Raw genomic sequence first — 72,089 nt, forward strand, 5'->3', positions numbered from 1 at the left:
CTGCAGTGACATTAAAAGTTGAACCAGGGGGCCAGCCCAGTGGCACAGCGGTTAAGTTCGCATGTACCACATCGGCGGTCCAGAGTTCACAGGTTCGGATCCCAGGTGCAGTCCTACACACTGCTTGCCACGCCATGCTGTGGTAGGCGTCCCACATATAAAGTAGAGGAAGATGGTCATGGATGTTAGCTCAGGGCCAGTCTTCCTCAGCAAAAAGAGGGGGATTGGCAGTAGTTAGCTCAGGGCTAATCTTCCTCAAAAAAAAAAAAGTTGAACCAGCTTGGCACTTGAATGGAGAACAAATTTAGACAGGATGCTCAAAACATTATAATATGGAGAAAATCTCATTTACCAGAATCCTCTCAGGGAGAACATTGTGTGTGACTGTTGCATAAGTGGCTTTGGTGAGTGCTGAGGCTTAAAACTGTCAGACTCAGTTAACGGATGAGCCCAAAACTACCTTCTTGGGACGATGCATGGCAGAGCTTTTATTTTGCTGAGTAGAGAGTGCAAGTTTGAGGCTCGAGCTGAAAGCCTTGAGCCAACAGAAGATATAAAGAGGGCAGCCACCAGGGGGCCTTTTTCTCTACTGTTTTTTGTTTTTCTGTTTTCCAGCTTTTAAAAAAAGGTGAAGAAATACAGAGCATTAGTTTGACAATTAGGCATCAAAATTATTAGCCTGTCGAGAGATTCCAAATATCTCCTTTTAGACCTGAATGAATGAGTGCATTTTTTCCCAAAATGAAACAGAAAAGCCTTTCTATAATAAACACCAGTCCTCATTAATTCAGGTCCTCGGTCCTCTTTTCTACTCTTGGTGTCACCATCAAAACGATGCCCAGAGATGACAGGACAATTGCAGTATCTTCAAATAAATCTTTATCAGGGAAAAATATTAATGAGTAATCCAATAATAACTGTAAAGGTGGGAACCGTCTCCCATTCTTTCCCAGACCCAGGTCGGGAGAAGGAGAGGTGGGGACTTCACAGAACCAGTTTCACAAACTGATAAACAAACCCATTTCCTGCTCAGTTACTTTAATTTATTTCTGATAACCTTGCCATTAAGTGAAAAGCTCGTATTTTGTGTTTTGCTTGTTTGTGATGAAAGTTTATTGTACTCTTTCTTTTTTGGCAACACTTTATTGATTTTTCAACTTTTTGTTTGCTCATAATTATCTTGAACTCCCATTCACTTAAAACAATGTTCTATCACAGACAATCACCCTTAAGTGATTATTATCAAATAACCAAATCTATTGGCACCTTGAACTTGGACTTTCAAGCCTCTAGAACTGTGAGAAATACATGTTTGTTGTACAAAGCACACAGTCTGTGGTGTTTTATTATAACAGCCCAAACTGACTAAAATTAGTGGCAGAACTTTTCAAGCGCTGTTATGGTAAAAATTCATTAATTGAACACCTACTGTGTCCAATAAATCTGAACTACATAATTTACTTTCCCTTCTCCTTCCCCTCTTCGGGTTTTTCTCAGTGGTGTTACTGTGAAATGGGCTGGCATAGAAGTAGAAGGGAACTCTCTATTAATTTAAGACAGAACTTTGATGGAAAGTTCGATGTCTCATTATATACAGTGATTAAAAAATTGTTTACTTTTTTATTATTTCGTTTCAGTATTAGATCCCAATAGTCTGCAGAGTTTCCTGACTTCCATTAAGAAGGAGATTTCAGAATGTCAGCTCAGTGTTACTAGACAATTCTCCACTGATTTCTTCTATTCCTTTGTGGCCTGAGCCTTCCAAGCAAAGGACATGTTAGTACAGCAAACAGCCTTGGAAGCTAGAGATAATGTATTCCTCTGGAAAGATTTGGAGACATCCCAGAATAGAAAGGATTTATTACTCTTCTCTCCCCCACTAACCCCCCACCTTGGAGAGATTTGCTTACATTCCAAGGTCATGAGCAATCTTGCTCTCCAAAGAAGACGGGCAGATGTGCCAGCAGCCCCATAGAAGCTTTGAGTCTCCTAATTTCGGGGTCCCTCTCTTGTGGAGCACCTCTGTATGTGCAGGCATGGCATCCCCATGCAGGGCATGGGGAACTGACACAAGATGCTGCTCTGGCTGCCATTTTTGCTGAGAATGGTAAATCATCTTTGTCTCTGACTGCCCAAGAGTCTGGTGTCTTCTGCAGTGTACAAAACCGTGGCCAGCTAACTGGTTAGTTTGCAATTAGGGTAAAATCTCAGATGTTTCACAGTTTCAGACTTAACACCCAGTTTTCAAAATTCTAAGAAAGTGATTAGGGAACATTCTGGCACATTCGCTCACAAACATAGCACTGCCAACTACCCTTGTGTTATGCACTGCTGTGAAATATAGTCTTATTTTAAAATAATCTTATACTATGAGAAAAATATAACTAATCAAAAATAACCAGGAGTTTATTCAAGATTTTTTTATATGGGAACTGACCAATTTAGCTTCAGCTTAGCTTTATTTAGATTTAGTTCAGGATTTCTTGGATGATACAGGCTAATGATACGATGATATGTCTTTTCTAATAATAGCTCGATAAAATGTTGCACTCTTATCTATTCCATTTTGTTTGCAAGAACAAAAATTGGTATTTCAAACTGTAAGAATTTGGCAAGTATTTATCTCAAGCTATTTCAACAAGAAAATTATGCTGTGATTCAAATGATATTATTCTGAATCCCCTAACATAATGTTGCCCTTTGTGGATGACAGTGTCTATTGCTCACAACCACTATACCCCTTTGATGTTGAGGGCGTGGGTGGAGACCTCTTGATCCCTAGGAAGAGAAGCCTCTCCCAGACCCAGGGGTTAAAACCAGCTCTGACAATTCCTATTTGTCAATGAGGGGCCCAGGACGGACAAGTGACTCAGTTCTAGCTAAAGAGAAGGAAGGAAAAATTTGCTGGGAAGAGGCATTCCATTCCAAATAAAAAGACTAAGCCTTCTCAGGAGAAGGCCTTTTGCCTTCCCATCATTCTTTGGAATGTGGACATGATGCCTTGGCTTGTCACAGCTATTCAGGGACAAGAATGAGAGTAAAAGCCAACACATTAAGGATGACAGAGCAGAACACTAGGAAGAGTTGCGCTCTGAGAGCACTGTTGAATAGCTGAACCAACTCCAGCAAACTTTATCACCAGCTTCTCACCGCACGAATAAAATAAACTCTTGTTCATTAAAGCCACCAAAAAATCAGATTTTCAGTTCTTAGTAACTGAAAGTATTCATCACTGATACGCAAAGAAGGCTCATGGAGGAGATATGTTGATAAGACAATAATCCAGTAATTAATTTACCTTAGCATTTTAATTTTAAAGCATTTTATAGCAGTATAAAATGGTTTGCAATATTGATGATTCTTTTTTTTAATCAAAGTCTGACACAAAGACATTTATTTGCTGTAACTATTCTTTGGTTGCGGGATTATCATTAATGAGTATAAAATTTGGCTTTTCAAGCATAAGGGTGCATTTTATTAACAAGTTCTTATCCTAATCTTTCTTCAGATTCAGGGATGTCATCATTGCTTCATATATTTCCTTCCGTAATGGTATTTGAAATAGGGATATATAGATCAACCTGGTTTTTCTAAATAATCAATAAGTTCTAAAAGAAACATTTATAGATATTTTTTTAACTAGTAGTTTTACCAAGATCAGAGAGGGCAAACATCTGACTCATAGGACACTTTCTCCCTCTAAGCAAGAGATGGCTTCAAATTCCTTCTGAAAAAAATAAAATTTAAAATATCCCTATTCTAGACAGCTACTACCAACAAATCAAATTTGGCAAATAATATAAAACTTACATAGAGGCTTCATCTAGTGGTTTAGCAGTTAATTTAAACATGATTATTTAGCTTCATTTTCATCAGTTAGCAGATGATTTAAGCATAAAACTCTTGTTTCCCTTATGATATCTCAAGCGAAATAAGTAAAATAGAGCCCACTATAGCTGATATCTTCACTTATTCCATAACCACACAGATCCAAATAGTTCCCCAAAATATAACAACCACATATAAGCAAAAGCTTTTCACAATATCATTGATTTATCATGAACATCATTAATTCATAAGTTGAATAAAAGAATTCTACCACTTATGTCTTTTGCTCTAACAACTGCACATAATTAATTGAAGATGCAAATAATTTCACTAGACTCTATGATTAGCATATATTTGCACGAGTATGTATTCATTTACATACATGTTATGCATGTAATCTCCATATGCAAATGTATATTATACGTATGCATTTTCAAGTTTCTGAATGGCTCAGAAGAAAAGAAGATAAAAGAAAAAAATGTCTTTTTGGCCAAAATTTAGAACCCGGCAATCAAAGTATGAAACTGACCAAGTCACAAGGATGTAGTGGCAAGAATCAGCCTTGTAATGAGATAAAACTAGATTTGAATCCTAAGTCATGACATTTACTTCAGAGAGTTACCATGAGGTTTAAATAATATCTTGTTAGCTCATGAACAAAGTACCAGAACATGATGGGCCCTCAATAAATGTCAGTTTCTTTTTCTTTCTGTTAAAAATAGACTATAGGGGCTGACCTGGAAGCCTAGTGGTTAAGTTCGTGTGCTCCGCTTCGGTGGCCCAGGGTTCACCAGTTCAGATCCTGATCGAGGATCTAGGCACCACTTATCAAGCTATGCTGTGGCAGGCATCCTACATATAAAATAGAGAAAGATGGGCAAGATATTAGCTCAGGGCTAATCTTCCTCAAAAATAAAAAATAAAAAAAGAAATCGACTATAAACTCTGGTAGGGCAGGAATTACACCCTATAACCTCTATACCAACAGACTCTAGATTACAGAATAAATGTTCACAGTTAGTAGAACCAAGGATCAATAGGCCCTTTTGAATGGGTTGTAGTGCTGTGATTGGCTGGCAGTGGCCATAAAAGAAAGACTTTGCAGGTATGGCGCTTGGGTACCTCTGGACTATGACACATGGAAGGAAACTTAATGAAGAATTCCTTCATCATAAAGGCAGCTGGGGCGATTTCAGTGTCAGCTCTGGCAGCGATTTTCAGTACTGCATGTTCTAAGAATTCGGTCATTGTCAGACTTTACGATAAATTTCTGCCTGGAGTTAAATGAGTCGAAGTGCCTCCTCTAAGGATAAAAAATCTATACTCCACGCAAATTCCAGAAATTGTCTGGTACACTTGTTCTTCACAATTTATGAACACAATGGTGAATAAGACAAAAGAGTGGATGCAAATTGGCAGGCAGGTGTCTATGGTCCTTTGTGCTGGCGTGAAATAAAAGCAGAGCTGATGCTTTGAAGGACACAGATGCTATTACAATAAAATGAGGAAGTAGAAACAGTGATTTTTCTGACCACTGAAGCAAGCCCTTGAGGGAAAATGTTTTATTCTTTGATTTGGACATAAATACAATATAAATACCTGTCCCAACCTATAAAATAGTAAGATTTTATTCCTTTTGCAGCCTATCTTTGACAGGGAAGGAAAAGGAATCTTAATCCTTCTTCTTTAGATGTGGGTCACTCTTGTCACCCACCTTCATATTGTGTGTGTGTGTGTGTGCGTGTGTGTGTGTGCCACAATCATTGCAGCAACCTCTGCCACAGCCCTGGGGGGGAGGCTGGAGCTAGAGGCACAGCAGCTTCCCCTACCTTAGTCTCCTTCTAGAATAGCTAGTGAGAACTAATCAGCTTGCTAAAGGCTTTCTCAATGTGAACCTGAGTGGCATTGTTATTTGTCATCTTTAATATTTTGAGTGACTCATATCTGAAATTAGATCAAGAGTCTGACCCATTTAACTTTAGCAGGTTGCCAGTGGCTGAAAACTGACAGAAAGCCATGACTTTGACATATTACAATGCCCGAGATCACTATTATGTAAGAGTCATGAAATAAATAATAAATGATGTTAAACATTGGCTTAGAAGGAAGGAAAATAGATAGTGCATGTTGTAATTGTAATAACCTTACAGAGAAAGAGATTGTGATGTATTAAGAAAACATTCCTGCCAATTCAGGTAAAAATCAGGTAAATATCTTAAATAATTTTGAACATTAGAGTAGCAGGTATTTTCATTTCTGGAAGGATATTGGATTAAATATCGTAAAGGTCCTTTTACTAAAAGCAACTAAAAGCCTGGGGGTAAAAATGTGTTAAAAATCTTTCTAAATGCATTGTGGAACTGGCAAGAAAGAAAGAAATCCACAGACACAAGGGAAAAGACCCAAGAAAGTGGGCAATCTCAGGTAAGCACCCAGGTCCTCGAGTTCTGCAGCATTCCGGTAACCTTGGGGTTCTGGTTTGATGATGATACAGGAGACAGAGGCATAGCAGGGACCCCAAAGGGCTCATCTCAGTGAGAAATAAATCTTCAACACAAAGCCAGACAATGACGCTTACCTATCTCATCTTGGCCTGGTGAGCACAGAGAAACAGTGCTTCTCTGAGGATTCATAACGAGCTAGCCAGGTGTGGACCCAGAATTTCTGGAGTCCAAAGCTTCAGCGAGTTATGGAAGGAGGCCTCTTGAACAAGATGACTACAAGATTACGAATATAAGCTTAAGTATTTAAAACACTTATTTAGAATAAGAGGAAATCACAACAAAATATATGCTTTAAAAAGCTGATAAAATATTACAAAGATCAGAAAATAAGAATATGTTCTATTAAACAATTGCCTAACACATCACTTTAATAGTATTTTCCTACAGTTTTTGACTGCAAATTCCTTGGCCACCTCTTTATATGACAAAAGTTTTGCCATATCAATTCTGTTGAGAGGATAAAAAGATACCTTAGTCTTTTCCAGCACATTTGATCAAAAACAATTTTTTTTAAATCGGTACTTTAGAATGTTTCCTTCTGCTTCACAATTTGTTAGTGGTAACATGGAAATTTTTAAGATTATTATGAAGTATGGCAAAACCTCTATTGTTTCTTCATTTGTGAGCTGGAAGTTTTCAGGGCATTTTACATTTTCTTATGCAGTGACCAATCTTGAACACTGTTCGAACCGATGATATTCATCAACTAGTTTGTCATCCATATCCTCACTATACCGACACATTATGAGTTTGATGATTTCATCTGCAATGTTATTATCTCCCGTCAAAGGAGCATGAAACTTAAATTTTTTTCCAATATGTTTATATGTGTCACCTTTCATCAGTTGGGTTATAAAATACTCCAAGATTCTATTCACTAGTTCGATTTGAAATTTATCTCTTCCTTTTAATGAAATACTGATTTTGATAGTATAGATTAAAAATTTTTATTACAATTTACTTCTTGATGTCAGGATAATTTCTTTTGATTTCATTGATCATCTTTATTGCTTTTGTTTCAAATTCCATTTTTTAATCTGAATTATTGCTCAGTTCTTTAGGAAATAAATTTAAAGAGGACAAAATATATCAAAGTAGAAGCCTACAATTAATGACCTATTTTATTAACGCATTCCAAAATGTCCTTCCAAATTGCAGTAAAAATGTTACATTCCCAACTCAATCCTAACTCATACCCCCAAAAAGCGCAAGGCTGCTCCAATACAAAATGAAGTGTGACAGAGGAGATGCAATGTGAAGAGACAGTAGTTCAGAGCAACTTCAGTTTAAATATCATATTTTAACAATATTGATAAAACATATGCCCCCTGAGCACATTGCTAGGTCTCATCCAGGCCCTGGAAGAGGCCCTTGCAAGTAAGGAGTCCCACAAAGCCCTGTAGCTTAACTTCAATCTTTTCCTGGGAAATCTGCTTTTCAAGTCAACCCTCATATCAGTTGAAAGCTGGAATTCCTGCTACATGTGTTATACAAAAAGCCTCAAGTGCAAATTTAATTTAAAATAATTTCCAATTGGTCATGCCCCTAGGCAATTCGATAAAAGCACATTAAAATCCCTTCTGGAGTGCTTAATTTTTTATTCTTATCTCAAAATATTTCTGCCTTACTGTGAGTGAGTGCCTGAAGAAATCTACAGACATCAGAATGAAACCTGCAGAACATGGAATATTGGAATTATGGAATACAGAATATAAAATATAAATTATTGGAATTAGGGAATAGAATACATTTAAAAGCATCAAGGATAGGCAAGAAATCATGAGTGAAGGACTAAAGGCATTTTCTAAAGCATATTTGAAAATGAATGAAATGGAACTTTATAAAAATAGAAACAATCAAATTTAAAACCAATAGAAAGCACAAATAAGATGGTAGAAATAGATGCAAACATATGAGTATTCACACTCAATGTAAACTGATTAAACAGTCAAATGATAAAGATCACTAGACTGGATTAAAACACCAAATCAAACTATTTGTTGTTGTTTTAATATATAAAGCCGCAGAAAAATTCAAAGTGCAAGGATGAGAAAGATATACACAAATAATGACAAATAGCAATAAAACATTCAGGATAAATGATATAAGTTCAATTCTTTGCAAAGATTGAAAAACGTTCTAAAGTTGTATTCATTTAACATGTTTTCCTGAAAATGTTTATAATTGACAAAATTAGAAGAAATTGGAAAATGCACCATCTTATTGAGATTGTTTAGTGTGACTTTCTCTGTAATTTTGATGGATCAAAAAGAAAAACACTCATGGAGGATATAGATTTGAAACATCCAATTGAAAAATCATATAATGTAAGGAGGAACGCTTTTGTGTGCACTCAACAATCAGAGAATACACATTCTTTTGAAGCATGCATGAAACATTTACAAAGATTGACCATGAACTAAGCCATATAGAAGGCTTCAGCACATTTTAGAATACTGACATCAAACATACCATGTTCACATTGCAATTAAATTAGAAATCAAAAGCAAAAATGTAACTGGAAAAAAATCCATTAGTCTGAAAATTAAGCATACACATTTCTAAACATCAAGGGACCCAGAACAAAGAGAAAAGTGTGAACGAAAATTAGAATATATTTAGAACTTAATAATGTTGAAAATATTGCAGATATTGGTGTAACAAAATTTGTATAACACAGTCAAAGTGGTAGAGGGAAATTTATAGTTTTACATAATTATTAACGAAGAGTAAAGAGACTGAGCATTAATGAGCTAATAATTGACTTAATAAGTTAGGATGAAAGAGCAGAATAAACCCAAAGCAAGGAGAAAATAATAAAAAATGAAGACCAGATATCTCAGATCCCAGTAATGGTGTACTAGTTTATTTAGACCAATTCCTCTTCTGCAGAAAATTCAGATACTGGGCAAATTATTTCAAAAATTATTTCAAAAGCATCAAATTCCTAAAGGAAATAATAAGAAATTACGAGGCCAAGATTCTAGAGAAACTGAAAATGTATAGTCAGGAGGTTGGTATTTGGAGTCACTTTTGCCCTGAGGATTGCTCATCTAGAAGAGCTTCTTAGAGCCAGTTGAATGAAAGTTGAAGTCCAGGGCTTACCAAAAATGGGGACTCTGGGAAATCAGTCCATAGCTTCACTGAGAACAGAAAGACTGCATCCTAGAAGTGAAGATGAGCCAGAAGAAAACCAGCTCTCACAAGGACCTCAGTCTGACTTTGAGTTATTTGGTTGGCCCAGGAAATATCAAGCCCTGAAACTGGATTAAGGGTATCTCAAATTGCTAGTGCTTGCAGGTATCTCAAAAAAGTTATAAAAATCCTCTCAGAAGAAGAAAATATCTTCTTCAGCCTAAAATCTGCAGATTTCTGCAGATAATAAAGTACAATATTCAGCTCAAAATTATAGGTATACAGGCAAACTAAAAGATAAATGAGAATCAGAAACAGAAGACTACATAAGCAGACACATAAAGATTTCAGACATGGCCAGTCTGGTGGCGTAGCAGTTGAGTTCACATGCTCCACTTCAGCGGACTGGGGTTCACAGGTTTGGATCCTGGACGTGGATCTAGTACTGCTTGTCAAGCCATGCTGTTGTGGCATCCCACATGAAAGAAAGGAAGCTTGGCACAGATGTTAGCTCAGTGACAATCTTCCTCAAGCAAAAAGAAGAAGACTGGCAATAGATGTTAGCTCAGGGCCAATCTTCCTCTCAAAAAAGAAAAAAAGATTTCAGACATTGGAACTATCAGATCCAGATTTTAAACCAACTATGCTTAGTAAGGCTAAGAAGATGAAAGATAAAATTGAAAATTCAGAAAATGGAGAATATTCAAAAAGTCATGGAAGTTTAAAAAAACTAAATAGAAATTCTAGAATTGGAAAATATTTATGAATTCAATGGATGGGTTTAATAGAAGATTGGACAGAGTTGTGGATAAAATTAGTGAAATGGAAGGTAGGCCAAAAGAAATTATTCTGAAACAAGAGAAACAAAAGGATGAGAAATACGGAGGAGAGGGTGAGGAGTAACATAGAAGTTATCATGAAATTAGAACACTGAAAGGAAAAGAAAGAGAGAATGAGGCAGAAGCAATACTTGACAGTAGCTGAGAACTTTTCAAAACTGATGAAAGACACCAATATACTGATTAAGAATACCAACAGATCACAAGCAAGATACATTGAAAGAAAAAAATCCACACTTAGACATACCATATCAAAACTCCAGAAAGTTCAAAGATAAAGAAAAAAATAAGGCTGAGACAGAAGAAAATTTATCTTCTAAAAAATAGTAATTAGATTGACAACAACAATGGAAACAAGAAAACAGCAAAGTAACAATCAATGTGCCCTCTCCACCATATCTGTCAGTCAAGACTATTAAACATGGCAAAAGTATCCTTCAATATTGGAGATAAAATTTTTAAAAATTCAGTCAAACAACACTAAAGAAAAGAGAAAAGAAGAAAAAGTGAAAGCAGAACGTGGAAAAATTCCAAAAATTAAAACTAAAAATAGAAGGCAGAAGGAAATATGATTGCAAGTTGAAGATAGGAAATACAGGGAAGAATGACAAACAAACCAAATGGTAAATATATCAGTAAAAGCAAATAAAATGTGGCCATATAAATAGTAATAAAAATAGTGCTTGTGTAAAATAAAAGATAGATACACAAAAAATAAACGCATAAAAGTCAGAAGAAAGGAAAATGAAATTAAAGTATTCCAAGGTCCTTTCACTGTCCGTGGCAAAGTATAAGAGCAAATTAACATTAAGTGTTGATTAGCAAAGGATGTAGGTTGCATTTTCTTGAGTAACTACTAAGAGAAAGAGTAAGAGAGTGCTTAATTTCTAAACTAATAAAAGAAAAAAATACCAATTTAAAAAAAGGGGAAAAGGGTAAAAGAACATAGAACAGGTGACAATAGAAAGCATATAGTAGATGCAAACCCAACTATTCTACTAATTACATTAAATATAAATGGAATACAGACAAAGCTTGTCACACTGGATTTATTTGTACACATATACATAGACATTATTTACAAGAAACACCTAAAATGTAAGGATTCACAATGGTTAAAAGTAAAACAATGGCAAAAGATATATCATATAAACACTTAACAAAAGAAAGATTGTATAGTTTTCTTAATATCAAAGTAAACTTTAAAGCAAAAAAGAACATTATTCAGGATCAACGGATCACTGTGGTTTCTTCCTAATGATTATTCACCAGGAAGGGATAACAATTTTATATTTTTATATACCTAAATTCAATTTCAAAATATGTAAAGTGAAATCTGAGAGGAATACAAGAAGAAGGTAAATAACTCCACAATCATAGTGGAAGATTTTAAAACAGTTTTCTGATAATTTTTCAAACATGCACCAAAAACACGAATAATGTAGTCATGAAATCAAATCAACCTAATATGTACAGAGTATTTCACCCAACAACTGCAGAAACATTTTCTTTTCAACGACACGCTGAACATTTACACAATTAATCATTTACTGGGCCACAAAGCGTGTCTCAAGAAATTTCAAAGGGCTGAAAACATACAGAGAATGCTTTCTGATCACAATTCATTTAAGCAGAAAATTAAAAGCTTCAGTCAGTTAAAAAAGAGAAGGAAAAAATCCCCATATGGTTCTAAATTAAAGCTTAAAGTTTATAAATCACACATGGTTAAAGAAGTAATCAAAATGGAAATTAGAATGTATTTTTAACTGAGTTACAACAAAATGTTACATTTCAAACCTTATAGAATTCTGCAAGGCAGGTTTTTCAGCCTCAGCACAACCGATCTGTAGGGGCGGATAACTCTTTCTTGCGGCGAACCGCCTTGTGCGTTGTAGGATGTTCAGCAGTATTCCTGGCTTCTGCGCACTAAAGGCTGGTAGCACTTCCCCCGAGTTGTGACAGTCAAAAATGTCTACACATATTGCCAAATGCCCCCTGTGGTAGAGGCGAAATTGCCCCAAGTTGAAAACAAATGTTCTAAAGTGATGTCTAGAGGAAAAGGAAAAAGAAAAAAAAGGCTGAACACCATGAGCTCAGCATTTATCCATTGATCTATGTCAAGAAGTTTGAGGAAGAGAAGTATATTACAACATAAGAATGGAGGGAAAAGAAAAGAACCAGCAGAAAGGAACAAAATAGAAACAAATACAGAATAAAGGGAATCAACAAAACCAAAATTTTCTTTTTGAAAAGATTAAGAAAATTTCTCTACCTGGGGCAAGACTAATCAAGAATAGGAAAGAAAACACAACGAGTAACAGTAATGAAAAATAATTACAGATCCTTCAAACATCATAAAGATAAGATGATATTAATAACAACTTTTAGGCTAATAAATTGAAAAATTAGATGAAATGGAAAAATTCCTAGAAAATTACATTTTATCAAAAATTCCAAAGATGAAATAAAAAACCTGATTAATCCTATAACCATTAAAATTAATCTATAATTAAATGACCCCTAGACACACACATATACAAAACAACAACCACAAAACAAAGAAAAAGCCACTCCAAGCCCCTGATATCTATATGAGAGAGTTAGCAAACGTTTAAGGAAGAAATAACCTCCATCCCACATAACAGAAAGAGAGAGGATAATGTTCATCAATTTGCGGTATGACGTAGCTAAACCTCGATATCACAAACCAACGCAGACAGAAGGAGAAAGGAAAATCACAGGCCAGTCTCCTCCATGTGCATAAAAGCAAAAACTCCAGACAATATTAACTAACAGAATACAGCAGTATATTTAAAAACTAAAATAGCATGGCTAAGTTGGTTTATTACAGGGATACAAGATGATTGTAACATCAGAATATCAAATATGTAACTTGCTATATTGACAGATGAAACAATATATGATTATTTCAATAGATGCAAAAAGATGTGATAAAATTTAACTTCCATTCATAGCCATTGTGTTTAGCAGTCTAAGAATATAATAAAAATTTCGTAATAGTATAAAAGGTAACTATTCCTCCCCCCAGAAACCCTATAGCAAACATCATGAAGTTAAAACATCGAATGAAAGGTTTTTCTCTGAAATAATTAACATGTCAAGACTGACCCCTTCTCTTCAACATTGCATTGGAGGCCTAACCAAGGCAGGAGGCAGTAAAAATCAAACAAAAGATTAAAGAATTAGAAAAGGAGAAATAAAACTGACATTGTTTGCTGATAATTTGTGTACACAGAATATCCAAAAGGATCTAAAGACAAGTTATTAACAGTAATAAGTGAGTTTAATTAACAAAGCTGCTGAGACCATGTCAATATATAAAAATCAACTATATTCATATGCCAGCAACAAACAGAAAATGAAATTTAAAAAGATATTTGTAATAGCATTAAACTTTATAATACATTTTAATTTTAACCTATCTACATGTATTAATTTTGATAAAAATTTAAAAGAACAAATCAACTACGTTTCTCATTCTAAAAAGATGCTAAATAATTTGTTACTCACTGCTGGCATGTAAGTTTTCAAACTTTTTTTTAGCAAAAGAAGAAACTAATAAATATGGAGTTTTTACCTCCGGAAACTTTGCTAAGCAATTTGTTTCATTTACTTTTTGAAACAACAAACTAGTAGAAGCATTATCCTCATGTGTAGATTAGGAAATGTGACAACGTGGGAGCTGTGGCTGGAACTGGCCTTTCTGACTTCCAAGTCCACGCTCTTCACGCTGTTTATCTTTTCTTACTAATCTCTTTAAGAATGGACAGTTCTCATTTATGTAAATGCTTATATTCACCCCAAATATCCTTTGGACATTTTAGTACAAATTTTGCAAAATATCGCTATCATTTCACCATAACACTTTCCAAACTAAAGTAGTACCATACTTAAAGAACGTGACAAGTTTATACACCAAGGCTAATGTAACAGCCAGGAGACAAAAAACTTTTCTGGTGTTTGTAGACAGCTAATCAATATTTCACCTAAGTAATTACGGTAAGCCTTTATAGTTTTGTCTTTACTATGAAGTTACTGAATTAAGTATTTGCCAAAATTTACTCATAATATTCTGTACATTGATGTCTTGGAAAGAGGTGAAGATGGATAAAAGACTCTAAGTACTAATGCTCACAGGTCATCACCACCCTGCCCTTTCTACAGGCCTTCGGATTTATTAAACTCTTTCACAAATAACCCACTGCATACCATCTACGTACAGGCTCCTCATTCAATCATTCATTCAACAAACATTTTTTGAGGACCTATTATGTGCCAGTCACTGAGCTGTGCTTTGGGGATAATTGTGAACAAAAGAGATGAAGTTCCTGCCCTCATTCCAGAAGGGCCTTGTGTACACGCTGGAAATGTTACCAAACCCAAGAGTGACGATTTTCAAAGCCCCAGAGAAGACTTCCTTGAGTGCTGTCTGGATGTGTAAACCTCCTTTCTCTCAGTCCAAACCTAACTGGCCAACTGACAATCCCATGAGTCTGTTATGTTTCTCAGTTTGGAATGGGAATGTATCATTAGAGAGAATGAACAATGGCTCTACCAACCGACCCTTTGATTAACAAGAGTTAACTGTAAAGTGACTAAAGAGGGTATCCCTTAAGGAAAAGTCTTACAGCAACCACTGTTTTAGAGGTCAGACTTCTATCTGGATCCTACCTGAACAAGCTACATAAGGAAATCAGTGGTAGATCCATACGATGGAACTCATGTTTACATTTCAGGCATTTTGCGTTGAATAACAAGATAGTGCTAATAAAAAGCATGTTTGAATTGTAAACAAACACTGAGTTCTAGCTAATGATATGCATGCTGAAGTATGTAGAGAGAAGTGCACTGCAACTTACTATGAAATACATCAAAAATATGATGTATTGATGGATGAATAAAGGCAGGGATAGCTGGATGGATATGTGATAAGACAAGTAAATTATTAAAACATTAGTTGCTATATCTAGGTGAATGTCTGGGTGTTCACTGTATAATTCTTTCAACATCTCTGTACATTTGAAAATTTTTATAAGAAATGTTGGGAAAATATGATGGACAAAAATGTTCATTGAAAAATAAAGCATATTTTTATTTTATTTATTTTTTTTGGTGAGGAAGATTGGCCCCGAGCTAACATCTATGTAGAAGGGACTTAAGCCCTCAGGTTACAACAGGATTATTATGAGTTTTATTACATAGGAAATACATAAAACCATCTCTGGATGATGGCCCAATTGTGTAGTGGTTAATTCCGTGCACTCCACTTCAGAAGCCCGGGGTTGGTAGGTTCGGATCCTGGGTGCAGACCTATGCACTGCTCATCAGGCCATGCTGTGGTAGTGTCCCAGTACAACAGAGAGGAAGACTGGCAGAGATGTTAGCTCAGAGACAATCTTCCTCAAGCAAAAAGAGGGAGATTGGCAACAGATATTAGCACTATTGACATATCGCACCAGATAATTTTTTTGTTGTGGGGGCTGTCCAGTGAATTGTAGGATGTTTAGCAGCATCCCTGGCCTCTACCCAATTCTTGTAACACTACTCCCTCCAGTCATGACATTCAGAAATGTCTCCAGACATTCCCAAGTGCCCCCTGGGGGCCAAAACTGCTCCCAGTTGAGAACCACTGGACCACACGGAGGCTGCGCCCTCCATCCTGGGCAGTGGTTTCAGGCCCATGGGCAGCAGTCTTCCCCTGAGCGCACGCACTACCCCGATGAGATGAGGATTTAGGGTCCTGTAACTTTAAGGACCCAAAGACCACACCACCCTCCCTATCTCCAATCTCTCTGGTGTCTAGAAACTTATCTTCTTAGAATCATAGGCAGAAAAATATATCATTATAGTACACTTTTAGACAAAGAAACCACCATCCCTCCTTTTTCCGAACATTCTATGCTTCTGGAGAGAGAGTAAAGGTGGGATTGGAAGGGCTTGGAGAACAAGATCAGAAATTATCCTCAATCCATCAAAGGTGAATTTTACTCTCTTCTGATGGAGAAAACTTCCTGGCACCTCTCTATCGAGTTGAATAAAATAAGCACAGATTTAATCTTCACTACATACCTAACCTCCCTAAGTCATGGGAATGCCCTGAGGATCACCTGATAAACTGGCCCCCACTCCTCAAATGCAATTCTGCCAGCACAGTACCAAGTAAGGGGTGGTACACAGTAGACACTCAATAAATATTTGTTGAATGGATGGACAAATCATACTAAATAAAATGTGAGAGCTATGTGATATCAAACTATTGCTACTGTCTATAGAAATATTGTTGACCTTGCTCTGTGATTAAAGATATATACATTTTTCTTTTAATTTGCAACACCACCAAATGTATTTGTGATTTTCACTGGACTTTAGTTTACTTGTACATGATAGTTAACCGATTTTCAAACCAAGTTGATGAAGGATATAGTTTAAAAGATAATAAACAGCGTTTTTTTGAAGTCTGCATGCTAAAACCTAAAAGTGTTCATAAAGAATATTTCAGTTTATGGGCCAGCCCAGTGGTGCAGTGGTTAAGCACACATGTTTCGCTTCTGCAGCCCAGGGTTCACCGGTTCGGATCCCTGATGCAGACATGGCACCGCTTGGCAGGCCATGCTGTGGCAGGTGTCCCACATATAAAGTAGAGGAAGATGGGCACAGATGTTAGCTCAGGGCCAGTCTTCCTCAGCAAAAAGAGGAAGATTGGCAGCAGACATTAGCTCAGGGCTAATCTTCCTCAAAAAAAAAATTTTAAAAAAAAGAATATTTCAGTTTAATTCTATCATAAGAAATATTTCAATTCAAATCTCTCTTGTCCCATATTTCTGCAGAGTGTGAAAGTAAGTGTGATTCATTAAAACCTCATTTGTTCATTATGAAAATAGAGTAGCAAGTTATATTCATTGTAAATGGACTCATTATGGGAGTAATTTGCAAATTATATTAAGTCCTTACTTTCTAAAGGAAACCTCATATTTTATTCACATTGCAAGCTAATTATCACTTTAAAAGTCCTAAACCATATTCCTTATTTCATAATTTTGTTTTGCACAAATCTCTCAAGTTAGTTATATCTTTTACTTAACAAATTATATCACGTATATCTGCCTAGCAGAATTATAATTTACTTGCATAAAGTTTGAAATAAAAGTAAAATTCTCACTTAGTACATTCTATATTTAAACACAATTTTCTTTCCCTCTCTGATTTGTTTCCACCTTGACCCTGGGAAACTGTGAAATCTCTTCTATTTTCTTTTCTATTTTCGTACTATGTCATTTTTTAAACTCTACAATGCAACACAGAATTCAAGCAGCATGATAAGAGCTTTAAATACCATGTTTAACCCTCTTTGGACATATAAAAGCCATCATCCAAAGCAGGTTTTATGTATTTCCTATGTAATAAGATTCATAATACCGTTTATCACTGAGAACAGACCAGCACAATTTAGTTTCCCCGGGGAAAGCAGAGAGTTCCATTTACTACTCATAGAGATGCCCTATACAATAAAGTCTGTCATTCTTTAGCAGCTCTAATTGAGAAGCCAGAAGATGTTATTGTTACAGGATAATTTACCAACAAAAGCAATAGCACCGGATTGCTTAGAAATGGCATCAACGCGGACTAGCAACGACTAGAAGTGGGTGTCAGGCGGAAGCAGAGTGACAGGATAATTTCTACTGCTTCTTCCCTTCCCTGGTTCCACATACCTCCCCTGGAGACCAATGACCAGTAGTCAGAATTCTTAAACAGACAGCTTTGACCTTTTACATTTTTTTTTACAATGTCGTTTCACAAAACCTCCCAGTTTTAACGATCAATGGCATTTAAATCGTATTTGGGAACATGATGAAAGGTTTGATGTTGGCAAAAAAAAAAAAAAAAAAAAATCCTGGATATTCATGTGACTTAGTAAATCCTAAACATAGATAATGAGTATAACCTAGGCATTGTTTATAAAGATAACTAAAACCTTAAAATTTGAGTTAAGGTACTGACACTTTTGTAAATGAATGTTTATTGACAGAGAAAGAAGAATAGATGACGTCAGACATAGATGCCATAAGCAAACTTAGTTGACTCTCTCAGTTTAAAATTTTTAATTGTCTAGAAATGGCTGAGATCAATACTAGTATTATTCTCCTTACGATATATCTACAAATTATTGGTGAACTATTCAGATCACATTTCATTATTCTTCATCTTCACTTTTCTTCACAGGACTCTGAAAATTAATCCTACTAGGTAGAAGCAGAGTAAGTTGTGCAAGAAAACTTGCTAGACATGAAAGACAGCAGGGTTTCCACGAAAGCTTCAAGAAGTCTAAGATTCTTGTTTGTTTCTCTTTTACGAAAACAGAGAAATTGTAGCTAGTCTCAAGCCACAAAATCAAGTACTCAAAAAGATAAATTAATTCTATGTTCTTTAAGTCAATTTACCATTGTGGTAAGGGCATTCAACCTCAGCCATACTAAGGTTCCCCGCCAGCTCACTCTACCCACCTCCAGAGGCTGGGCCAACATTTGGAGGTGTGTTAAGAGTGCACCCAGGCTTTGGAAAGGTCCCTACATCATCACAAAACCGGTTTGCACAAGTTTCCTCCTAGATGCAAACTGTCCTGGTTCACACAGTACCTCATATTCTGCAGCGCCTTTGGAATACAGAAATACAGACACTGAGAATTCAGGGTTAGGATGTGGAACCCCTAGAGGCACCACATGACCATTACTTGCTGAGGTGTGGCTACATACTGGGGTGATGGCCAAGAGCATTTGCTCCAACTTGTTGCCAATAACACTCATTTTCATGGTATCATCAGTGGCCCCTGAATACAGGGGTAACTAGTCTTCAAAGATGGTCTCCATGGGAACCATGCCTCCAGGTATTCAGACTGTTGGGTAGTTCCTACTACAATGAATGGGGCTAGCCCTGTGACTCAGTGGAACCAACAAGGTGTGGCAGAAGTGATGCTATGCCAGAGCTGGGGTTAAGCCCAGAGTTAGCAGCTTCCAACACTGCAGTTTTGGGAGCCCTAAGCCACCAGGGAAAAAGTCCAGACATCATATGGATGGATCATATGGGGAGAGGACTCACAGAGAAAGAGGCCTGAGAGAGGTAGAGAGACAGAGAGGTTGTCCCGCTGCCTGGCCTTCCAGCCATGCCCACAGACCAATGAATGAAGCCATCTGAGATGTTCTAGTCTTGGCCACAGACTGAGTGAGGTTGCCCAGGAAACCCCAACCCAGACCAGCAAAAATTAAAATAAAATAAAAATCTATTCCTCTAAGCCCCAGTCAACATACAGGACAGAGTAGACAGTAGGGAAGCCAGAAGATAGGAGTGAGCCAATTGGGCAGTTAAGTTCAGACAGAGGTAGCTAGTTATCAACGCCGATTTCCTACCAGCATCTCCTGGATCTGTCCCCAGAAATGACGACAAATGACAATAAGTGAGTACAAAATGGTCATTTTAAGCCCAAACTTTTGGAGCAGTTTGTTATGTAGTAATGGATAACCAAAACCAAAAGACAAAAGACATCCACGGCCTTGTACTAAATACTTACTGGCTAACAAATACTGCTCTTATCCATTCCTCATGCACTTCCACGCTCTCTGGTATTCTGTTTCCTACCAAATGCTACTAGAGCATACCAGTATCACGTGCATTCCTGTTCATTTCTCCCCTGAGGCTCTACCAGAAACAGGTGAGTGAAGGTCAGGCAGTGTATATCAGAGAATAGGCTCCCTCCACCACTTGGGGTCTCTCCCTGCCTCCTCCCCAGGCGCTTTTGGGGCTGCAGCTCTTCACTGCCGTGGACGGCCACCAGAAGGCTGTTGAGGCACCCATGGGGAGGCTCCGCTGGGCAAGTTGCGGTGGACGCTGCCTGGCTGGGCGCACGGGCAGGCCCTCTAGCTCTGCTCGCCCCCTGCCGGCTGCTCGCCTCCTCGCGAGGTGGAGGGACCGCGGCCATGACTCCCTGGCCCCCTACGCCCCTGCTGTGGCGCCTTCATGCCGGTCGACTACCGAGAAAAGGGGCTTCAGTTGTAGGAACGCACCTGCTGCCACCCTGGGGCCTATAGGGGACTGTAGAGAAAAACCTGCGATCCCAACCCTTTCATGACCCCTCTTCCACGCCTTCGGGGCGGGAGGTGGGGCCAGGGGCGATGGTGAAGTTCAGGGTCAGCCGATGCGGCTGGTGGAGTCCCCAGGCTCGCGCGCTGGTGGTAGTTGAGCAATCTGCGCAGCGCCTGCCAAACCCTGTCTCGGCTCCCAGCCTCGCGCGGCCCTGCAAATACCTGCTCCCGCGGCGCCGGGAGTCTGTAACCCTCGGCCCTTTTCTGACCGCCCCCAGCTTCAGCTGAACGCACTCTTGTTTTCCAACGCTCGGCTGCGCAGTGGCATCACCCGGAAGCTGTTAAAAAATAACTACTGCTGATCGTGGGTTTTATTTTGCTATGCAGGATGTTATTGGGACAAGTGACGAAATCTCAATAAGGTCTATAGATGAAGTAGTAGTGTTAACTTCCTGATTTTAAATAATTACTCTGTAGTTATGCATGGGATTCTCGTATTGGGTTAATACACGAAGTAGTCAAGGGTAACAGAGCATCATGTCTGCGGCCTACTCTTTTTTTCTTTTTTTTTTTAAAGATTGGCACCTGAGCTAACAACTCTTGCCAATCTTTTTTTTCCCCCCCTTTTTCTCCCCAAATCCCCCCAGTACATAGTTGTATATTTTAGTTGTGGGTCCTTCTAGTTGTGGCATGTGGGATGCCGCCTCAACGTGGCCTGATGAGAGGTGTCATGTCCCCGCCCAGGATCCAAAGTGGTGAACCCCTGGGCAACCCAAGTGGAGCGCTTGAACTTAACCACTGGGCCAGCGGGCTGAGGCCTGCCCCTGCAATTCACTCTTAAAGAGGTTCAGAATAATTAGAGAGATTTGGGTGAAGTATATCTGGGAATTCTTTATACTATTGCAACCTTTCTGTAAGTCTGAAATTATATCAAAATAAGAAATTATAAAAAACAAGACACTACTTAACCAGACTCTCTGGGGATACGGCCCACATATCAGTATTTTTCTGTCTTCCAGGTGATTCCAGTGTGCAGCCAAAATAGAGGAACACTGCGCCAAATCTGCCAGTGGAAGGAGCCTGTGAGGGAGTAGGGAGCAGACAAGAGGGAGGCCCCGAGAGACAGCGCACTAGGTGGGCAACTCAAGTGCAGATAGAGGTAGCCAGTTATTTCCTTTCAAAGCTGATTTGCTACCAGCATCTCCTGGATTTGCCCCCAGAAATGATGACAAATGACAATCACTTGATAAATGCCATTATTTTAAAACAACCACAAGCACTAATATCCACCAACTCTTCTCACCATATCTGACAGCAATCAAAATTTTCAAAGTTTTGATTGTGTGGGTCACTTTTAGGAATTTTTTTCTCTAGTCTGGGCATTTTCAAACTATGTATTTTACATATGCCGTGTGTTTTTGAACATGAATTGAAAGGAAGAAATCTTAAAGCATAAAGTTCCAGATATGCTTTCCAGTTGCTGCAAGATTCTGAAGTTGGCAATGAATATATTTGTCACCAGAATGTCAGTCTCTTTCACAGAAACGTGTGGTTTTATCTCATGCACGACTTCCATGGCCAACATTTACTCCACTGAGAGCTTCTAACTCCACTCCGCCCTCGTGGGTGGAGCAGCGTTGCACCCAGGCTGGCTCACCTTATGGTCCCAGGATGGCCACAGAAGCTCTAGGACTCAAACCCGACTCAGCAAGGTGAAGAGGAAGAGGTAATGTCTCTTCATTGCTTACTTAGGAGCAGTAAACAGTTCTCAAAATCCACCCTGCAGGGTGACCCTCACATCACAGTGGCTCCAGCTGTGTCACATTTCCCATTTCTAATCCAAACACTGGCGAAGGGGTTACCCTGTTTGGTGTTGGTTACTCAGGATCCTCCTCTTGGAGCTGGAAATAAGGTGAGCATCCCCAAAAGCCTTTGTCCGCAGAGGAGCAAAACCGATATCATCTGGGAGCTTGTTAGAAATGCAGATTCTCAGGCCCTTCCCCCTTCCTGCTGAATCAGAATCTGCATTCTAGCGATATCCTCAGATAATTCATGTGCACACTGAACTCTGAGAAGCACTGCCCTAAAGGACAGTGGAAAGCAGATAGCAGAACAAGATATGAGTGGGTTTGGTGGTAGGAAAAGGGGCTGGGGGAAATAGTCCCTGGTCAGGACAGCGCTGTGTCTGCCAGGCCATTCATTTACAATAACAGTGTTTCTAATTGAGGATGAATTTTGCAGAAAATGTTCATGTCTCCCAAAATTCAAATGTTGAAACCCTAACCCTCAATGTGATACTATTAGGAGGTGGGGCCTTTGGGAAGTGATTAGGCTATGACGGTAGAGCCTTCTTGAATAGAATTGGTGCCTTTATAAAAGGGACCCAGAGAGCTCTCTTGCTCTGCTCTGCCATGTGAGGACACAGTGAGGAGACGGCCATCTACAAACAGGGAAGAGGGCCCTCATCAAGAACCTGACCATGTGGGCACCCTGATCTTGGACTTCCAGGCTCCAAAACAATGAGAAATCAATTTCTGTTATGCGTAGGCACCCAGTCTGTGGTACTTTGTTATAGCAGCCCAGACTGACTAAGGCAAGTTCTAAGGTGTATGTGATAAGGATTTTTAGGCTGCTCCATACTTTTAAAAGGCCCAGATGAGGATTGTAGGTTGATTAGTTTTAAAACTCAGATGAGATTCGGTGCCAAGGAGTGAAATTTGTTTCCTCTTTGTTGGGAAACTTGAGAGTCAAGGGAAACCTATTTGTGAGTGCATAACACACGAGCCGGAAGAAGGGGGAATTGTATTATCTTTAAGAAATGCAGTTTTTAAACATATGCCGAGGCACGCTTAGTCAGTTACTGTTTGGCAATCACATGGGAGAGAACTCCCCCCCCCTTAAATGCAAACCTCTTTGTTTTAGCCGACTTAAAATTAGAGAGGTACTTTAATGGTCATTGTTGATGCGGGATCAAGGTGAGCCCCCGAGGAGTCGAAAGAAAGATTTCTTAGACTCTCAAGATCTGGCAGTAGTGCTCTTTTATTTAGAAAATAGTGTGGACTAGCATGGGAACAGGACCCATGGGCAGTCAGAGCTTCTGCTGCCGCCGCTTCTGCTGCCCCCGCTGCATGGGGACAGAGCCCATGGGCAGGCAGATCCGCTGCTGCTGCCCCCGCTGGCATGGGGACAGGACCCAGGGCAGGCAGAGCTGGTGCGTGGGGACAGGACCCACGGGCAGTCAGAGCTCCTGCTGCTGCCCCGAGTTGAGGGGGGCTAAATTTAAGGCATAGGTATATGATTCATGGGCTCTTCCCAAGCCAAAGGAAAGAACATGAAAAAAAGTTAAAATGGTATCAGTGCGGGTGGGGTCTGGTCATTGGGTGATCCCATGACTTTTAGACAAGAGATCAAATCGGATTAAGTAAAGGTTAGAAAGGTTAGACACCACGACCCTAAACCAGTTACATGAGATTACCAGACAGCAACCAACTTAAGTTCTTGCCCTGGCATTGACCAAGAGCCTCTAGAGATAAGACCATCCCCCCCTCTTCCTGGCACAGAGAGGGAGGCATCTTCACAGATAGAGGTTTCCCTTAGAAATGTAAATGTTTTTCAAGAAAGGGGCAAACAAAGTCCACTCCTTGGAGCCTGAATCTCATCTGTAGCTTTTAACAATAACTGGGAGAAAACTCCTCATCATTAAATGCAAACTCTCATTTTACCACTTAAGCAGCATAAAAATTTTAAGGTCATTGTTTTATTTTCTTCCTTTGCCTAGTTTGAACTGAAGTGTGGAGGGTATAAGTCTCAGCCCACAAGTTTACCAAATAGTTTTATTTTGTTATAACTAAACTTCATTTCTGTGTTGAGCACTCAGCTCACTAGATGGTAGGTGTGGTAGGCTGAATAACGGCCCCTCAAATATGTCCACATCCTACCCCCTAGAATCTGTGAATATGTTGCCTAATATGGCAAAAAGGGACTTTGCCGATGTGATTAAATTAAGGATCTTGAAATAAAGAGATAGTCCTGGATTTTCCGGATGGGCTCAGTGTAATCACAAGTGTCCTTGTAAGAGAGAAGGCAATGTGAAGATGGAAGCGGAGAGAGAAGATGCTACGTAACTTTGATGATGGAGAAAATAACTTCCAGCCAAGGAGCATAGGTGGTCTCTAGAAGGTGGAAAAGGCAAGAAAGTAGATTCTCCTCTAGAGCCTCTGAACGAACACAGCTCTGAAGACCCATTTTCGACTTTTGACTTCTGGAATTGCAAGATAATACATTTGCATTGTTTTAACTTACTAAGCGTGTGGTAGTTTGTAATAGCAGCAGTAGGAAACTTAGTACTTTAAATTCAGTCTTATTGACAATCTTCTCCTTCCACAGGCATTTGTCAAGATCCTGGGGACGTGTCACAGTGCTAAGATGCTGGGAGAGAGACCCACCTGGTCTTCAGTCGTCCATCCACACTTGTGGCTGCTGACAAACTGCCGTTTCTATCTGTGTTTCCCCTTCAGCCCCATGGATTCCTCTCTCGCCTCAGAACACAGAATCTGGAAGAATCTATACAGATAACTACTCTTCTACTTCCAGAGGCAGCTACATAATTTGCAGGAAAAAAATGTCCATTAAAGGTCCTAAATATACAGCTTTTTCCTTTTTTTCTGCTCTCTCAACTTGCCATAGTGTATTTTATTTGCCACTTAATACTAATCTAAATAAAGAAAAATTAAAATATTAAATAATTATCATGAATTTCACCATTCATCTTTATGTTGTGCAATGCCAGTTTTATGTGCAAATATAGGAGTATTTAATACATATGCACAATCTCTAAATGACACAACTCATCATTTGCAACTAGTACATACATATGTGTTTTGTTTTTACCAGAACAGTGGAAACTCTGCACAAAATGACTTCAACCGTTCTAATTCACTTTTTTTGATATGTGCACATTTTACCAATACCCTCTACCTTCAGGTTACTGATGAGTAAGGAAGGACAGAAAGGAAGGGGAACTATGGGTCATCTTGTCATTCCCTTTCCTTCTCTACGTCATCATTTTCAGCATAGCTGATTGACTAATACAGGGAAGTATGCAAGTAAGAAAGCATACATTGGGTTCTTTGGTTGAGGTTATTCGGGTTTCTTAGAATGCTATTGCCTTCTGTCGGCATTTGAAGTGTCGACAAAAATAATCCATAACCAATCTATAAATGAAAATTTGGGTGAGCTTATTCTGAGCTGACATCTGAGGACCATGGCCTGGGGCCTTTCTTCCTGAAGGAAGAAAGGGCACCAAAGAAGTGAGGTATACAGAGTGGTCATATACCCCCATACAGGACGTTTCACATATGATTGAAATGTCCCTCCCACAATAGTCATAAGATTGCCCTGTCAGCACAGCACTTGATGGACACAGCAAGTAGTGGGACTGCTCTCTCAGGGGGCGTAGCAGGAGGCAAGTCTATTTTCTTGAGCTGGGCGGCCACAGGTGAGCGCAGCAATCAGTTCCTAGCCTAAGGAAAGATGCTTAATCCTTAAGGAGATGCCAATGTTGGGAGGGGAAGGGAAGTTGCACCTTTATCTCAAGGGCCTTTGTTCTTGCCATAGGGAATATCTAAAGCAGGTATACAATGCATGCTCAACAGCCACGGTCAGGCCCTTTGGGAAAGACAAGGTCAGGCCGAATTAGGTTTATACCAAATGGCTTCCTCGTATTCTCCAATATATCCTATTGCTTGCCATTTTTATTTGTCAGAAGCAAGTTCTATTCTGGTGGGAAGCATGGACTCTCAGGGCTGTCAGTGCCCCTGATGCGGGGTTGGTGAGCCGAGGAGTCAAAAGAAAGATTTCTTAGACCCTTAAGATCTGGCAGTAGTGCTCTTTTATTTAGAGAATAGAATAGCATGGGGACAGGACACATGGGCAGTCAGAGCTTCTGCTGCCACCGCTTCTGCTGCCCCCGCTGGCATGGGGACAGGACCCACGGGCAGTCAGAGCTCCTGCTGCTGCCCCGAGTTGAGGGTTAGGGCTAAATTTAAGGCATAGGTATGTGAGTCATCTCTTTACGAAGACAAAGGAAAGAACATGAAAAAAATGTTAAAATGGTATCAGTGCAGGTGGGGTCTGGTCATTGGGTGAGCCCATGACTTTTAGACAAGAATCAAATCGGATTAAGTAAAGGTCAGAAGCCACCACCCTAAATCAGTTACATGAGATTGCCAGACAGCAACCAACTTAAGTTCTTGCCTTCTCCATTAAGAGTTTCTAGGGATAAGGTCATCTCTCTTCTTCTTCCTGGTACAGAGAGGGAGGCACCTTTTACAGATAGAGATTTACCTTACAAATGTAAATGTGTCCCAACAGGGGCAAGTTCCATTCCCCAGAGCCTCCTTCCCTGTCCCAGTTTATCAAAAGCAATCAGCCGAAAACACTCCTGATGCCAAAGAGTCATATCTTGGGGTGGCCAATTTCAGGTCCCTACAAGCTCATCCCCCCCTTCCTTCACAAATGCAAATGTCTCTCAAAAGGGCAAGCAAAATTCCAGTCCTCGGAGCCTGCTTCTCATCTGTAGTTTTAAAAGTAACCAGCCTAAAATCCTCATCACCCCTGACGACTGGGTCACAGACATAACACGCTTACTCACTTTGAGTCCACTGGTATTCTGAGCTCACGCACATTTGTAAAATGGTCCTCTGCTCATGCATATGATCTGTTTTCCCATCAGACTTCATTTAGACAACACAAGGTCAAAGATAAAATCACGAATGTTTTTAAGAAGGTAGCAGCAGAGCATTAAACCAAGCACAGGGCCCTTCCGAGAGGCTACTTCCTCTCTGTATTCTCGCTTCCTCCCTGATGTTTCTGTCCAGGACATTGGGCTCAAGGACCCTTTACTTCATTACTTTTTTGTCTCCAGTTTCCCAAGTCCAAAGGACTCTTTGTCTAGTTTGGGAGATGGAAGTAAATCTTTCCCCTTTATTTTTTCTTAAACCTTGTATCTATGCCCAGAATTCTTTTCATTCCCCTAAGGGCTCAGGCCATTTTCACAGCCTTGAGAGGCACACAGGCTTTTTATGCCCTTGTCTCTGCCTCTGTTCCTTACTCACCTCCAGGACGCCCTCTGCAGAGCTTCCTTGGATCTTCACTGTGTTTTCTGCAACCTCACTTCCCCTCTGGGCGTATCTAGGCTTACTGCTCTCTAGATAGGTGACTGGTAAAGGCCACTTAGCCTAACCTACCTTTTTTTCTGGAGTCTGTGGTCCTAAACATTTTGTTTCCAGTTGTAAAGTCATTAGGCAGGCTATCCTGCTTAGGAATAGAAAGGCTGTGTTAAGTTCTCCAGGTCTGAGAAGACTCTGGAAGTTTCTTTAAGGAATTTTACTCTTCAGAGCTAATGCAAAATAGAATAGTGTGGGTCAGAATGAGCTGATTCTATGAGGCACTGATAATTATGTTATTTATCCCTAATTTTGTAATAAAATATGACTGACACCACATAAATTCCATTTCTCCTCCAACACACATTCTTATAAAACTCAAAAAAATAGTTTTTATTGAGAACAGATTTTGATATTTCTCTTAGCTTCCTCAATAAGTTGCCAGATTTCTTTTAAACACAAATTACATGGACACAGTTAATTATATGCTTAAATGCAAATGTATTTAAAATATTTTGTTATTACAGTCTAAGTAATTACTCAGAGGCAATGTAAAAACCATATGCAATTGCGTAGACTGAAGATATTTTTAATTTAAAGTTTTCTGCCTTGAGGAAGGAAACTGACATAAACTGCTAAAGAAACCTTTCCCTCCTAAAAACTATCAAATTGACCATGCAAGTTAAAAAAATTATCCCCTAGATGAATGTATGTGTGTTTGGGTGGATGGAAGGACCTTTGGAATCATTTACAATCACTTGTTTATATAGTCATGGATCACAGACAAAGAAAAAAAAACCCTGACAAAAGTGAAAAACAGTTTAATTGCCTCTCTTTCCTGTATTATCCCATCAAAGTCAATTCTCAAAGCCTAACTCTTCCAAGTCAGAGCAAATTACTTTGTATTTACATCACTACCAGTTTCCTTATCAGAATCCCAATTGGGAGCATACAACATCAAGAAGAAAAAGAGCACAAAATTTGTTGATTACAGAGATAAGGATGATTGACAGAAAGTCACGTATTTAGAAAGCCTGTTGCATTAGGCCACTCCAGAGGGCACCGTTTACATGGCACACTGTATCGGGCCACACAGTGACCCCAGTGTTCACTTTCCTGTTCTTTCTTAATGTTTCTTATTATTTCCAAATTTGGAACAGAGGTTAGGAACATGGTGACTGCTTAGTTTTGAATCTTCCTTCTTCTCCTGGAAACCAAATAGAGCAACAAGGAGAACAAAAATAAAGCCATGAAATACATCTTTGGTGAAAGTAGGAGACAGAGAAAAATCCACAAACACCAAAGTATGTGTAAGTGTGGCCAAAAGAAACTGAGACCAGCAAGTCCTGTGCAGGAAGCTGCCAGAACGTTGTTGGGAAGAATAGGGAGTATAGAGGAGGGCTTTTGGTATCAAATGTTAAAAATCAACAAATACCCCATCTTGAGTAAAACCTATTTGAACAGAAATTAAATATACTAGGGCATAATTGCTGGAGAAGATGGAGAAAGGCATGAAAATTCTGAGTGGAACCCAGAGAAGGCAAGTCTCAAAAAGTGCCCCCTTTTGAAAAAGCAGAGGGGTGTCTTGGATGACAGGGGCTATGTCTCCTTATAGTAGCAGCCAGTGAAGGACCCTAGGGAGTTCAGGGTTGGTGAAAGAAGGACTCTGGAATCCAATTAGGTTCTGAGAGCCAGAAGAAGCTAGACTACACAGAAAATCCTATCATCAAAACAATAGTCCATCATAGTAGCAACAAAGGAGGAAGTGAAAAAAACCTTGGAAACTCACCTGTTCCCACTGGCCACCCCCACACTCCACATGTAGAGGGACTTCCTGCAGAATAGGTAGCCCAGAACAATGCAAGTCATTCAAATTTAGTAACAACACAAAGAAGAAACAAACTTCTAGTTTCAGCTATGACATATAAAGAGCTCAGAGATCAACCCTCAGTCTTTACAACAAGAAAAAGCTGAACAGACTAAAAATCAATGACTTATCTTGGATCTGTCAGAGAACTGAGTTTGCAGGGCAAGCTACCACCCTGAAATCTGGAGAGACACTTGAATCTAGAGAATCAGGGCCAAGATCTTACCAGGATCAGAAGCTGCTAGAGCCATTAACTGATAGGAATACATAAACAGTAATTTTGATGAATTGCTGGAAGCTGGGTATGGACTAGATTGAGAAGGAGAAAGTCTTGGGGGCCTCAGTCATAGGCGACCGGTACCCTTTTGTAAGTTTTCCTCCAGGAACTCCATCAGGTTCTCACAGTGAAGATCCAAGAAAGAGCCCCTTGTGACTCTGAGAAGAGGAAGGGGGAAGAGAAACCCTTGCGAAATAAGCCCAAAGCATTCTCCGTAACAAAGGCCTATTCTCCAGGGAAAAATATATTACCAGAACTTCATCCTACCCACGGGAAGGGCATTTTCTGACTCCCTCTCCTTCTGGTCTGTCTCAACTAAACAGGGGAAGGGGGCTGGGGAGCTAAGAAACAGTTGAGAAGATCATCATCAATGGACTCAGGCTCACAAAAAAGAATGAGATTTAATCATAAAATTATAGAATGCTTCCCCTCACTGACACCTTATGACCACACCAACAGGACTCCAGTATAATAATGGATTACAACTAAAAGTGCTGCAAGATGCTCTCTGTGGAGAAGTTCTTCGGGAACCCCAAAGACAACAGGGAGAAGAAAAACACTGACACCAGAGGAATTTGAAGCCTTTGGCAGGGGCCGGCCCAGCAGCACAGCGGTTAAGTGTGCACATTCTGCTTTGGTGGCCCGGGGTTCTCCGGTTTGGATCCCGGGTATGGACATGGCACTGCTTGGCAAGCCATGCTGTGGCAGGCGTCCCACATATGAAGTGGAGGAAGATGGGCACAGATGTTAGCTCAGGGCCAGCTTTCCTCATCAAAAAGAGGAGGATTGGCAGTGGATGTTAGCTCAGGGCTAATCTTCCTGAAAAAAAAAAAAAGAGGAAGATTGGCAACAGGTGTTAGCTCAGGGCTAATCTTCCATAAAAAGAAAAAAGGAAAGAAAAAAAATTTGAAGAAGTATTATTGATATGCTAAGAGACAATATAACTTTAAATCATATAAAATGCTCAGTTCAAACCAGAAATGCAGAAAAAGGGGTGGAGAAATAAAGAAAAAGTGTAAAAAATAGTTACAATCATAGCAGATATTAATCCACCTATATCAATAATCACTTTAAATGTGAATGGTATAAATATGTCAATTAAAAGACAGATGTTTTGATAGAGGATAAAAAAAAGACCCAACTATATGTTGTCTACAAGAAACTCACTTTAAATATAAAGACTCATATAGGTTAAAAGTGAAAGGATAGAGAAAGATGCACCATGCTAACACTAATCAAAAGAAAGTTGGAGTAGCTGTACTAATTTCAGACAAAGCAGACTTTGGAACAAGAAAAATTATCACAGATAAAGAGGAGCATCACATTACAATAAAACGGTCAATTTCCAAGAAGACATAATAATCAATGGTGTAAAGAAGAAAAATAATATGACTATATCAACTGGTGTTGAAAGGCATTTGACAAAATCCAACACTAGTTTCTGATAAAAATTCTCATCAAACTAGGCATAGAGGAATGTCCGCAACTTGATAAAGAACATCTATTAAAAAACCCTACAGCTGGGGGCTGGCCCCGTGGCCGAGTGGTTAAGTTCGTGCGCTCCGCTGCAGGCGGCCCAGTGTTTCGTTGGTTCGAATCCTGGGCGCGGACATGGCACTGCTCATCAAACCACGCTGAGGCAGCATCCCACATGCCACAACTAGAAGGACCCACAACAAAGAATATACAACTATGTACCGGGGGGCTTTGGGGAGAAAAAGGAAAAAAATAAAATCTTTAAAAAAAAAAAAAAGACTTAAAAAAAAAAAAAACCCTACAGCTAATATCATACTTAATGGTGAGAAACTAGATGGTTTCACCTTACCACTGGAAAAAAGGAAAGGATGTCCTCTCTTATAATTTCTGTTCAACATCATAATGGAAGTCCTAGCTAGTACAATAAGATAATAAAAGGAAATAAAGATGTACAGATTGGGAAGAAAGAAAGAAATTTTTCTGCAGATGTCATGGTTGTGTATATAGAAAATTCCTCCAGAAAACATCAGCAAAAAGTTCATGCAACTAATGAGTGAGTATAGCATGGTCACAGGATACAAAGTTAATATGCAGAAATCTATTGTTTTCCTATATACGAGCAATGAACAATTGGAATTTGATATTAAAGAAATATCACTTAAATAGTACCAAAATATGAAGATATTAGGCATAAATCTAACAAAATATGTGCAGGATCTATATGCTGAAAATTATAAAACTGATGAAAGAAATAAAAGATCTAAATAAATTGATAAATAGCCCATGATCATGTATGGAAGACTTGATATTGTTAAGATGTCAATCATTCCTATGTTGATCTATAGATTCAATGCAATCTGAATCAAAATCCCAGAAAGATATCTTGTATGTATTGACAAACTAAATATAAAGTTTATATGGAAAAGTAAGACTTAGCCAAAATTATACTAATGAACAAAAATTTGAAGATTCTCACTACCTGATTTCCAGAGTTACTACAAAGCTACAGTAATCAAGCCAGTGATATAAAGGAATAAAGACATACAAAGAAACAGAATCTAGAGTCCAGAAATAGACGTACACAAACATAGTCAACTGATACTTGATAAAGAAGCAGAGGCAATTAAACGGAGAAAGAACAAACTTTTCCACAGTGATGTCTATATGCAAAAACAACAACAACAACAAGACACTGATCTTATACCTCTCACAAAAATTAATTCAAAATGAATTATAGACTTAAATGTAAAATGAACAACTATGCAACACCTAGAAGAAAACATGAGAGAAAATTCAAGTAACCTTGGGTTTGCTGATGATTTTTTTTTTCCTGAGGAATATTCACCCTGAGCTAACATCTGTGCCAATCTTCCTCTGTTTTGTATGTGGGTCTCCACCACTACATGGTTGATGAGTGATGTAGGTCAGCTCCTGGAATCCAAACCTGCAAACCTCAGGCCACCAAAGTGGAGCACATCGAATCGAACTTAACCACTATGCCATGGGGCTGGCCTCTGCTGATGATTTCTTAGATGAAATATCAAAAGCATGATGCAGGAAAGAAAAAAAATGGTAGGTTGAACTTCATTCTGCTCTGTGAAAGACACTGCCAAAAACTTGAAGAAAACATTTTCAAAACACATATCTGATAAATAACTGTATCCAAAATATACAAGAATTCTAAAAACCCAATAATAAGAAAACAAACAACTCAGTTTATGATGAGGATTTTTAGGCTGCTTAATTTTAAAATGGCTTATGATGAGGATTTTTAGGCTGATTAGTTTTAAAACTACAGATGAGATTCAGGCTCCAAGGAGTGAAATTTGTTTGCCCCTTTGTTGGGAAACATTTACATTTCTAAGGGAAACCTCTATCTGTGAAGATGCCTCCCTCTCTGTGCCAGGAAGAAGGGGGGATGGTCTTATCTCTAGAAGCTCTTAATGGGGAAGGCAAGAACTTAAGTTGGTTGCTGTCTGGCAATCTCATGTAACTGGTTTAGGGTGGTGGCGTCTAACCTTTCTAACCTTTACTTAATCCGATTTGATTCTTGTCTAAAAGTCATGGGATCACCCAATGACCAGACCCCACCTGCACTGATACCATTTTAACTTTTTTTCATGTTCTTTCCTTTGTCTTGTAAAGAGATGAATCATGTACCTATGCCTTAAATTTAGCTCTAACCCTCAACTGGGGGCAGCAGAAGCTCTGACTGCCCATGGGTCCTGTCCCCATGCTATTCCACACTATTCTCTAAATAAAAGAGCACTACTGCCAAAAAAAAAAAAAAAAAGAAAAAGAAAACAAACAACTCACTTTTGAAAAGCGCAAAAGATCTGAACAGACACCTCATCCGTGAGAATATAAAGATGGCAAATAAGTATATAAAAAGATGCTCAAATCCTTTATCATCAGGGAATTGCAAATTTAAACAAGAAGATACTACTACACAACTATTAGAATAGCTAAAATCCCAAAAAACTGACAATGCCAATTGCTGTTGAGGATAGGGAGCAATAGGAATTTTTATTTATTGCTACTAGGAAAGGAGAATCATACAGCTACTTTAGAAAACAGTTTGGCAGTTTCTTGCCAGCTAAACATAGTTTTGCCATATGATTCTGCAATCGTGTTGATTTGAAAACATATGTCCACTCAAAATCTGCACATGAATATAACAGCTTTATTCATAATCACCAAAAACTGAAAGCAACCATAACTACAACGGATAAAAAGATCGTGGCACATTCACACAATGAAATATTATTCAGCAATAAAAAAGAAATGTGCAATCAAACCACAAAATATATGGGTAAATCTTAAATACATGTTGCTAAGTAAAAGAAGTCAGTCTGAAAAGGCTACATACGCTATGCTTCCAATTATATGACGTTTTGCAAAAGGCAAAACTATAACAGTAGTAAAAATATCAGTGGTTGCCAGCAGTTCAGGAAGAAGGGAAAAGGGTTAAATGAGTGAAGAACAGAGAATGTTTTAGGGAAGTAAAACTATTCTCTATGAGACTTTAATGGTGTATACATGGCACTATGCATTTATCAAAATCCATAAAATTTATATCATCAAGAGTAAACATTAACGTATGAAAATTTTGAAAAACTCATTTAGGATGGAATGCAGAATATGACAATAATCTAACTGTATTAAAAATGTATGAAACAATCTTATTTAAGGAGTAGGGGAAAAAATTTACTGAGCTGAGTAACTTTGGAAATGAAGGGAGTCTGTAAGAATGAGGGCAAAAAAATTGGACATAACCCCTGTACTCTAGCTGATAAACCTGTTTGTCAACAACAGAGGTGCAGATCAACAATTCTGATACAACTACATATGCACACTGGAATTAAAAAAGTAAATGGATGGCAGACAGTAGAAGCCAGGTTTCTCACTGTTGGAGTAGGAGGCTACAGATAAGCAAGAGGAAGAGGCTAGAATGATCCATGAGGTGATGGATTGGAGTTGAAGACATCAGTATAAACTCATGTTTACTTCGATATAGATACAATGGTTACATATAGAAATATTTGTAGATATGTATATATACCCAAGTTAGTATATGCACATTTATTTCCTAGTTCTGTCATCTGAGAGGAACTAGAAGCATCAACACTCCAGTAGTAATGAGCACACCTAGTGCTGCGATCTTGATTTCTAATACCATTCTCCAATGAAAGGAACCACAGCTCCTTGGAGAAATTCTGAATTCTCAAAGGTGGGGCAGAAAATACACAAGATGATCCTGGAGTGTCTTATAATGCCGGAAAGTAAAGAAGTACAAATAGATCAATAACCCACAATGATAGGGATATGCCAAAGTGACACAAAGGGAGTCAACTGAAAGAGCTCCCAATGGCCAAAAGTGGAACAATTTAAGCAAAAAAAATAGTAGTATTGGATTAAAAGTTAAAGTATAAAGTAACCATGAGTCAATATTGATATAAATAAATGTTTGAATAAATAAATAAATGTGGGAGAAAAGACAAATCTCTCATGCAGAAAATATCCAAATAATCTATATAGCTACTCTGCCTTCAAGAAGGTAAACACAATTCTCGACATCTTCAGGCGGGCTGCACATCGTGACTTCCTCACAAAGAGTGCAGCACGGGAAAGTGTAACTTTGCAGTAGTAAAGCCTGACAGACACGACCTTAGTCGGGTGATCCAAGTCAACATCAACAATAAGTCAGGTTGATAGTGTGTACTCTTGATGTGATAGGCTGGAAATGAAACTACCTCTTTCGTTTTCCTCCCCAAACCCATATCCCCAGTCTAATATTGAGAAAAACATCAAACAAATCTCAGTTGAGGGACATTCTACAAAACATCTGCCCAGTACTCCTCAAAACCATCAAAGTCAACAAAAACAGGAAAGTCTGACAAACTGTCACAGCCAAGGGGCGCCTAAGGAGAATGACAACTAAATGTAATGTGCTAATCTGGATGGAATCCTGGAACAGAAAAAGGACGTTAGATAAAAAATAAGGAAATCTGAATAATGTATAGGCTTTAGTTATTAATAGCATATCAATACTGGTTCGTTCATTGTGACAAGTGTGCCATGCTAATGTAAGATGTTAACAACAGGGGAAACTGAGGGTGTGGATATATGGGAACTCTCTCTACTATCTTCATAATTTTTCTGCAAACCTAAAATTGTTCTAAAAAAGGAAAGTTTATTTTTTTAGAAGGCAAGGATTAGAACAGTAAAAACAATTTAAAAAGATAAATACACCATCTATACCAATGAGCTATTAGGAAACAACATGAAAAAGTGTCAAAATTCCCTACATATGAAAATGATACCAATATTCCAACACAAAATTAAAAAGAAATAGTGAGGCAAGTCCAGCTATGAAGAACACAAAGCAGACAGACGAGTCAGGGGAGCTGGGGCCAGACCACAGGAGCAGGTGAAGGGGTAGCTGATAAAACTCAGGGAAGATATGGAAGGAAGAGATGAAATCAGTTCTGAATAAATCCAATCATTATCATTAGATATAAATCATTAGAAATAAATCGTTAGAAATAAGTAAACATTTCTAAATAAATGTTCCTGAAAAAGGAACATAAAAGAAAATAGATACCACAGAAAACAGAGAACATAGAAAATGGAAGTGAAACAGGCAAACAAAATAACACAGACGTAGTAATAAAGGAGATAAAAAGATTAGAAAAAAAGAAAGAAAAAGATAGCCATAGAAGACAGCAAATGAAATAAAACACACCTGTAAGTGGAATTTCTGAAGCATAAAGCTAAAACAATAGAACAAATATGAAAAAATATAATTCAATAAAGCTTTCCTGGTATATTTCTTAAAAGACTTAAATTGTATCTATTAAAAAGGAATATCATAATACAGGTAAAATTAACCCAGAATAGTCCATGTTAAAATACTATTAAAATTGTCAAAATTTAAAAGTAAAGAAAATCCTTTGGGCAGCAAGATGAAATCATTTCATTTTAAAAGGGAAGAAAGCTAGGCATGAGATCGCTTCACTGCAACATTTAGTACCTGAGCACAGTGAGCCAACCACTGCAAAATACCTGTGACAAGAATGTGCAAGTCAAGCATATTTGCATCCAGCCAATTGTCCTCTAAGACTAAAGACTAGAAGGAAAGAGTTTAGAGCATGACAGTTAGAGTGGGTGGGGGAAGGTGTGAGTGGGGAGGGGTTGGGGTGGAGGTAAGGGTGTGATGTAGGGGAGGACCAGCCATTTCTTTATTGATTATTACCAGGAAAGGCCTAACTCTAAAATGTTATCAGAATTATTGGATCATAGACTTGCGAATGGAACAGTACTGAAAGAAATGATAAAAAGTTTCAGATAACCCTGTAGCTTCTGTGATCCTGCAGTAATAAAACATGATTTACTTCTCCACACCCTGCCAAGGATTACTCAAGAGGCATAAAGACGTGTTGACTTAGAACTCGCAAAAAATGAATTGACAGCAATGCTTTCTGGATTTGAAAAAGGTCATAAACACACTGTGATAAGTGGTTCATCTGTTTGGTTTATGGCCCGCTTATCTGTGGAAAATATGTAACATAAAAACTGAGCAGTAATAACAGTAGCTTTAGCTTTTCTAGTAATGAAATCTAACCCTGAGGCTTAATCTTTCAACAACATTACTGAAGAACGACCGTAACAAAAGTGTTCCTGACAGTGCCTGGGCAAGATAAAGAAAATTTAGTTTTAAATGTCATTGATTAAGTTCAATTCTGTTTGCAAGTCCAAATCTTTAGATTCACATTATCAAAATTGGGATTTTTCTCTTGCTTCGTGATTTAAAATTGGAATAATCCTCAAGAAGATGAGAGTGTGTGACCTCTGTCTGGATAAAAGTTTGATAATTTCCCTGGCTGTGTATCACAATCGCATCTGGGAAACTTGTCAGGTAACAATTATATAAAAATGGCCATTTATTTAGTTATAAATGTTTTTAAAAGGGAAGACCTTCTTTGCAATTTATTCTTTTTGCCTTTTGTATCAAATTATAGGATTATTTTTAGTCATCGTATGTGGCATTAAAGGATGAACTCTACACACACCTTCCACTCTTAGTGCTGTTGACAAGGGTTCTGTGAAATCATTTTCTCCACCAGTTTGTAAATTTGTGGGGAGAGACAGGTCACGTAAGGACCCTTTTGCGAATCTGAGGCAAGCTATGAGCACCCTCCACAGAAACTTTTCCTCTTTATGTAGACTTTGCGTATAATTTCAGGACGCTCAAGGACCCTGAAGGCCACAGGTAAAGCCCTCAGAACAGGGACTCCAGGTTAAGCATCCGTGATCTAATCCTTTATTAAAACAGAACTGAGAAATGAAGTTTTTAATCATGGATTTTTATCTCATCTTAGTCATATATTTTGGTAAGCCATATTCTTGAAAAATCATTCCCTAAAGTAAACCTAAATTACACGAATTTTCGTATCTGTTTTCCTCTTGTCACTTTATGGTGAATATCCTCTTTGAAAATTCCCCTCAATTTGAAAACTGATATTAAGCTGCCATTGCATTCCCCCTTCTGGGTTTATAAAGAGCCTTAATTCCTACAATCTCTCTTTTGATCTTTATTTTTTTAAATGGTATGATATATGTGAATGAACTTGATAAATTGTTATTATCATTTTTAGACACTAATAATTTCAGTAATGCATGTTTTCTGAATTTGAAGAATAAAACATTCTTCATTGTCTTTAAATTTGAACATGATAATCCGATTGTGGCTATATCTTTCTATTCAAATAGTGTCTGTAACATGGTCAAATTAGCTTGTACTAAATGCGAATCTAGTATCTCATAGTTTCATGAAAAGTACTTAGGATGAGGGTTAATTTCTACCAGAGGTATAAAGAAAAAAAACCTTATTCTAATGTGCAAAACACATAGACGAGATGATTTTATTCCTTGCGATGGCTGAGTGAAATAATAGCATATATTCGTAAACTCATTCTTCATCCTCAGCAACTGGCATTTATTCTGTACTTATCCATTTTAATCAAAAAGAACAAAGGCATTATCTACCTATGATGGGAGATGGTGGAAAGAAGAAGATAATTTCATTATATCATATTTTATTGTTATAAGAAAGGAATAATATCATTTTGGAAAATACATTAAAGTATTATATATTGTTAGTATTAGAGTTTTGTGTGTGTGTGTGTGTATATATATATGATTTAATAGAAGATATTTTAAAACATCATAATGGTTGTTAGTATTTTTAATTAGTGAAAAATAAAATGAGCTGGGAAGAATGCTTTTCCAGTCAATGGGTTACATAGGAAAGAGAATTATTTTGTAACTTTTCCACACTCATGACTTTAAGTGTGAGATGAGCCAAGATCACGGTTAGAACTGCCCCGAACAAAGCTGAAGTCCCAGCAAAGACTGAACTTGCACACACGCATCGCCTCATCAATTGCCTCATTTCCAATTACTTCAGTAAAAGGACACCTTCTATGTGTCATGATATAAAGATGAGAAAAGCTTTATGTAAATAACATGAAAAGTTAACCACACACAGACAATAAGTAGTCTTGTCCGCTCCATCTTGGGGCAAAACTGGAGAAGAGACTGAGAGAAGTTTGCCCAGGAGACAAAGGGCATGATTATCATGGGTGGGGATGGGTTTTTGCATAAAAGTGGTTTAACTCGACCTGTGTGCAGAGCAGCTCTGGATACCAGCCGTACTTTTTGTTTCTCCTACATCTTTGTTGCAGCCACTGCAAATCAATCCTGCAGTCTCAAATACAAGTTTGTCCCACGTATTCTATCTCATATTATCACTGCAAGAAATTGGATGGAGAAGCTCAAGGTTTATTCTTGGATTTCTGCAAAAATTGGCTGGGGATTACAGAATCATCTTTTACTGGTCTCTCCCTGCCCCCTCACCATCCTCCTGGGGAGTTGAGCCCAAGAGAGTGTAGGCGTAGACCCAAAGATGAACTATCTATATTTACCTTGTTTTCTCAGTATCTCTTTTTAGCAATTCTGTGTATTTGAAAAGGTATTTTTAAATAAATTAAGTGCACTTTTAAAGAAAAAAACTTTTATGAGAAGACTTTTAAAGTCACTTTACACATGTAGTATACAATGACTGCCTTAGGCGAATCAACATTAGTTTATAACAGATAAAATTTAGAAAGCCATTTTCACCAGAGTTCTCCCTAAATATTTTGCATGGGAATTGATTTATCAGCCTTGGTCATAATGATAGAGACAAGGAAGATTTGTAAAATGAGTCTTGAAATTCTCAGACCTGTCCTTGAATTCTGAGTAAACTGATTGATTTGATATTTGCGTACTTAGAAGCCTCTCGTTTACATCTGTGTCCAGGAAGGTCATTTCTTACATGATACAATGCCCTTGTGCGCTGTGAATCTGTTTGGGGAATGTGAAAGATTTTAATGTTGTCTTCATAACAAAAATTTTCAGAAATAGTATCTGATATTTGGATTAAATAAAGAAGATTCTGAGATTAAAAACCACATGGAAGATAAGAATGATTGGTGAATTGAATTTATTTACATTTAAAGAATTCTGAATTAACTAATGCATAATGTGTCTAATTGCTACCAAAACCCTTATTTGAAAAGTGTACTGTTTCCTTCAAAAATGACCTTAATCTCATGTAGTTGAAACAAATAAAATGAGTTTTTTTAAGTTAAAAATGCATTTCTCTTGTTTCCAGATATGACAGAGTAGCTAGCATCAGACCAACCGTTGCTCTGAGAAGATCTGTAAAAATTGCAAAAAAACCTAGAAAACAGAACACTGCAGCTTTTTTAAGGCACTGGAGAAAAGACAAGTTAGCCAGGAGATTTTTTTAAACATAAGATCTAACAACATGTTGTTTACAAGAGATACATATAAAACAAGAGATCAGAAAGACTAAAAATAAAAGGATGGGGAAAAAGCACAAAAAAAATTAACCAAAGGGAAGGCTAGAAGAGAAATCTTAATATCTGGCAAAATTTAATTCAAGGCAAAAAATAGAATAAGAGATTAATAGGAAATATTATCTACTGGCAAAAGACATACTAGAACAAGAATTTTAATCACTCTAAACCTATACTCTCAATACAGCTTCAGAATATTTATAGAAATGTAGTGAGAAATATGTTTACCAATAATTGGAGTGGAGGATTTTTATATATCAGTCTCAGAAAATTGGAGATCAAACAGACAAAAAGTAAGCAGATGTAGAAAATCAGAGCAATTCAATTAATTTGTGTATTAGACAGAGATGGAATATGTACATGTTGGAACTTTAATTCAAAAAGCAGGGAAAATACATCCTTTTGAATACATGAGAAATATTTACAAAAATTGACTGCAGTTAGGCTGTAAGCGTAGCTTCAATAAATTCCACAGATTCGCTGTCATATTGTCTATATTCTCTGGTCATAATGCAATAAAATTAGAAATTAATAAAAGACAAAACTTTAAAATTCCTGTATGCATAGAAATGAAATAATATATTGCCAAATAACCCTTGGACTAAAAATGGAATAATGAAATGCTTAAAACTAAATGGCAGGAAAGCACCTCATATCCAAATTTATTTGACACAGCTAAAGCAACACATAGAGATTTATAGCTTTAAATACATTCACCAGGAAACAAGAGACGTTAAAAACCACAAGCTAAAAATTCAACTCAAGAAGTTAGAAAAATAGCAATAAAGGAAATCCAAAGAAATATGGTGGAAAGAAATAATAAAGATAGAAAACAGTGGATAAGAATCATTTGTAAAAATCAGTAGGAAGGATTAACAAAATTAAAAGGTGGTTTTTCTAAAGGACTAAGAAGACAATGGCAAAACTAGTCAACAATATAGGAGCTTATGAAAATAAACAAAATAGAAATGGAAAAATAATAGATAACCACAGATATAATAAAAATGTTTTAAATGGTCGAAGAGAATTTGTGATAAATTATATGCTAATAAATATGAAAACCTAGACAGGGGAAATCAATTATTTTAAAAGCATAAAGAGTCAAAATTGGAACTGAAAAAGTATAAGCCATTCATTCATGTAATAAATAGGGGAATAGAAAAGTTGTAAACGAAGTGTAAGCTAAATAAATCCAAAAGCATATTGAAAATAATTGATTATGATCAGATACGATTTGAGACTATTATATTATTATATTATATTATATTATACTATATTATTATAAATAGTTCTCAGAGAATAGCTCAGCTTCAGAATATCTATCAATGTGATTCTCTACATTAATAGATTAAGGGAGAAAACTCTGATTATCTCAGAAGATTCAGAAAAAGAACTTAATAAAGTTCAATATCCATTTATGATCAGCAAACCCAAAACTCTCATCTACTTAGTAATGTTTATTTTTAAAAAATAGAGGAAATATGATCATTAATGCAGAAATTTCAGGTGCATCCTCTTTATGATGGAGATCAAGACAAGGATGCCCATTTTCATTGCTCCTGCTTAAGTCCTGACCAAAGCTGTGAATAAAAAAACTTAGGAATTTAACAGTTGGAGAGTTAGAGATAATACTATCATTGTTTGGAGATGATATTAATGATGCAACTAGAAAACTCAATAGAATTTTTTAAACTACTATAATAATGATGGAGTTTAGTAAAACTGGTAGACAAAAGACCACCTTAGAAAACCCTCTACTTTATATTTAACCAAATAGAAATTTTAAATAAAAATACGAAACCAGTCCCGATATGAGCAAAATTATAAAATAACCAGAAATAACAAAAAATACACAAATAATCTAAGGAGAAAAAATTTTAAACTAATAAAAGAAAATGATATTAATCAGTGGGAATATATTCCATGCTATTGGATTAGATAATTTCATATTATAATAATGTCAATTTAAAATAATATCAATCCAGTACAATCCATATAAAAATTTATTAATTTTTTTGAGGAATTCAATAAACTAAAATGTAAATGAAAGACTAAAGGCACATGAATAGCTAAGTTAACTTTCAAAGAGAAGGCAAACTTGTCCTACCAGATATTAAGCATATAAGGCCAAAATTATAAAAACAGTATAATATTTGTTCAAGAACAGAGGAATTGGAGAAAATAACAAAATAGAAACTTCAGAAAAAAAAGTAGGCATATAAGAAAACTTTTTTATTAAGATGAAATCAAACAAATGTGAAAAGAATGCAGTACAATGCAGAGAAAACTGACTCATCCATGGAGTAAAATAAAAATGGATAGTTGGCTAACACCTTAGAGAGACAGACTCCCACTATATTAAAAACCTGATTGTAAAAGTTAAAACTTTAAAGTTAACAGAAGATAATGTAGGGGAACATTCCTGTGACTTGAAGTGGGATTAAGGAAAAGAGCTTCATAATTAAAACCCTATAAATATGAATCATAAGGTCAAAAAGAGATGAATTTGATTATGCCAAAATTTACAACTTTTGGTCAATGAATATGGACAAAAGTAACAGCCAATTGACAGATTGAAAACACAATCAAGCAATCGATATCTAGAATGTACAAAGAACTTGTATAAATCAACAAGAGAAAGACAGGGACTCCAGATTTTAAAAAAAGGCAATAGATAGGAAACTTATAATCGAGAAAACCTAAAGGATGTCTATCCTACTGTTGTTTTGGTGGCAAGAAATTGAAGGCAATCATCAAGGAATGGATGAAAACGTGGTGGATGCATGGTATGGAATTTTAAAATTCCAAAATCTTTCAGAAGTTCCAGGGGCAACTGATAGCAGAAAGGAACAGAGGATATGGAGAGGAGTAAATTATAGATTTCTCTCAAAACTACAAGAGTGGATATGGTAAAGAGAAGAAATACAAGATGTGTTGTGATATCTTCCATTTAGATCACATTTAATAAATATTAATGGAACACTTGTGTGCCAAGTACTGGGGATGTAATTATTTGTTGACTATCACATTGGTTTTTGTGAAGGTTTTATGATATAAGAACAAAATTAAGGGATTCTTAGGATTCTCTGCTGTTAAACTGATAGTTTTAACTTTAAAAGTTAAAAATTCTTTTTAATTTGTTTCACTATTTTGTTTTCCTTTCCCTTTAAGGTCAACACATTGATTTCATATGATATGTGCATGTGTTTGCACATAACTTCTGTATAGTAAACAAAAACTTTATAAGAATCTTAAGATATTTCTTGATGGTTTTTAAAATTATTAATCAACTTTAGCATTGATATTTAAACAATACGTATACTATATAGATACACAAATATATGCATATATATACTTGTATATGTGTATCATACTTTGAAAAGCTTTAAAGATAAATTATTTCACTCAAAAGCATAGGAAACTTTTATTAGCATTTTTAAGTGTTTAATATAAAGCCAGGTATCACTGTGAGTCCTGAACTTCAGGTATTCTCAACTTATCTACAGAACGAAGAAAAGATTTCCAATTTTATTCTATAAACATAGGTTTTATATACAAAATATCTCCTCATAGACATCTTTTCAAGAATATATTTGCACTATTTATTCCCCCAACTTCTTTGCAAGGGGGACACCCTTGGTTGTTCAGGTTGTGAATTGCACACAAGAGCCACATCTCACTGGGCACCGACTATATCATTAATATCTTTATTATTTTGAAAAGTTTTTATTTATAATTAAGCAACTTTACGTAATAATTTTGAGAACTTTTGACAGCTAGCAGTAAACTGTCTTCTTCTAGCCAAACAAGTGTATTTTGCCAGTTTTCTGGTTGATGGGAATAAAGTGCTTAACTTTAAAAGCTTTAAAATTTTTTGAAAATTTCATATTTAAAATATGAAAATTTACAAAACAGGAACAAGCTTAACAATTAAAATACATTGTTGAAATCATAGACACAGAAAGTAAAATGGTGGTTGTCAGGGCCGGAGGAAGGTGGAACGGAGAGTTACTATTTAATGGCCATAGAGTTTCTGTTTTACAAGCTGAAGAGTTCTGGAGATGGATGGTGGTGATGGCTGCACAACAATATGGATATATTTAATACCACTGAACTGCACTCTTAGAAATGGTTAAGATGGTAACTTTATGTGTATTTTATCACAATAAAAAAATGGAAAAACAAAAACACTTTGTTGGTCTAATATCTCAAGTAACCTGCTGCTAAATAAGGAGCTGCTGTTTTTCAAGGTTGCTGTTAGTGCCTTGGCTAAATTTGACATTTTAGATTGCTACTTACATATTCTGCTGTTTGTATATATATGTACATATACACAAACGGCAGAATATACAAGTGATTATATATATATATATATATACACACTTGAATAGAGTTGTTAAGTACCAAAATAAAATTTACAAGTACTTTAATTATGTCGTTAAACAGTATGTAATAACTGAATATGTTTACCTTTAATAATCTGTAAATACACATTGTATAAACATAATTATGCTAATTATAGTCTAGTAATTGTTTTTAATGGAAATTACACTAGTATAAAAGTTAATCACTGCTAAAATTAAGCTGGTTAAAATGTTATAAATCCTAAGATAATATCTTTTCCTGATGTAAAACAGAAAATTTTGTATAGAAAATTCAGATCAGAAACCAGAAAATAAGGTATTAAAGAGGCAAATGAAAAATAATATTTGTATTATTAAAGAAATTTGGGGAAAATAGCTAGAAAAAAATAAAATTCTTTTAGGGTTCATTTCTATTTTTAGGGCTAATAACTTAGTTACATCATTAATGGAGCAGAAAATGAATTTATTTTCTCAATCAAAATAGAGAAATTTCAAGGAAAACTGGATGAGAAAAAACACTCCATTAAAATCAATATCCTTCCTGCTCATAGAGCTGCACAGCAGTGTAGTTCAAATATGAAACATCAGCCGTTTGCATTGACTATTATCCACTTCAAGCATGAAGTTTTAATTTTCCAAAAGACGGAATAGATAAGAAGTTTCAGAAACATGTTAACCACAAATCTGCTTCTAAGAATTCTATATGCTAAACTCTGGGGATTGAAAAAGGGAAAGAGAACAGACTCAAGTATTGGCAGCAGCATTTACCACATATTCTTAGTAAAACAAAGAAATTAAATGTCCACCAAAAATAATGTCAGTACTCAAAATTTAAATATAAAATATCTAGCTATTAATGCTACAGAACAAGAAAGGTAAAAATCATAGAAGCATGTTACCGTGAAGCCTGATTCAGCTTTTTTTAGTATACACACAACATAAAATTGACCACCTTAACCACTTTTAAGCGCACAGTTCAATGGTATTAAGTATATTCATATTGTTATGCAAGCATCGCCACCATCTGTCTGAAACTCTATACCCATTGGACAATAACTCCCTACTCCTCGCTCCCCTGACAACTACCATTCTACTTTGTCTCTACGAATTTGACTGCCCTAAGTACCTCAGATAAGTGGAATCATATAGTATTTGTCTTTTAGTGACTGGCTAATTTCACTTATGATAACGTCCTCAAGTTTCATCCATATTGTAGCATGTCTCAGAATTTCCTTCCTTTCTAAGACTAAATAATATTCTGTTTTATGTATACACCACATTTTGTTTATCTATTTACCTATTGATGGACATGTGGATTGCTTCTACCTTTTGGCTATTGTGAATAATGCTACTAGGAATGTGGGCGTACAAATATCTCTTTAAGATCCTGCTTTCAATTCTTTTGGATATATACCTAGAATTAGGATTGCTCAATCATATGGGCATTCTGTTTAATTTTTGGAGGAACTTCTATTCTGTTTTCTATAGCTGCTGTACCATTTTACATCATCACCAACAGTACATAAGAGTTTCAACTTCTCCATACTCTTGTCAACACATTATTTTCCATTTTTTTTTTCTTAACAGTAGCCAACTTACTGAGTGTGAAGTTGCATCTAGTGGTTTTGATTTGCATTTCAATAATAATTAATGATGTTGAACACCTTTTCATGAGTGTATTGGCCCTGTCTTTGGAAAAATGTCTGTTCAAGTGCTTTGCCCATTTTTTTAATAGTTTGGGTTTTTTGTTGTTGGGTTGTAAGAGTTCTTTATGTTAATTTAAGATATTAACCACTTATCAGATATATAATTTGCAAATATTTTCTTGTATTTCATGGCTTGCCTTTTCACTCTGTTGATTGTGTCCTTTCAGACACAGAGGTTTTTAATTTTGATGTAGTCTGACTAATTTTTTTTTCTTTTGTTGTTTGTGCTTTTGGCCTCATATCCAAGAAATCATTACCAAATGCAAGAACACGAAGATTTTCCCTGTGTTTTCTTCTAAAAGGTTTATAATTTTAGCTCTTATATTTAGGTCTTTGATCCATTTTGAGTCAATCCTTGTATATAATGTAAAGTAAGAGTCCAACTTCATTTTTTTTTTCTTTGCATGAAGATGTTCAGTTTTCTCAAACCACTTGTTGAAAAGACTGTTCTTTCCCCACTGAATGGTCTTTGAATCCTTGTCAAAAATCACTTGATCATATACGCAGTTTATTTCTGTGCTTTGTATTTTATTCCGTTGGTCTCTATGTCTGTCTTTACATCAGTATCCCATATTTTGATTACTGAAGCTTTATAGTAAGTTTCAAAATCAGAACGTGTGAGACTTTCAACCTTGTTCAAGATTGTTTTGACTATCTGAGGTCCCTTGAGATTCCATATGAATTTTAGGATGGACTAACTCAGTTTTCACGTGCTAAATTTCTAGCAGAGGATCATTAATTCAATTAGAGGAGCATGATAATGGTAATTTTCTTCAGTTGGCAGAAACTGTAAAAAAGTCAATTATTTTATGTCAGAACATTAACTCAGAATGCCAACAATGAAACCAAAATATTATAATAGTCGAGTATATAAAATAAAAAAATCAAATAAACAAAATTATAACATTTGCAATGAGTGAAATATTTTAGCATAAGGTAAGAAATTGTAAATATTTCTATATCATTCTCAACACCATAAACAATGTAAAACAGATAAAAATTACTGATTGAGTTACAGTTTCTCCAAAATATAAATATTTCCTTTTGTGAACATTTTGGGACTTTTCTTCCCAGTAGAATAACATGACCACACACACACACTAGGAGATAATTTCCATTACCAAATCTCTACAGCAATAATCTGTAGGTCAAGGGATACAACAATGTCACAAATGTATATGGAAAACATAAGAGCTTATTATAAAATACCCTAAAAAAAATAAAACAGGGAATTCTTTATTCTTTTCTGCACATTTTAAAACTTGATAAATGAACAATAAATCAAACATCTCAACACCATTCATTTTTTTAATAGCTTCCAACAACTACACAATGAACTTTGGGCTTCAGTGAATTATTAGAGTAGACTGAATGAAAATATTGATTTAAAACACATTTACCAAACATAAACTTGAAACTGCAACCAAGTACACCATGGGAAAGTAGAGATGATGCTGTCCTATGACCAAAATTTCAATTAGAGATGGTGAGCAGTGGTCTTTTACAAATTACTGATGTTATTTTAAAAGTATAGACTATAGAATGTGAACTTTAGAAAACATTCCTATATTCCTTTTTAACTTTTTTTCCCCAGGACTAATTTGGCATAATGACAAAATATTATACACAAAACTATACATGAATAAGAATTCAGGGTACCTAATCACTTTGAGTATGTCAAAGAGTTAAGAAATTATTCAAAGAAAAATCAAGCTATTGTTATAAAAATAGGGATGACGTAGTGGACACTAGGTTGTGCTGTCAAGACTCCTCCATCTACTGGGCGGTGGGAGCCGGGGCGGGGGTGTCTGTCAGATGACTACTCAGCGTCAGCCCTCTTCCTGAATTGCCTTTTCTGAAGAGACCCACCTCGTCCTAGCACATACCCCTTTCCTGGACCAGCTGACACTCTAACCTCTGATCAACAAGGGGGTAGAATGGCCAGTCTCTCTCGCCCCCAACTCCAAACACCTATGAAGAACCATCCCAGCTCCAGATCCTGTTGCGTGGTGGCTAAGGCCTTGTTAAGACTCCATCACAGCCCAGCTTTCCTCTCTGCCCCAGCCTGCTTCCTTCCTTTTCTTTTCCTTTCCTTTCCTGCCCTTCCTATCCCTTCTTTTCCCTCTCTTCCAAAGGTGTTAACCTGAAGAATGCTCACCAATAAACTTTTGGCCTGCTAACCTGTCCCACACAGTCTGCTTTCTAGGGAAGCCAACCTACAACATACGCTAAACAAATTGCGACCCATAACATTGGCAACAACTTCTCCAACATAGAAAATACCAGAGAGGAAAAAAGAGAACAAAAACTCAATTCTCCTGCAGATCTCCTTATCAACCTATATAGGATACAGCAACTTCATCTTTAAAAGAAAAGTTTCAGAAACTAAAGAATGTTATGACCCTTTTTATGTTCCAAATGACATGGGAAATTTGAAAAATTAGAGTGAATGTGAGCCATTGCAACTATGTAAAAATGTACAATTTAAATTGATTGATTAGCTTACTAGGGAACACATATTTACGAGACAATGAAAATTGTTTTCTAAAATCTAACATGATGTCTGTCAAAGTACTACAGTATGTTTAGAGCAAGAAGTTACCTGACATACTCGTGAATACTCTACAGCTCTCAGGATATACTTAACTTCATCAGCGAAGGACGTAGCTTCTCAAAATTAAAATGGATGAGAAATTACACAAGCTCCACTATAACTTCACAAGAAAGGCTGTTAAATCTAGTGAATGTCACTTTAGATATTATAGCAAGTAAACAAACTATCGGAAGAAATTTTACTTCGTTGAAAGCAAGATATGTAGCTGTTTTACAAGCAATTGTTAAACCCTAAGACTCTGACTATCTAATTATTGTGACTAAAATTTTGCATTTTAGGATAAGCTGATGTTTAATAATTTGATCTATATAATTCATACATAAGAGCATTGTTTGTTTTAGTTATTATTGATAAATAATGTACCACCCTTTCTTTGGTACTTTGGGTTAGTAGTGGCCGTGCTAGTTACCGTATTTGAGAATTTTTAAGGCACTAACCAGAAATTCTATCCTGAATGAACTATTTAAATTGGTTAAATCTTTAAAAGGTAAAAAATTCCCACAAATCGTTATAACACCAAGCCTTCAGTTTTAGATCCATATCAGACCTTGTTCTGGTACAAGCAAGATAATGTCACACAAGTTGAGACAAATTATTTGTAATGGATTGTTATTATATGACTCACAGTACTTCTAGATCTTTCATTCATTTAGTCATCACATATTTATTCAGCACTGTATGAGGTATCTATTGCTGCATAATGAATTACCCCAAACGCAGCAGCTTAAATCAACAGGCTTTTATTACCAGATGCAGTTCCTGAGGCTCAGGATACAAGAGCACCTCAGCTGGGTGGTTCTGACTCAGGTTCTCTCAGCGGGTGGCAGTCAAGCTGTCAGCCTGGTCTGCAGTCTTCTCAAAAGTCAACTTAGGCTGGAGAATTCACCTCTACACTCACTCATATAGTTGTGGGCAGGCCTCAGTTCCTTGCCACGTGGGCCTCTCCATAGGGCTTCTCACAACATGGCAGCTGGCTTTCCCCAGAGAAGAAAGAACAAGAGGCAACCCGAGGTAGTAGTGGCAGTATTTATAACCTAACGTCAGAAGTGGTACACCATCACTTCTCCTGTTGTCTGTTGGTCACACAGATCAACTCTGCTACACATAGGAGAAGACTAACAAAGATGTGGACTCCAGGAGGCAGGGATCAGTGGAGCCATCGTGGAGAATGGCTCACACAAGCACCAGCTATTGGCTAAGCAATGCACTAGGCACTAGGCGAAAGCAGACATGAATCCTTCTTTTATGGAGCTTCCATTTTGAAAGCAAAACTGACCTTAAACAAATAATTATGTTCCTACCATTACAAAACTTGTCTGAAAGAATGAGCTCGTGGTGCTACAGGCAAGAATAATAGTGGAGTCACAAAAGGCTTCATGAGGAAGCGTCACTTCAGCTAAGCCCTGTAGGATGAACGGGAGCAGTTGTGGGAAGAAGCTGTAAAGGCGATACGGGGCATTTAGTTTGAAGGAAAGATGGTGTTGAAATAAGCTTCCACATTGAGACGACGTACGAGGAAAGCATATATGCTCCTCTTTAGAACAACAGAAGATCAGAAATACGTTTTCCCATTAAGAATGGAAGTCAGTTTCTGAACAGTAAATAGCTTCATGGCTAGATTCTGAAGGCTGAGAGACTTTCAAAGCAACATGTCCTGTTTGACTAAACTTGCTCCTGACACCCAAGGATAAAGTAAGAACTTTCCTAGTGCCAATAAACCTGTTAATTTACTTTCTTCTTACGCACATGAAGGCCCTTGATGTAACTAGTTGTTTAAAATGCTTGTGAAACCTTGTCTAGTTAATGACTTGAGTCACACAACAACAGCTACTGTGAAAATTAATGATGGGTTAAAAGCTGTAGCTGTTGTAAATGATTCACAAGTAAGCTTTTAGCTTACTAAGCTGTTCTGAAAGGAGGATTGTACTCAAAGGCTACAAAAACACAATTTGAAAATATGTCATCAAAAGAGCTATCCTACCGTTCTCTTCCTACTACAGTAGAAATTTTTTAATAAGGTGATTTCTAAAACCATTTTTTCTACAAAGCTGAGACTTGATACTGGGGGAAAAAGATGGAAAATATTCCTTCTCTAATTTATAAATCTCAGCAATTTTTCATATTAAGTATTGCTATATATATATTTTTTTTTTTTTTTGAGGAAGATTAGCCCTGAGCTAACATCTGTTGCCAATCTTCCTCTTTTTGCTGAGGAAGAGTGGCCCTGAGCTAACATCTGTGCCCATCTTCCTCTATTTTATATGTGGGACGCCTGCCACAGCACGGTTTGATAAGCAGTGGATATGTCCGCACCCAGGATCCAAATCAGTGAACCCCGGGCTGCTGAAGCTGAGAGCGTGAACTTAGCCACTATGACACCAGGCTGGCCCCTATATATTTTTTAAATGGATATCTGACCTGACCTCTCCACTAACATGAAAATTCTGCCATGGGTGTGTGTGGCACACTGGGAGACAGTTTTCAAACAATGGCCCCAGATCACCGACAGCAGAATCACCTGAGAATTTGCTTAAAATTAAATTCTCGGGCTCACCCCAAAGCCACTGAATCAGAAACTTTGAGGGGGAGCCCATCAGTCTGGTCTTCAATAAGCAAGATGGTTCTAGTGCACTGAAGTTTGAGAACCGGTGAGATACATAGTGTCACTCATTATTGTCAACCCTTGGTTATCACTTCTGTGACTAATCAGGGCCGACAGGCTTCTCTTTCAGGATTGGGATTCAGCAGTTCAACTGATTAAGACAATGAGCTTCACAGGCTGTTCCCAGCCACCTCTCAAAGATGCAGGATGTATAAATCAGAGATGTGTTGACAACAAAGGATTGTTTACAACTCTCTCAAGCCTTCCACAAATTTAGCATTAAATTTAGGGAAGATACTCTTTCAACCACATTGTGATTTAATGAATATTTTAGCCTTGGAAAAGAGGGAGATGAGGTATAAGAAAGAATCATGTGGAGGTACTCTGGACAGACTCTAGATGGGATCCTGACTGCAAAATGGGATGACGCTACATAGCTCACCTCTAAAGGCCTCGATTCCTCATTTGTAAAACGAAGCTTCAACCACTGTGTGACTTTCAGTTTCCCAAACATTACACCTTTTAAAAAAGATCTTCCTCCTGTATTTAATTGAAATAGTCCTTTAATTTGATTTGACTCTGAGTTTATACCAACTTCATATAAATTTTTCTGAGGGACTTTAAAAGGAATTTTTCTTTTAAAGGCTATCGATTGAGTTAAAATTAAGGAATTTCAGCACTGGTTCTTTAAGGCTTAATAATATAAACCTCAATATATAAAATCATATTTAGGTTTGGTAACAGTGAAGCGACTTTATTCTGACTGCCTCCACCAGCCATTTAAGAAATGAAGCCCCTTCTATCATGACCTACAGATATTAGGGTGACTGACCATCCTAGTTTGCCCCCACTGTCCCTCAGTCTTGAGAGAGTTGGTCACCCTACCAGTATGTTTGCTGAGTAATATGATCTTAAATTTTGTATTTAAAAGTTCTCTTCTGTTTTTTAAAAAGTCCAATTGGCTAATGGGGTTCATTTGTCCCTTGGTTTGGTAGACCTTAAGCTAGACAAGGCAGAATCGAAATGTAAAACACTGTGACTCTAAAGAGTGGCATTGTAACCATTCTCTGTGCTCACAATCTTTGATCCCAGTCAGAAAATAAAAAGTAACACAAAGGGAGAAAGGAAGAGAGACAGACTCCAACAGCTTGCCTGCCTACAGAATGTCCCAGCAGCTTGGCCTCATCTGTCAGGTGAGTTCGCTGTCAGGAGAGGGAGTGTGAGGACCACAGCCTTCAGAAGTGGAGATGCTGTTTGGAGCTGGCCCATCTTGGGTGGCCTGCTTCACGTTTCTATTTCTTAATTGAGGCACTGATAGGCAGATGCTCCAAACATTGGCTTCAGTGGTAAAATTCCCAGTTCCCACAGGTGGCAGTGACCATATTATTATGGTTAAGCATCCACTCATAGGTTTTGTCTGGCAGATGGCAGCTATTTATTTCTACTTTCAGTAGTTCCTAAAAGTGAGTATATATTTCTTTCCTATATACTCTGACTACATAGATAACTTCCTGTGTTCAATCTCCAATTATTCATAATCTTCACAGAGTGTGTTCAACCCTTACAATCAACCCTTTTAAACCAATATTGGAATTATTACGTGGTTTTGTGAATAGCTGGAGGAGATCCTGGTAGTGGGTAATTTCACAAACTACATTTCCTCATAACACTCTCCCAAGTGCTGCATATTTTTAGTGAAGTACTGCTTCCATTATGCTAATGTGATGAGTCATCTGATTTAAACTTGGCATGATAACTGGCATGGTGGAAACAACACTTAATTCAGAAGATCTGAGTTTTTATTCAGATTTTGCAGGTCATAAATGGCTAAAGCCAGTTGACATTGGCAAGTCATTCCATCTCTCTGGATTTCAGCCTATTATATATAAAATGGTGAAATTAATCTTTGCTTTTATGCCTAGATATTATAGTCTGAGCTGAAGGCAGAATATATAATAGGAACATAAGGAAATTATCAAACCTTAGAATGATTCAAAGCAATGAAATTTAAGATTATTTTGTATTCCTTTTAGGAATAGAGAAGTCCTAATCTTTTAGAAGTAAGGCAAAGTAACCTGGTAATATTTAATGGATTTTCCAAGTCTAGTTAATTGACTCTATTCCAAAATTGCTTCAACAGTAAGGAAGTTCCATGGTCAACTTGGACAGAAATTTCTGTTTGGGGCTCTCTTCTAGGTAGAAAGGAAAAATACCATTGCTGGTGCCCATCCACTCCATTCCCAATTTTTTCTGGTTCATTCTTCTCCATGGCAATGCCTATAGATTGGTTCATGGTATTTCAAACTTTGTGCCTCTAATTTAAAGAGGTTGTGGCATATGGGGGGGAAATTCACTCAATAAAAATCTCGTTGGGTCTGCTCATGCCTCATTTTGCCCCCAACATATTTTCATCCTTCCATAAATTAATTGCCGTTTGTTTCTGGCTAAAGCTTCCATTTGAAGGCCACAGCCAAACATGTTTTCACCTGATAGGCATGAGACTTTTCTAAGCACTTACTAAGACTTAAAACTACTACAATTTACTCTCTGTCACTATGGAACTAAGCCTGAACTTAACGTGAGGTTTTTCTCACTACCTGGATATAGTACACTAGGACTTGAGAAATTTCTCTTGGGGCTGGTATGGGTTGCGAAGGAGTAGATAGTCAGGTATGTACAGCTGATTACTCTTCAAGAACCATGGCAGCTTCAAGGATCTCCAGCACCAGATAATCCATCCTGGATTATCATCTGTCCTGTGTGTCTCCACTCGTGATTCAAATTCCGGGCAGAGGGAAGGCGAGTGGCCCAGCTGGAATCATGTGATCACTACAGTAGTGAGAGAGGTGGAGGACTGTGGAAGGCAGCCCCACATGAATCATGTGGGGTGGGTGTGTGGGTGTATTTACTTGGACCAGGCTGGAGTGGAGAAGGTATGCCAAGCTTCACATGCCCACTTCCCATCCTCATATTCTCCATTTGACAAAACATGAGAGAAGAGACAAGCAGGCCTTGTAGAGAAAACTATCTCAGGAAATCCTGGATCCTGAATCTCAGTTGTGAACAGCTGTTTTAAAGGGAGAAAAGCCTTCTTCTTTATTTCCTTTGTGGAGTCTTTCCTTAATTTTGGTAGGAAAAGCAAAAAGAGGAAACACTCATTTATGAATTTAAGAAAAAATGCATAGATCATTCTTTATAGAAGACAGGGGCTAAGAGAGAAAAAAGTTAACACGAAAGAGATTTTTGAGGGAAGAAATATTGAGGATGCTGACACTGGATGGTAGCCATTTGCACATTAAAATAGGAAGCGGTTCTTCAGCTGGGATAGAGGTGTGATGAGGTGAGTGGAGAACATTTATAAGACTCACTGTTCAACTAGGAAAGGTCACTACACCATTGTCTAAGAGTCAGAATAGATTCAACTGAATTTAGAAGCCTGCATTCGAATGCACCTAATTATCTGCAGGCACCCAGTGGTTAGTTGAAATCGGGGATTTATTTTTGAAGTAATTTCTGTTTACTTTGTTTCTGATTATAAAATTAGTATGTGTACACTGTAAGAAAATCAGAAAATATAAACAAAGACAAGAAAAAAATCTTAATACTAACAAGTAACTATCATTACCATTTTGTTGTATATCCTTTCATGATTTTTTTTCTACACATATGGCAAATATTAAGATTTAAAATATCTGTTTTTCTTTCAGGGTAACAATTACATGTCCGTTGTCGAAAAATTAGAAAATACCAAAACACAGAATAAAATAGACAACACTCACAAACACTTAATGCATACCTCTATATAGGTATATGTTCTCTCAAAGAAAAATAGGATCACAGCACACATTCTGCTTTGTCATCTGCTTTTCCTACTTAAAGATATCATTTCACTTTATAAAACATTATCCATCTCTATTCCAGTAGGTCTCAACCAGAGGTACTTTTACCCAGGGGACATTTGGCAGTATTTGGAGACATTTTTCGTTGTCACAGCTGGAGTAGGAGCCCTATTGGCATCTAGTGGATAGAGGCCAGGGATGCTGCTGAACATCCTACGATGCACATGGCAGCCTGTGCCCACCCCCGCAAACACAAAAGAACTACCCATTCAAAATGTGGATGGTGCCGGGGTGGAGAAACCCTGTCCTGTTCCCCAAGGTCTCCCCCTCTTTGCAGATATAGAGGATTAGAGGAATATTTCAGTTACAGTGGCAAAGGGTCAGGATCCTTACAACCCCATCCATCTCACAATACTGCCAACAATCCCTCTTTCTTCCAACCTAAGATCAAACTTGGCTGGGAAATACGGTGGAAGCAACAAAACCTCCAAAATTCCATAGCATATGTTTACTTAGACTGGTGAGTACCTGGATTCCTGGGAGGACCAGCAGGTCTGCAGCCTTTGAGACGTCATCAAACACAGATGCTTGATTGACAAATATCACTGACACTAGAAGCCCCTCTTTTGTTCTTTCCTCTTTTTGCCTCCACTCAGAATTCCATCCAGTCTTTACTCTCTGTGCCACCCACTGATTCTGTCCATTTCAGAGCTCCAGTGAGGTGTGAAGACCCACCTCCTTGTATGACCATGGCATGACAAGAAAGTTTGAGATCCTAGAATGCTTTCCGTGGCCCCTGTGCTGTCCTTTCACTGTGATAACTCTAATTATCAGATGGTTTTCTTCCAAATGTGTGTCAATCACATTACGCTTCTGGGACCCAAACTTTGCCAACAAAACCACAAGTTTGCTTGAGGTTTTATCTTACAGCTAATAGAGATGAATTGACTTTTTGTTTTAATACAAGATTGTTTTTTCATATGAGTCTACTTATTTCTGTCTATATTTCATGATATCCCTCATCAAGGTTAATGGAAAAATAGAATTCCACTATATAAGTGGGTTAAAATATAAGAAATCTTTCATTAATAAATATACCAGATATTGTATTTTTTCCTTCTTATAAATAACATTTTGACAAGCATCTTTGTCCCTATACCTATATATAATGTCTGATTACTTCTCTATGATAAGTTTCTAAAGTGGAATTACTGAGTCAAAGGTATGTCCATTTTAAAGTATAGCTGTAACAAGATACAGTATAGTTTTAATAATATACAGCATAATTATAACAATATGCAGTCTAGTTGTAACAATATATAGACCCATCAAACTTGTGTGAAAGTTCCTCCTTCCCCATTCCTCTCCCAGTCTGAGTTTCAACCTTTTCGGTCTTTGCAAATCTATTAGACAAAAAAAAAGTTATTTGATTGCTAGTGTGGATACGCATAGTTTCAATGCTTATTACCATTTGTATTTTTTGTGACTTTTAAAATTTTTTCTGAGTTGGTGTTTCATTTTTTAATTTGTAAGATTTCTTTGTCTTTTTTAGAAATACATGCTGCAAATATTTTCTTGAAATTATTTTTCAACTTTATTTTATGGTGTGTTTTTCTGTATAGAGGTTAAGTTTTTTGTAGCCAGATCTACTAATCTTTTCTTTTATAGTTTTTGGGTTTCAAGTAATGATTAGAGTGTTCCTACCCTCCTCCCAATTCTACCTTTTAGGGAAGGGGGTGGGACATAGGGTTAAAGTACGGTTTTAAGTTTTTGTTTATCTTGCCTTTCTTTCGTTCTGTTTTCTCTTTCTTTGTTTTTATGATTGTCACTTGTCTCTGTATCATTTGTGGAAGACTTTGTTTTTCCTCATTGATTCTAAATGGCCCTTTCTTTACCATTGCTGTGTCTAAATACTGTGCCAACTGACATGTTGTTATAAGATGGGCAAGTCTTTCTTTGTTACTCTTCTTTTTTATTATTTCATACGTTTAATTTTCTCCAAGTACCCTTCATGCAAAGCTAAAACCAAAACCAAACAAATGAATCAAGAAAACCTTCACTGATTTCTTTTAAAAGTAAGTTCAAATTTTGATAAATTTAGTGTGGAATTTAAATTTTTACAGTATTTTATCAAGCAATTCTTCTATTTAAATGTTATAAATGGTTATCAAAAAGTCCTCGTAGGGCCAGCCCCTGTGGCCTAGTGGTTAAGTTTGGCACATTCTACTTCAGTGGCCCAGTTTTGGATCCCAGGCACGGACCTACGCCACTCATCTGTCAGTGTTCGTGCTGTGGTGGCGGCTCACATACAAAAAGAGTAAGACTGGCAACAGATGTCAGCTCAGGGCAAATCTTCCTCAGCAAAAAAAAAGTCCTCATAACTATGTAATGCATCTATTGTGTAAGCAGGAAAAATAAACAAACTGTGGTAGCAAAATGCCTTCGTATGCATCAGATGTGCTCTCCCTTCTCCTGGGCCTCACTCTCCTCATCTGCCCTGTGTCTCCAAGTGGTCTCCACAACAAAGTGTTAGCACACATTCATCTGCTGCAAGCTCTTCTTACTGGGCAATCCAGACAAAGACAATAAAAACCCAACAGGGGAAAGAGTAAAGGACTTGAAAGAGCACTTCACAGTAGAGAAAGCTCAAATTAAGAATAAACCAGTTAGTTAACAATAACTCAATAAACAAAAATATATACTATGCTTTACTAGTATTATCAGGGAAAAGCAACCTAAAACCACCAGATAGCATTCTAAAGCCACCAGATAACAAATGCCAAGTATTTGCCAAGGTGGGACCTCTCTTTCACATTGTCATGAACACTGTAAATTGATACTGAGAAAACAGTTTAGCATTACTCAGAAAAGCGGAAAAAGCCCATATCCCATAACACTGCATTCTCACCGTTAGGCATATGTGTACAAAAATACTTGCACATGTACATTAGGAGAGGCACTCAAAACGTCCACAGCAGCAATACTTGCAGGAGCCAAGTTCTGGAAACCATCCACATGCTCATCAACATTAGAAAAGATAGGTAAATAGCAATATATTCATACAATAGAATTCAACCCATCAGTGAAAAGGAGTGAACTACAGCCACAGGCAACAATATGAACAAATTTTACTACCACAGAGTTGTGCAAAAGAAAAGACACAAAGGAATACATAAGGTAAATTTATATAAAGTTTAAAAACAGGAAAAACCAAAGGGTATTTTTAGGGATACATATAGAGGTGGATAAACTGGAAAGAAAAGCAAAAGAATGATTATCACAAAAGGTAGAGTGATGAGTATTCTTAAAGTGGAGAGAGGGAGAATGCACTCAAGGACAGACATGGGGCCTATAGATTATGAGTCATCTTCTTTATTCTCATTTTCAGTAATGGCAATATGTGTGTTCACTTCATTATTTTTCGTTAAAGGTCATATACATTTTCTATGCTTTCCTGTATGTGTGTAATATTTCACAATTTTTACTGAGAAAATAAAAGTATCCAGCCCACCACAGTTCTCCCCTGGCATCTCATCAGATGCGAGGCATCTGTTCCATCCACCTTCTTCTTCACACATGGAGTCAGGCTTTTCAATCTAGTATAGAAGGAGAAACCAACACCAAAAATAATGAATGCATGATTCTTTGGATAGTATATGCATGATTTAAATAAAGGTAATAGGAACGGGGCTCAAATCCCCAAAGAAATTATTTCAGCTCATAAATTCTCCAGATTTGGGGCACATGAGATATTTTGAGCAGGATTACTCCCTCTCACTGAAACAGTTGTGAAGGCTCCGGACTCAGGTAAATCAGTCCCTCCCGTTGTACAGCTTCTGTGGGTTCCTTCAGGAGCCCAGGGAAGATCTCTGGGAGTTCTGCTTCCCCCAGAGGCAATTTTGGCATTTTAGACATCTTCTGCCAGGTTAAATTTATCCATGGCTTCCAACAGATAGGATAAGCCAAAATATTTTTTACTTCCAATATACATGAATTAAAAGCCATGGGTATCATCTTATTTGGGATCCTTAATTGCAAGCAACAGAAGCTGCCTCTGGTTTAGGAAAAAGGAAAGGAGTTTATGAAAACAATATTGGGCATCTCACAGAATCCTTGGGAGGAATGGAGAGCTATATCCAAGCTAATCTTCCAGGAACAATGCCCAAAACACCACAGCAAAGCTGGCCTGGTAAGGAGTAGAGGACCACTGCTAGTGCCACCCATCAAGGCCACTCCTAGGATGGAAACTCAGGCGTGCCATCATAGCCACCGCCAAAGCTGGACGCCTCTGCTGTCACTAGAGTGGAGTCCATATGGCACTTCCTTCTCAAGTCGCTCACTCCCAACCTGAGGTCTCATATCTGATGTGTCTGACTGGTAGAAATTAGGACACACAGCATACTAGCTACAAGGGAAGCTGAGAATGAATTTTCTAAGTTCTACCAATACACTGGGCAGCCAGAAATCATGAACAACATCTACTTTGTGGTAGACATCCATGCTCTTTTGCTTAAAAAACTTTCTGTCTGGTATAACTTACGGAATAACAAAAATTCAGTTACTGCCAATTTCTAAGTACATGATTGATGATATTTTTAACTCTCCAAAAAAAGCATGAAATTTCACCATCTGTTTTGCTCTTTTGTCCCTTGTGGGCAATAAATTTCCCAAAGTCCCCATGATTCAGAGGAGACAGAGGTGGGGTCTTTTTCTGAGTCTGCAAGCATATTTTACATCCATTTTCCCTGGTACTTAGAAGGGGTTTAGTAACCAGAAATGTCCGATTCAACCCTTTTGAAGGAAATGGTTGGTGTACAAGAGGCTTGTGGGGGTGAAAATCCAACTTTAGGTGATTTTGAAATCCTGAGTTGCTAGATGAGGGCTGGTGGAGAAGGTGACAGGCTGGATTGGGTTCCGACTTCATGGCTAGCCACCATGCCGCTCCGTCACAAGCTGTCACATTTGAAGCTATCTTGTAAGAATTTCTGCCGCCTTGGGGAAGGATTCAAGAGTGTGAAAGGCAGGCTCCCTTTTTCTATTCTGGTTAGTAATTAGAGATAATTGCTTTCGCCACTGGGACCTTCGGCCCCAGAGGACACCATCTCTGCACAGTTAAAATCTATTTTTACAGAGGAACTTTAAGATACCTGGTGGGAGTGAGGAGAAGTGGGAGAGAGAAGAAAGGAAAAGCTGCTGGGATTTTTTTTTCTTGCTTAAAAGAGTTTAAAGCAATTTTCCTCATTTTTTGGCATATTGTTATCATTATTATTGTTATGACTTGTTTACCTTAGAAACTGGAGCTCAGAGGTTCATCAATCTATGTTTTTAAAATGTTTTCGTAATAGGGCTTCAGATACATGGGGAAATTTTTCTTTATTTTCTGTTTTAACTTTCAAAGCACTTAAGGCAAAAGCTTTGAGTTTTGTGGGCTCCTTACGTTCTGTAGCATCTGATTTACAGGCGTGGTTGGATCAGAGTGAGTGTAAACAGGTGGTTGAGAGTACTTGTGGGATGGACAAGACTTCAGGTGCAAGCCATGGCCCCTGGGACTGATGAGATTAGAGAAGGACTGGATACAATAAGGGAGAAAGACTGATGGATTTAGCATTTTGAGAGAATAAATAGTACCCTGGGGCTCATTTTCCTGAGAGAGAATCTCCTCCTCTCCCCTTTGCATAACAATGGGATGAGTGTCTGTGTTTATTGGAAGTCACAGGGACATAGAGGGCTTTGTTTAAAACATTGAAACTGTTCCCCTCCCCCCATTATGTTCCTAAAAAATATATTGAATCCTTCAGGCTCCAGACAGAAATGAGGTAGTGTGTTCCCTAAAGAAGTCATCCATGATATATGAGTTGGGAGCTGGTAGAAGCTCCTGCCGTGAAGACTTTTAAGAGGAGGCAGATACCAAATGAACCAATAAATTGATGAATGGAATGTGAAGAGTTCAAAAATACATCCTATAAGGAGCTGGCCTGGTGGTGTAGTGGGTAAGGTTGCACATTCCGCTTCTGTGGCCTGGGGTTTGCCAGTTGGGATTTCAGGTGCAGACCTATACACTGCTCATCAAGCCATGCTGTGGTGGCATCTCACATACAACAAAGAGGAAGATTGGCACAGATATTAGCTCAGGGCCAATCTTCCTCACCAAATATATATATATATATATATATATGTGTGTGTGTGTGTATAATATATCCTACAACATGTGGGAATTTAATATAAGATAAAGCCACCATTCTAATTCCCTGGGAAAGGATAGATGTTTTAGTTAACTCAGTTGGCCCAGGTGCCTATCCATCTAGAAGAAATAAAAGTAGACCCCTTCCTCACACCATTTGTAAACAAAAATAACAGATGGACTCAAGATCTAATATTTTTAATATAAAATATAAGAATAAAGTGTAGGAGACAAGGTGCATAATTTAAGAGTGGGTGAGAAAAGTCTTAAATAACACAAAAACTAGACATCACAAAAGAAGAAAGTTGACCAATGTACACGAAAATGAAAAACCGTATAGCAAAGATGCCATACACAAAACTTTTTTTAAATGCTAGCCTGGGAAAAATTATTTGCCACCTATATGGTCAATAACCCTGATATATTAAAAGCTATAGTATGTTGATAAGTAAAATACAAAAATGAGCAAAAGATATGCAATACAAATAGTGACTAAACCTATGAAAAAATGTTCAATATTACTCTAATTTGGGAAATTAAAATAATAATGAGATGCAATGTTTTTGCAAGGAAAAAAGAAAGTTATGGCTTTTTTACTCTATTATAATTTTTTTCCAGGAAGGAAGGCCCTATTTATAGGTATATATATGTTTTAGACAATACACACCAAAACCTTAAATTAATTACCTCAGGGTCAGGGGGAGACATCGAGCCAAAAGAGAAGAAATTTAATTTTTTATATCTTTATAGTGTTTTACTTATCCTAATGAGGATTGATTACTTTTGCAGTTTTTAAAAAATCCAATGAAGCACCATCTTAAATTAAATGGGTGATTAACTATCGTGATGAATCAAAACAAATAAAGAGTCAAGGAAAGCCTCTAGACTCTGGCCAATTGATTAACTATGTTGTGCCATTCACTGAGATATAGACATTTCCACTGACGAATATTTTCACACAGAAAAATTCTTGTTTATTTATACAAAGGGTAAATATCAGGCTATAAGCTAAGATACAAGAAATACTGCTTTATTTCTTTCAAATCAAAGCAATTTTGACTCTGAGTTCTTCCATCACATGAGGCTGATGGGACTGTCTATCTCTATCGTGATTGGGCCCTGTCCCCATGCAAGGTCCCACCAAACACCTGGAAAATGACACGGCTGCCAGAGCTATAACTAGTGTAGGAAAGGAGGCTGGACTTGGAGACAAAAGATGTGGGTAAAGCCTGGTCTTCCACCTTCCAAATGATCTTGGGCATGATGATGCAACTCTTTGAGACTTGGTTTCCTCATCTATAAAATAGGATTGATATGCCTTGTCCTGCATGGCTCTCAGAGGTGTCATGGGATCATGGATCTTTAAGTGAGTCCCCAGTGCCGTCACGATCCTGTTTAAATGACCCGCTCAGAAGCTCATGGTGACCTAGGACTTGGTCGAATGACTGCCAACTGGACTATATAAAGAAAGCCAAGTCTTTGAGAAGATAATGTGTCTATAATGAAGAGATCTTAGAAAATCGGACAGAGTTGAAGGAGGGGGAGGATAAGAGTGATCTGGAATTCAGGTTTTAGAAAGTTAAATCATCAGAAGCCTCAACAGACCTTTTCTTGACCCAAGATCTTTTAAAATCTACGTTAGTGCTTCCTCCAACTTCCTCCAACAAAACTGTTGCATGGAATGGTGTATTCTTAAAAAAGAAAAAAAAATAAATTAAATGATCTTGATTTTTTTTTTTTTTTTTTTGCTTTTCACACAGAAATTCTTGCAGAATGACTAAAGACTTCATTTAAAATTTCTTGGATAGCTCTTTAGAGAAATGTTTAGCATCCAAATTCTTCTCCCAAAAGTCTAAGAAAAATGAGATGATTTATGAAATGTTCATCAAATGTCTGTGTTATCAATGGCTGTGTTTACAGCCACAATTCAGTACCATTTTCCTGGGCTCAGTGAACATTTTCTGGGCTAGAGGCACTCTACTAACAGTATCTGAATAGTGCTTTGTCCACTCTATAGAGGTAATGTCAGGGAAGGGTTAAATGCCATTTAGGAAATAAGAGCCCTGGTTTTATCCTAAACTGGCCAACCATTAGCCATGGACACTGAACCAATGACTCTCCCTAGGTCTTTGTTTACCCTCTGTTAAATAAGGCAATTCGACAACCTGGGATTCAGATCATTATTTTCTGCTATAACAGGATAACAGAAGGTGCTGGCTAGTGGATGGATTTTTGCTTTTAAACTATTGTCTAGACAGTTCACTTTGCGTTTCTGAGCAACTTGCAATTTCTGCATACCATAGTTTAATTTCAATATCACTGAAACGTAATTATGTATTAAATGTGTTAGGGAATTTTTGCTTTAAAACTGAAATTAAACTGATTACAGTAATAACTGACATTTACTCTTATTAGTAATGATTGATAACGAGGATAGCTAAAAGAGGCTCTAAGTTATACAGCAATCATAATTGACAAGTTTTAACTTCACTCTACACTCCCTCACCCATGTGACCCACTATTGCCAAGGTCAATAAACTATACCCCACGGGCCAAATCCAATATGCCACCTGCTTTTATAAGCAAAGTTTTATTGGAACACAGACACATTCATTTATTTACATATTGTCCATAGCTGCATTCATGCTACACTAGTAAACTTAAGTAATTGAAACAGAGACCTAATGGCTCACAAAGCCTCAAAGATTTACTATGTGGCCCTTTACAAAAAAAAGTTTGCCAACCTCTGCACTAATGTATCTCTCACCTTAGTTAGAAGGGCTATTCTAAGAGGAAATTCTGTACCCCTTGGGGTGACATTTAGGGCCTAACTTACTTAGCCAAGTGACTTTCCATTTTTCTCCTCCATGAAGCATCTATTCCAACCAAGCTAGCCCAGTCCCTTTTCTACTTCTTGCAGATGAAATATTCTCCTCCCTCACCTCCCCAGCCCCAGCACACAGCTGGCACAGTGGCCCTAATTAATTCACAATGATGTGAATCCTTGCCTCTCAAATTGTGACCCATGAACTGGCAGCATTGACATGAACTGGGCACTTGCTAGAATTGCAGAATCTCAGGCCCCAACTCAGACCGATTGAATCAGAATCCTCAGATTGAACCATGTCGTCAGGATATTTGAAACACTGATCTAGAGCAGTGCTGTCTGATAGAACTTTCTGCAATGATGGAAATGTTCTTTCTCTGCAATGTCTACTATAGTAGCCACTAGCCACATCTGACTATTGAGCAATTGAATTGTAGCTAGTGCAACTCAGAAACTTAATTTTTAATTTAATTTTAGTTAATCTAAATGTATAAAGACACATTCAGCCACATTCAATATAGTGGCTACCATATTGTAGAGTACAGCTCTAAACTGTGCCCTCAGAAAAGGATCCCAGGTGGAACACTTGGATCTCATGAGGCTCTAAAGTCACCTGGCACATTCCAGCGTTGATCTGAGCCCAGACGAATATATACCTTATGGGACATCCAGCAAGGTCCCTATGGGGTTCTATGGCTAGAGTGCTCAACGTGTCCCCAAAAGCCCAAGATAAGCAAGGTCATTGACTATGAGTGTGAACTCAAGGGCCATATCCTCCCAAGGCAACTATTGGTCCCAGGTAATGGTTGAGACATGGGAAGGATCAGGTCTGAGGATCTATCCCAGGAGGGTGGTGGGGAGAGGTAATCCCTCCAGCAAGCTGGTGTGTCAAACTGAGGGATCCAGTCCACAAGGCAAAGTCTTGCAGGCTCAGGCCTGATTCTCCCCTTATGCTAAGCACACAGGCCTGTGGGCCAGAAGGCCCCAACCACAAGGACATTTAGAAGATATCTTGTGCAATCTTTTCATACGTAGTTGTTATTGCTGAGGCCCTTGGAGGGTGAGGAACTTACACAAGGGTGTGCAGGGAGTCAGTGGTAAAGCAAAGGGTGAACCTAGGTCGTCTTTTCACAGTCTCAGGATACAGAATTTCTACCTCAAGACAGAGCAAAGGCCCCCTCCATCCAGTCTGGTTCAGAGTCTCTATCCTCACTGAGATTGGGACCTCTATCCCCACTTTATCCCAGTGCTCAGTGCTTTACACCCTTATGATCATGGTCTGGTAACTGCTACTGAAGAAAGCTGATGCATGCTCTAAGGGGCCTGATTCTTGTCTATCTTGGCTCAAACTCGATTTCCCAGAAGAGCTCTGCCTGTCATCAGCCCAATATATTAGTTTCCTAGGGCTTCTATTATACAAACGTCTTGGCTTAAAACAAATTTATTCTTTCACAGTTCTGGAGGCCAAGAGTCCAAAATGAACAGCTGTGCTCCCTCTGAAGTCTCTACAGGTGAATCCTCCCTGGCCTCTCCCAGCTTCTGGTGGCTCCTGGTACTTCTTGACTTGTAGCAGTGTCACTCCAATCTCTGCCTCCACCTTCACACGGCCTGCTTCCCTGTGTCTGTCTTTTCCTTTTCCATCTCTTGCAGGACATTTGTTGTCATTGGATTTAGGCCTCACTGTAATCCAAGATGATGTCATCTTGGGATCATTACCTTACTTACATCTTCAAAGACCCTATTTCCAAATAAGATCCCATTCACAGGCGCCAGAGTGCAGGATTTGGACATGTCTTTTTGGAGCCATTCAACCAACTATACCCAGTGTCCAGGATCCTCTCCAGAAAGCCTCCGTGTCTTCCCATCTGTGGGTTTCAGCCTTTTTTCTCCTGGTATTGTTGTGCCTGTCCTCCAAACACCTTTCGGGGCTCTACAAAGCTTGCTCCCTGGAGCAGGGAAGGAGGAGCTCCTTGAAAAATCTCTCCGAAAGATAGTGTTTCACTTTAGCTGTATACCCTAGAGGCATGGAAACCTCTGGAGTGTTGCCCCTTTCCTCCTGGCCCTGCCTCTCTGCCTTATCCTTCCATGGCCTAATGTCATGCAGAAAGGACACCCTCTACCATTGCCCCATCAGTTTACTAAAGTCCCCACTCAGCATGCTCCTACACCTACCAGGAGAATGCCTCCTATTCACCAGTACAGTAGATACTCTCCCATTATCTCCCACCCACGCTCCCTCCATTAAAATTGAATCTCCAGCCCCTAGAGAAGGGGTAGGCCTAGGTCAGGTACACAGGCTGTGATTGGGTCAGACTTAGACACTTGGCCTGGAAAAATATCCATAAACTAGGTTGAGCCAATCAGAGTCATTTCAAGATGATATGAACTAAGATGCCTAGAGACTGAGCAGCTTGAATAGGGATGGCACTGCCAGTGGCTGTGAGGTCTTGTATATTCTGAATTGGTGATCATGTTGGGGTGGCAGCCACGCTGGGCTGTGTGGAAGCAAAGGAAGCCTGACTAGAGAGGGGTTGATATGCAGAGAGCTGTAGATACAAGGGACCACTCAGTCTGAGAGCGCAAGAGCAAGAGAGAGATATCTAATAACTTTCAACTTTCCTCCTTCCTACACTTAATTTTTGAATGTGTCCATTATTTTTCCATAAACCTCCTTTTAACTCAAACAAGCCTGAGTGGATTTCTGCTCTTTGCAACCAATAAACAACGAAGAACATTTCTGGTTTATAATCTGTTACCCTGTGAAGACCAGCCCAATGGGAAGAGTATCTTATAAGAAAGAGGCATTCACTTAATTATTATTGAAAGAACAAACAATAAAAGAGAACAAGATCTAACGAGCAAACTGTTCTTGGGTCATTGTAATTTACAAATTGGTACCATGATTTATAAATTGATTGCTTAAGAATTTTGTCCATACAAATTATTGTTCCCCTCCAGAACCTCATCATTTGTGGATGAGTTGATGACATTGTGTTTTTGAATCTGAAATTTGAAGTGACAGCCACAACAATCACAAGGACTTGATTAAGCATCTTGGCGGCTCTACACATTCTTACTACATCTGCTACAGGAGGCTCTGCCAAAGAGAGCAAAGGAAAATGGGGAGGAGGGAAAGACAGAAAGTGCTTGATCTTAGATAGAACTGACCTACCTAAGGCTCAGATTTAGACTTTTACGTTTGGGTAACTATTTGTGTTTTGAGGATGCTATAGAGATAAGATGCCCATAATAGAATTTTGTCTGCCTAACAGCCTCCTCTTATCCCTCCAATGATGGGCAGAGAAATTAAAAGGAAATATCCAACCATAGTAATAGTAGATACATGACACTTTATATTGTCCATTTTTTATGGAAGAGATTGAATGTCAGAGAAAACTGGTTTGAAATTTTTGTTTTCTATAAAGTTAAAATGCATGTGAAGAAAACTCTGAAATGTTACCTTTTTGTACCCTGTTTTCAAAGTTCACATATTGGGTAGGGAGGGAGGATGGGAGGGGTTTGATACTTCAGTGCCAGCTTTTTCAATGTGACATTATGTAACCAAGTAAGAAGCATTAAGCTCTCCATCATGGCAACCTGTAGAACTTGAGAGAATTTGCTAAGCCTTAAACAAAGCTTCTATTTTTAGTCTAAGTGTACAATTGAATTTTCTTTTCCCTTTCTCTCTCAATAGTTACGAGCATCTTTCTATGAAAATTCTTTGATCTCACTGGAAGTCTTAAAAAATGTGAATTGATGGGAAAAGCATAAACTTAAAAATCCTAAATACAGGTGTTCAAATCTTAGCCTTAACCTGAATGTCAATTTCTTGATATATTAAATTATAATGGCAAAGTCTACTTACCAAGGGGATCAGGCAGAGGGACTGAAATAACATTTATCTGTGGTTCTCAACCTTGGGCTCTCATTACAATCACCCGGTAACCTTTTAAAATATAGGAATGTCGAGGCCGTGTTCTAGGCCAGCTGACTCAGACTCTGTGAGAGTGGGGCATGAGCATCAATATTCTTTTAAATGCTTCAGGTTTTAGAACCTTTAGGCACCCAGCAAAGAGCAAGAGTAAGGGTTCTGTCTTTAAATCACTGTTCAGTTGAGACTTTCAGGAGGAAAAAGTGTGTGTATATCTATGTGTGTGTTCAGTGTTCCCTAATTAGCTAAGCTATGGTGAGGGAGTAGGCTGCCAGGTCCTACCATCCCGTGAAGTTGTGAGTAGCTTATCCCATCCAGCTATTCTGTTAGCAGGATTGCGTCGAGGAGTAATCTCAGTTGACACTGAATATAGTTAATGATGTAATTTCTAGTTGTTCCAGTTTAATTGCCCTAAAATTATATCAGGAAACTGGGACATTATGACACATTCCTGATTAAAGAACAACAGATGGGATCAAAGCTCTGTGGACACTTCATTTCCATTGAGGTCATGGCGCCTATTTCTTTACTAAACATGGGATCCCCTTAATACACCGTGATGGCCGGTTTAAACAGCATGCAGCTTGAGCACAGGTGGATTTCTGATTCTGTAGGCTATGATGCAAAGAGTTGGAACCCCAGGTTAGACATCAAACAAAAGTTTGATGCTGTCTTCCCCTTTCCAACATAGTCTTTGGCATACTCTAAACCAGCAGATAAACTCGGCATGGACCTGAGATGGGTTGCCCGTGGGCTTTTAGCACAGTAACTCATAGACAGAACTGCAGTCTGGGTTTATGCTTTCTCTGGACCTTGGGGGCCTCCAGTTCGGCAAAGTGCCCCTAGTAAATAGATTACACAGAAGGGAACTGAACTGTGAGTCTTGAGGAAGCTCTTCCTCGGATTACAGAAAGAAATTAAAGTTAATTTTAATTTCTAACCATCTCTGGTTAGAACTCTCTGCTCCTCTCCAGTTATATACCATGCATTGAGAGTATCAGGTTTCAGATATTTCTGAGGCTTTTGCTTGTGTTCTCGCTCTCTCATTTTTACCAAGCCAATAGCTCTTTCCTTTTAACACTCTAAAAAAAAGGCACAGTCCCCGTCTTCAGGAATATTGAGTACGTCCATGTGCTTTGGCACAGGCACGGTTCCAAGAGTGAAGCACAGGCTTAAAGCTCACGCGTGTCCTGTGCACCAGATGTGATTCACAAAAGGCTATTCTTTGCATCTTCAAATTTTTAAAATGAAACTCAAAAGCAAAAATGAAGTTACTACTAGCAGTTTTCATCCCCTACTAACAGTTAATCAGGGTAAATACATATAGAATAATTTAAGTGAAGAAATATTCAGTTTCATAAATCACTCTATTGTCACCACTCAAGGGAAATAAAATGCCAGTTCGAATTTTCTAAAACAAATAGTTTTATAATTTCAGTTGCCAGGCTAAGACTGTGTTTATATAGTCATTCATTATCTCAAAGAACTTTGCAAATTATTTTACAGCTTTCTTAGTGAATGGATTTGATTAAAAACTCACTGTTGTGATAAACACTCCATATTATTCTCACATTTATTTACTAAAGGTGTTGTCAGCAATTTACCTAATCGAAACCTGTGTTCCTCTATAAACATTGCCCATGGCTTGACCTTTATCCAAGTGATTGTAAAATGATTCCGCTCTCATGAGCAGTATATTAGTTGCTGGAGGAAGGAAGGAAGGAAGGAAAAGTGGGAGGGATGGATGGATGGACAGAGGAAGGGATGGAGGAAAGGAGAAAGAAGAGAGAAAGAGAAAGAAAAAAAGAAAGAAAGAAAGGAGAGAAAGAGAAATAGAAACAAAAAGAAAAAAGAGAAAGCGAAAGAAAATTGCTGAATTTTCTCACTAACCTCTTCCGACCTAAACTTACTAACTTATCATTAACCTTGAGTATATTTAAGTTAATTCTTTCCAGAAAACACCCTTCTTATATCTTTATCCATGAAATTTCTTTCTTTTTAGCCCCTGCCTGACATCATCTGTCAATGTTTTGTACTACCTCCGTCTTACATTCATGGCTTTCTGCTGCCTTTTGCCTGACTTTTATTCAACATCTTCCATTACTAAATTCTCTTAGTGCCATTGCTTAACTATCAATAAGTGACATAATTAATAGATAATCAAACATAAACTCAGGAGGTCCAGTTGACAACGGTGTATCAGCCTTAACGATGCGTTCCTGAGTTCATCAGGCCAAATTCTTGATATTAAAATATTCAATCCCACAAGAGCTTGCCGCCATTTCTAAGACATAGGCCACCAGTCATCTTGTATGATTAAAGGATGAAAAGCTTAATATCTGTAAGCATAAGCAAAAGTTTTTAAGAAAATTTATTGTGTGCTTCCAAAGGCCAGGCACTGTACTAAGGAGGTGGGGAAACAGTAGTGAATAAGAAAGACCCAGACCCTTCTCTCATGAAGTAAATAACTAGGTGTAAGAGACAGACTCCAATAAGGAATAATGTATTACTGTTTAAATCGTACAGTTAAGGGGAATGCTATGGAAGTGACAGAGTGCTGTGAGAGGGTATAATTGGAGGGCCCAGCCTACTCTGGGTGTCATGGAAAGCTGCTTTAAGAAATTGACATTTAGGCTGAGTCCTGAAGGATGGTTGACCAAGTAAAAAGGGAGAAAAGGAGTGTTTCAAACTAAGGGTATAATAAGCCCCAACGTCCTCAGGCTGGGTGGAGCTTAGTAAGTAAGAGATCACAAGAAAGCCAGAGCACCTTGAGTAAAGAAAGCTCAAGATGAGGCAAACTGTGGAGATAGGCTGGGGTCCAATCAGCCCCTAAGTGGGCAGCCAATGGAGGATTTTAGGCAGAGAAGCAAGATGATAAGATCTGCACTTAGGAACACTCGGGTTGCACTAGAGAGAATGGATTGGTGGGGGCAAAGAGCAAGAGCAGAAACAAGACCAGATAGGATGCTGTTGAAGTCCAGAAAGGAAATGACGATGAGCTGGACTAGGGTGGCAACTGTGCAAACAGAGAGAAGTAGAAGGATTCAGCATATATTTAGGAAATGAAGTCAGTAGAAACAAATGGCAAATGTTCGATTGCACTGATTCCACTTCGTAAATGTATCCCAAATCTATGTTATATATAAACCCCAACCCTTCTCATTAGTGTGCATGTGTGTGTGCAAGAGAGAGAGAGAGAGAGAGAGGGAAAGCAAGAGTGAGAATGGAGTCAATGAGGTAATTATTTAACTTTGCTGTAAAAAGTGGCCACCCAGCTCCAATAACAGCTCTAGACTTCCACCTTAAGGAACCTGTTGGTCACTGGAGGGCTCTGATGTGTAGATGGCTAGACACTGGATGGATAACTACACCCAATTTCATCATTAACACTGGAAAAAATAACTTGCAGCATGT

General features: G+C 37.8%; 1 long non-coding RNA gene across 1 annotated transcript; it reads left to right on the forward strand.

Moving 5' to 3' along the window:
- The first annotated feature begins 20,586 nt into the window (after nucleotides 1-20,586).
- Nucleotides 20,587-25,148, forward strand: LOC139076190 (uncharacterized). Its single transcript, XR_011527541.1, has 4 exons — nucleotides 20,587-20,822; nucleotides 21,420-21,534; nucleotides 21,943-22,312; nucleotides 24,787-25,148. It is a non-coding gene; the product is annotated as an uncharacterized lncRNA (long non-coding RNA).
- The last annotated feature ends 46,941 nt before the right edge of the window (nucleotides 25,149-72,089 follow it).

Source organism: Equus przewalskii, chromosome 15 (genome assembly GCF_037783145.1).
Source record: "Equus przewalskii isolate Varuska chromosome 15, EquPr2, whole genome shotgun sequence".
Lineage (NCBI taxonomy): Eukaryota > Metazoa > Chordata > Mammalia > Perissodactyla > Equidae > Equus > Equus przewalskii.